The sequence below is a fragment of the Chiloscyllium plagiosum genome, unplaced genomic scaffold (assembly GCF_037043375.1).
Source record: "Chiloscyllium plagiosum isolate Xiang-an unplaced genomic scaffold, Cpla_swu_hap1 HiC_scaffold_23, whole genome shotgun sequence".
NCBI lineage: Eukaryota > Metazoa > Chordata > Chondrichthyes > Orectolobiformes > Hemiscylliidae > Chiloscyllium > Chiloscyllium plagiosum.
This window is the reverse complement of record NW_028270161.1, coordinates 45,609,868-45,681,956: the sequence shown is the minus strand read 5'-3', so window position 1 is coordinate 45,681,956 and position 72,089 is coordinate 45,609,868. Positions and strand designations below refer to the sequence as shown.

General features: G+C 40.1%; 1 protein-coding gene and 1 long non-coding RNA gene across 2 annotated transcripts; both read right to left on the bottom strand.

The window, feature by feature from the left end:
* Positions 1–19,936: 19,936 nt before the first annotated feature.
* On the bottom strand, positions 19,937–54,264 carry LOC148145886 (uncharacterized). The gene is made up of 2 exons (XR_015761161.1): positions 52,410–54,264; positions 19,937–20,798 (listed from the first exon to the last, which is right to left on the bottom strand). It is a non-coding gene; the product is annotated as an uncharacterized LOC148145886 (long non-coding RNA).
* Positions 54,265–54,442: 178 nt separating this feature from the next.
* On the bottom strand, positions 54,443–56,518 carry LOC122561640 (potassium voltage-gated channel subfamily A member 1-like). Its single transcript, XM_043713589.2, has one exon. It carries the CDS (start codon positions 56,415–56,417, stop codon positions 54,963–54,965), a length of 1,455 nt encoding a protein of 484 aa, XP_043569524.1. The 5' UTR covers positions 56,418–56,518; the 3' UTR covers positions 54,443–54,962.
* Positions 56,519–72,089: the final 15,571 nt, after the last annotated feature.

Genomic DNA, 72,089 nt, shown 5'->3' with positions numbered 1-72,089 from the left:
ATTCTCAACACTCTGAGAGAAGAAATCATTCCTCATCTCTGTCTTAAATGTGACCTCTCATTCTGAAATTATGCCCTCTGGTTCAAGAAATGCTCACAAAGGGAAATAACCTTTTTGCATCCACCCTGTCCAATCCTGTTGGGCAACCTTGCCTTTCAAATGTTCAACACAAGGTTCAGAAACCTACATGCCTCACTAAAAATATCAATCTATGGGGAAGCACTAAAAAGGTTAAGTCTGAGGTTGCCACTGACCATAATTCCAGTGCCAATCAAAATAGCGGTGAATGAAAAATTTTAACTTAAAGCCATCACACCTTTCACCTCTACAACTCCAAGGTTTCTACCTTCAGTATCACAAAATCTAGCCCAATATATTGCATTGGAGACGGACTGTAATAATGGGATAGATGTTGAGTGAAGATGTGTACTGTCTATAAAGGAAGACGAAATCACCAAATATCATGAGATCATTGATTAAGACTGAAAAACAGTGATTCAGAAGATCAAGATCAAAACATTCAAATTAAAATGATAAGGTAAATCAAAAGAAGGCTTTGAGTTTTCTATTTCATAATTGCACCAGTATATTTTCCTTTTAAAGTGTGCCAATCAATCCCTCAGAAAGCTGTTTAGATAGCTCCTAGTAATTGTCCTTTGTAACTCCTAATGCACAGCACTCCCATGAAGTCTTCCTCTGTTCCTCTCCTGTTGCCATTGTTACTTGATTTCACAGAACTCCCAAGAGTAACAGATTGTTTTCCCCTCTGATCCTTGATTGCATTAATTTATGGCCTCGTGCCTCAGAAATTATTTCACATGAATATTTTATGACAAGAAATTATTTTATATGAATGAAACATTTAGCACAATTATTTGATTAATTTAAGTCTGCCAAACTGCAGAAAGTTTGGTTTTACAAGCCATGGGTTCAAGTTACTGCCTTTGACATCTTCTCTGAATCCTCTGAAAAGTTCAAGGAAGTGTTGGTAAAATCAATTATGGCTGCAGAAAGACTAGAGGTAAATCTGGAAGAAAAAGCTTTGCAATTACATGGATTCCCATCATGTTCTCTTAGTTATATCTTTCAAATGGTTCATACTAATTAGCTTATTAAATTGCCTTCAAAGTTATGAAGCTAAATGGAGCTGCTGATCGCACAAAACAAGATCCCTCAAGCAGCAATGAAGCAAAAGATCAACTGATCTATTTCTTAATCCAAGGAAAAGTGACAGCCATGTCTCCTACAGAGTCTCTGGTTCTTCATTAAATGGGACCAAGTTCTTACTAACACATATTTACCTATCCAACCTTATGACTGGAACTGGCAATTGTTCACTTTGTGAAAACCCAAACAATCTTCTCTCCTTTCTAAGGCTCAATCTGAGTTGAGAAAGCTTTCAACATTTTATCATTGATCCTCATCTACTGTCAATGACTGGAACACTTGACTCACTGCCCATGTTTCTTCACTAGTACACATACCTAACTCCACTCAAACAGAATAAACCATATTTCATTGCAGGGTAATCATAAAGTTACTAGCAGTGAAAGCAACAATGCCACTTGAGACTGTTTCCATGACTAAACCTCCAAGGTCATCCATGATTTAACCTTTTTTTTATTATTCGTTCGAAGGATGTAACGTCACTGGCTAGACCAGCATTCATTGCCCATCTCTAATGAGAGTCAACCACATCGCTGTGGATTTGGAGTCACATGTAGGCCAGACCAGATAAGAGAAGCAGTTTCCTTCCCTCAAGAGCATTAGTGAACCAGATAGGTTGTTCCTGACAAACAGCAATGGTTTCACGGTCATCATTAAATCTTTAATTCTGGATTATTAATGAATTTAAATTCCACCATCTGCCTTTGAACATGGGGTCCCCTGAGCATTTCCTGAGTCTCCAGGTTAATAGTTCAGTGATAACGTCAATAGGCCATCACCTCCCCAGCCATCTGACCCAAGCTAAGAGCTCTCAGGAGTTGGGATCATCAATGTTCAGGGCTAGTCTATATTTGAGACATGCAAATCCATCTCCGACACCTGGGGCTTTGAAACCCAGGATTCAGGTTGCAGATCCCAGTGTATATGTGCTCATCTGATGCTTGAATTCAGCAGGGGAAGGGATTGTGATTAATAGTCAGTCATAATGTGTTGATATCATCAGTTGTTCAAGATCCTCCCTGCTGCTCTCAATAGCAGTTGGATTTTGAGTTTGCAAAAATTCCAATTAGCTGTTTCATTTCTGGCTCCTGGCCAATTTCTTCAGTATCTCCTTTGCACTGAACTTGATGAATGCGTCCAAGCATGATAATGTCAACACACAAATGTCAGGGCACTGTAAAGTCTTCAGATCATTTCAGATCAAACAAGTCAAATGCGATCTGGATGTGGCAATAGTATTATTTTGTATAAAAGTGATTTGCTTTCCACTTCACTTCCTAAAGTACAAATGAATGTTTAAATTGTGCTAGCTTTAAGCATTTTAATCTAGTATTAGCACAGCAATTATAACTGATTGCTAATGAGCAATAACCCTGGTAAACAAAAGATTGATTTATTGCTGCTGAAACAAGTAAATCAAGCCAATTATGAGGCACGAAAGCACATGAACTTTAATGCTAACACTTTTGTATAAGGTAATAAAATGTCATAATCAAACTAAATACTGTTATTGATGCTGTACTAAATGCAGCATTTAAAGCATTTGTAAAACTCTATTCCTATTGCAACAGGAATCAGCCCCTCAAAAGAGGAGGAATGGCAAGTAAGGGCACAGCTGAGAGCAAAGATAGAAGGACACATCCAGGTGAAAGGCTGAATGATTTAGCCTTTTATGGTAAAGGTTGTCATGTTGGCTGAAAGCATGCCAGAGTGCACTGATGGACACCATCAAAACTGCTGCTTCAACTTCTTTGAATAATTGCACGACTGCCAATGCAGCCTTGTCTTTGTGCAAAGAAAGAAAAACCTAATGGGGAGAGCAGATTAATTGTTTATGCCTATCCAAAGGAAAAGAGCATACAAGCTTAAAAGGAATACATTTCACCCCTTCGAATTGAGGAAACAAAAAGTGAGTGGCACCTTGTTGCTGTGTAATTATCAATGGTTATCTTGGCAGTATGCCTCCAATCTCACGGGGTAAGAACAGAGTGTCTCCTCATGGCCTATTCCTCACAAAGCATAAGATGTTTCAGGATAGGGATGCTCCCTCTGGTGGCTTGGCCTTTGCAGACTCTGCCGCATTTTCTCCTGTATTGTGACTAAGTAAAGAAGATGAAGGCTGGTCATTGAGAAATGTGTACCAAGTGCATGCTACAGCTGTAGTCATCAGTTTTACTGTATTTCCCTGTTATATTGGAGGAGGGGTTTTAGAATTGCTGCTAGGTGGGATGAAGTGAAATATCATACAATTCAATGGTCCTTTAATCAGTGTACTTTGCATTGTGCAGGGTTAGTTTTACTGCTGTTACTTTTAGAGGGTGAAGAATATGATTAGCGTTCAAGGAAACAAAGTAACAGAGGCTGATGTGTAACCTTCTCCTCTGTGGTCAGGCCACTATTCTGTTTGGCACTGGTCTATCATCCACAGCATGAGGGTGTTGACCTTCCTCCTCAAGTCACCTACATCCTGCATCTCATTAGGTTTGTTTCATTTCACAAAATTTCAGATTGGATGCAAGAAATTGTGGCTTATTCTTCTTCTCTGCTTCTTTGCTTTGCTCTTCATTCTTGCTACTCCTGCCATGTTTCTTCAGTTAGCTTCATCCCTAACAGCCATCACCATCCGTCATCCTCTCCCTAACTTAGTTAAGAGCTGTGGAATCTTTCAGCGGAGCCTTCTGTACTAATTACCACCCACCAATCAAGCAGCGGGTCTGGCTGCATTTAGACAGGAATTCAGTGATATTTACAGAAAGTGAGGGTGAATAGAGTCATAGATCATAGAGGTCTAAAGCATGCAAACAGGCCCTTAGGCCCAACCTGTCCATGCCATCCAGTTTTTATAATTGAACTAGTCCCATTTGCCTGCATTTGGTCCACATCCCTCCATAGCTATCTCCATGTGCCTGTCTAAATGTTTATTAAATGATGAATGTTAAAATTAATATGGTGTTGATATCTCTGTGGTGCCTGGGTTTTCTGTATTTCTCAAGGTCTGTGTGTCCCAATTTAGTTCACCTCCTCCTTCCCTCCCTTTTTTTAAGATCAGAGTCATTCAATCAAACTGGCTGGTAAGCAATTCTCTGAGTCCTATACTCACTGTTCTCCCACACCCACAAATGGAGCAAGCTTTTGCAAAGCGTGCACGTGCATTTCCAGTAAAATAAAGCAAAGAACTTCAGTTGCTGGAGATCTGAACCACAGCAAAAAATAAATTGCTAGAGAAGCTCAACAGGTCTGGCAGCATCGGCAGAGAGTTAGCATTGTGAGTTCAGTGTCCTCCGAACTTGTGCCTCCCATTCTACATAGAACATAGAACATAGAAGAATACAGCGCAGTACAGGCCCTTTCTCCCTCGATGTTGCGCCGATCCAAGCCCACCTAACCTACACTAGCCCACTATCCTCCATATGCCTATCCAATGCCCGCTTAAATGCCCATAAAGAGGGAGAGTCCACCATTGCTACTGGCAGGGCATTCCATGAACTCACGACTCGCTGAATAAAGAACCTACCCCTAACATCTGTCCTATACCTACCACCCCTTAATTTAAAGCTATGCCCCCTCATAATAGCTGACTCCATACGTGGAAAAAGGTTCTCACGGTCAACCCTATCTAAACCCCTAATCATCTTGTACACCTCTATCAAGTCACCCCTAAACCTTCTTTTCTCCAATGAAAACAACCCCTTTCCTCATATGATCTTCCTACCATACCAGGCAACATCCTGGTAAACCTCCTCTGCACCCGTTCCAATGCCTCCACATCCTTCCTATAGTATGGCGACCAAAACTGCACACAATACTCCAGATGCGGCCGCACCAGAGTCTTATACAACTGCAACATGACCTCAGGACTCCGGAACTCAATTCCTCTACCAATAAAAGCCAGTACGCCATATGCCTTCTTCACCGCACTATTTACCTGGGTGGCAACTTTCAAAGATTCTCCCCCATTTTATGTCTCCAATTGATATGTAAATGCCTGACTTCTGAAATCCTGCAGTAAATAACTCCCTGGTCCATTAGTGAATGCAAAAAAGTCATCATCAGTATTTAAAATGGTGAAGCTCAGGATAAGAGTATCTCTGTTACATTATGTAAGTAACTATGGAATTCAATTGAATTAATAAGCAGTCTTTCGAGTATAATTTAAAAAGCCAGTCACCCTGAGAATCAGGAGATGGCATTCTGCCTTAATCAAAATGAGATTCATGCCCCTTTACTTGTTATAATTAATGGTTAATTCAGCTGCTGTGATTCAATTAAAGTTCTATTAATATTACTTGAATGTTTTACTGTAATGCTAATTACTTAAAGTGTCTTTTACCCTAGAGGTATCAGATGACAATCAGTAAGAAATGTTCAGGAAAATGACTTAATTCAAGATGATCCAGCACAATAGCTTGAATGATGGTCTCTGTAAATACAATAAAAACAGAAAGAGTGTAAGCTAAATTACAAACCGAAGCAAGATGACAAAATTGGACACAATTGTGTTCACTTGTTTGACCCATTGTGAATTCCTACCTCCATCTCTGGCTCAAGTTCAAAAGAAATGCATTCAAGTCTTACTCCAGAACTTTAACATTGGAGATGCTGGGTGTCAGCACACACGAATGTCAGCATTCACTTGTTCTGTTGCAACAACTTCATAAACCCAAAGGAAATAGCACAAAAGAATCATTTGTTGTTAATTGGACAAGGCAATGAATGGAGGTGCTGACAATTCCAATAGATTGTACTGATACCATGACTGGAATGATTTCAGGTCCTGGTTCAAATATTGTAAGGGCAGATGTTTCTCCTCCAAGCCACTCACCATCCTGACTTGGATTTATATTGTCATTTATGCAGTGTCGCTGGGTCAAAATTTTGAGAATCCCTCCCATGATGCATTGTGCATCTACCTATGCCAAACTGATTGCAGTATTCATGAAGCCAATTTGCCATTACCTTCTCAAGGGCAACCAGGAGTGTGCAATAATTTCTGGTCAGCAAGTGATGGCCAAATCTCATGAATGAATAAAAATAAAATAAGCTGTATAGAGTTAGGCCATGTTTTGATGTATTAAAGGGATAAATTGGATAGCCATGGGTAAAGGATTCCTGCATTACTCCAGGTCTGATCACTATAATGCAGGAATCATATTTCCTTTTGAGATATACGGATTGTTGCATGTAACTAACCATGCTGTGAGAATGCTGTGGACTTAATACTAACACTTAAATTATGTGAAGATAGGATGAATTTATAGTTAGTCTGCACCACTTAAACAGAAATACATAGCTGAAGATGGTTGAAATCTAAACTAAAAATAGAAATGTTGGAAATATTCAGGAGGCCTGGCAATATCTGTGGAGGGAAAACTAAAGTTAACATTTCAGGTCTATGATCTTTTATAAGATCCCACAAGTTATCCTGACATGGAAAAAGTCTGAATAATGGCACAATATTGGAGATAGTTTCTTGAGTGCTGCATAACGGGATGCCAAATGGAGGAAGTGCATAGGAGGAGAAGGAGATTGTATGACAGGCAGAGATTCAGAGGTCAGTGGAAACAGATAGCTGAGGCACTTAGTACCTGGAGTCAATGCCCAAGTACCTGGATGTAATGCTGCAAGAGTTCATTGACTTCATCTGTTGTTTCATACTAAGTTAATTCATCTTCAAGTTCCATCTCCCACCAATTGTACAGTTAGCCTCTTACACTATTCAATGTGCCGAACACTATTCAGCTACCAATGACTTCCATCAGTCAGGACTCATGTCTCACCTGCACACAGCAATTGGCACAGCAAGCTTCAGTTTCTGCTTCTGTTGTTTTGACATCAAGGAGAGATATCCAAATAGTTATACAAGTGGCCTTTGCTAAACCAGGTATGGCCTGTGAATGAAAACTCGGATCATGAAAATATTTCAATGAAACTAATCTAAAGATGACTCTTAAAGATTTGAAGTGATTGGATTGTGATTATTTCTTTTGATAGCTTCACACCTCCACCTCAGATTTTGTAAACACTTTCTGCTATTCAACCATGACAGCTTCATCATCTGAAACAGTGACTGCTGCAGACACTGACACGCTTCAATTTCTCTCACAAGGTCAAAGTGGTGCACAACCTGAACAGTATGTGTACTGGAGAGGCAAAATGCCTGTATGTTCTTATCCCAATGAAAAAGTCACACTTTATCCTTGAAGTAGCCAATGTAGAGGCTGAGCAGTGGGACTGAGAGTGACTCTTCTCATGCATGACCCTCCTCGCAACCTACTGTTCTGTATTCCCAAATATAATCCCTTTAAAGGCTGCAAAAGGTTCACATATTCTCCTCTTCCCTCACACACCTCTCCTCCCCCAAAAGCCAGTTCTCCCTTCACTGTAATCATACCTTTCAGTTTTCAGGTATCCATCAGGTAAACTCGTCATGCAGTAATTTGAAAGCCAAAGGACAGAACAGCAACAAGATATGGATTATAACAAAAATGTTATTACTTATTTTCCTAAACACAGCCACAAATGTGGATTGGTATGAACTTTGTTGGGTAGCCTTAGAGACAGGACCTGCACTCATAAGCTCTGGAGCTGTCATAGATATCATATCCTGGACAAATCTCTATTTGTGAGGTTTCTACCAATTTTTCTGACAAATTTAAGGCAACAAACTGAGTTCTGTAAACTCAGGCTTAACTCTTACCACTCTACTCATTTTATTCATAAATATATGGCCCAGTAGAATGCTTTAACTGGTAGTTTTCAATTGGTTTGACTGTATTTGCAGGACAACTGCTTTTATTTGGGAATTCTAAATCAATCCTTTGTCAAAAGCTTATACTTTCTGTACAAACATTACAGGACATAGATCAGGGAGGACCTCTTCATAAGAAGTCATTATTTGAAGCTCTTTGGAGGATAAGGCGACCGGCTCCTTTTTGCTGTCCAATAACCCCACCACTAAAAAGTGTGTGTGTGTTTCTTGCGATGCCCACTTGTTCTCATCAAACTTACATCCAATCAGAGAAAAGCTAACATATATTGACGTTTTTAGTTGAATTTTTTTTTAAGAATTAACAAACGATGCAGAATACAACTCTGAAATAATATATTTCTATTGGTATACAAGAGTTTATTGGTGGTACCAGGAAACCAACTTACAGTACAGTACATACAGAGATGAGTTTAGAAATTCTACTGCTAGTTTGCAAGACACCAGCTTTATACATTGTTATTGTATCAGTGTCCTGCATTTATCTTCGAATATTTTTGAAATACCTCAGCCTTTGTCACTGTAATTAATTATAGTTGACTTTGCATATTATGGTAGAATTTCAAAAGGTTGTACACTATTATAGTTTTCTCACAGTACTGATATTAATCCATTTATTACATATGTTGTAATATAGAATATTTGCATATTTAAGTATAGTACAGAACAGCTTACAAATTAACACACAATTTACAAACAAGAATTTCCCGACAGGACACTCATTAGGATTTATATAAAGATGTAAGATGAATATTCACTTGGGTCCATTGTATGTGTCCAGCCAAACACTGATCTGATACAGATTGCATTGAAATATGTGTAATGGCACATTTACATTCACAATCAAATTAAAAATAGCTTTCTGTAAAAATGCTATAGTGTAGCAATGGTCTTTACAAAGAAATTACAATGATTATTCCTCACCTCCATTCACCAATTGAAAGAAACAAACCTTACACTATATAGAAGCTTTTGCTGTATGTTATATCACAGTCTATTACTCTATATCACAGTATGTTGCTGTAAATCAGCACCTGCTCCTGTGTATATTGTTCTGGATCATTATAACCTGTTACTGTATGTTAGTATTTTATAAAACATGTTTTACTATGTGCTACAGTTTCTTAATATAAATTGTTTGTTACTCTATATCTCTTTTTTTCTATTTACCACAATTACCAGTTACTGTAAATCATGCCTATTGTTGTATCACAGCATCCCTACAATGTGGAAGCTGGCGATTCGGCCCATTGGTTCCACATCACTCTCTGAACAGCAGCCCACTCAGACCCAACCCTCTACCTCTGTATTTTCCATCGCTAACCCACCTAGTCTGCATATCCCTGGACACTATGAGCAATTTCCCATGACCAATCCACCTAACCTGCACATCTTTGGGCTGCGGGAGGAGATGGGAGCACCTGAAGGAAACCCACACGGGGAGAATGTGCAAACTCCACACAGGCAGTTACCCACAGCTGGAACTGAACCTGAGTCCCTGCCACTGTGAGGCAGCAGTGCTAACCACTGAGCCATTATGCCATCCCATATCATTGTCCATTATGGAAACCGTCAACATGTTACAGTATATTACAGGTTGCAGTGTACCTCGGTGTATTGCTTATATTGCAGTCACTAACTGCTGCCAGTTTCTATATATTGTTCTTCCAGGTCCCTGCTCTTTTTTCCCAGTCTATTTAGTATATAGCAGTCAGTTCCTGTATTTCACTATCAGTGTACATAAAGACTTACTTTGCAGGGTAAGGTCCATACATCAAAGAACAGTACTGACCCAAGCTACAATTACACTGCATTGTGCTTTCTTGGAGTTAATTTCCCTGTGTTGTAGACCATCACCTTCAGGTTGTTGCTGTCCAGCAACAACAAAGGATCCCTAATACTACATCCTCCAGAGGCAGGCCTGTGGCATTTGGGATTGGCCTCCTTCTCCAACTCCTTCTGGCATCAAAGCTCTTTTTAGAAATCAGTTTAGGATCTCACCATATTTTCCATAAACAAAAACTTAACAGAAACCTTTGAACCTGCACTGTTGGAATGTTACCTTTTAGGAGAGTAGCTAAACTGAGGCTCCAGCTGCCCTTCAGGCAGATGTAAAAAATCCCTTGGCACTCTTTCAAAGAAGAGGAGGGAAACGTGCCCTGAGTCCTGGCAACACTTATCCCTCATACAGCATATAAAGTTGATTATCTGGTCATTATCCAATTATTCTTTGTGACAGCTTCCAACGTACAAGTGAACTATTGTGTTTCCTAGGCTACAGGTGTTGTGCTTCAAAGTCAAACACAATATATGAATGCAAGCCTAACGTTTTCTTTCTTCCATTTCCTTTACTTCTTTTGATTTCTATCTTTTATTTTTTCTTTCCTGAAATAGAGTCCAGAGGCAAAGTTCATTTTGGAGATTAAACATAGCATTGTGATAGGATTCCTCTTTGAAGGAATGAAGGCCAAGACCATCCTCCCTTAAATCTTTCCATTTCACCTTTCCTCTTTCAGAGGTCTCCATTAATAATGATCTATAATACAACCCTCTGGTCATCACATGGCTGATGATTCCAGACAATGAGAACTGGTGACTTGACAAGTCTGAGTATTAGAAATAACTTGTGGGTAATTCTGTATATTTCCTATCTTCAACACTTTACATTTAGAGTTGCACAGCAAACCCATTCTGAGACAGTGCTATGTCAACAGTACAAATATTAGAAGCTATTTTGCTTGTAACTAGATATGTTGATCTACCAATTGTTCTTTACTCTAGGCAAACAAACATGAATTATGACGAGTAGGTCATTGGGACCCTTGATCCTTCTTTGCCATTAAACAAGACTGATCTGATTGAGAGTTCAAACTCACTTTCCCCCTGCCCCACTACCCTTTAGTTCACTTGTTAGTTGATGATTTATCTAAGGAGAAAATGAGGACTGCAGATGCTGAAGATCAGAGTTGAGAGTGTGGTGCTGGAAAAGCACAGCCGGTCAGGCAGCATCCAAGGAGCAGGAGAATCTATATTTCGGACATAAATCCTTCATCAGGAATGAAGAGGAGCTTATGCCCAAAATGTCAATTCTCCTGCTCCTTGGATGCTGCTAGGCTGGCTGTGCTCTTCCAGCACCACGCTCTCAACAAGGATTTATCTAACTCTGCCATAAAAAAATTTAATGGCTTTGCCTCCACTCCTGTCTGGGAAAGAGAATTCTATTGACAAGTGACACTCTGACGGATAAAGAATCTTATTTATCTCCATCTTAAATGGAAGATTCCTATGTTCCCTGGTTCTCGCCTCTCCTACAAGGGGAAACACTGATTCTTCATTTGTCATGTCCCCTCATACATGCTTAAATATGATCACCTTTCATTCTTTCAAATGTCAATGGATACCAGCCTATCCAACCTCTCCTCGTAAAATAATCCTTGTTTGACATCTGTTAACATAACTACCACATATACCACATAGTAATTTTTCCCTCTGATTTCCGATTTTGTCCCAACACGTTGTGCATTTTGAACATCGAGAAATCTCAGGCTCCTTTATATTCAATCCAAACCCAGGCACATTCCACTTAACAGTTTAGTTATTAAACTAGAATGCTTGCTTCAACTAGAGCTGTCATCTCCCACAGAGGCCACCCTGAATCAATTCCCAAAGGGTATCTACTATCTAAGTTTATAATGAAAAATGCTAGAATTAGTTGTCCACAAGTTGAAAGCAGTTAGTTAGGTTTATTTCCCTTTGCTGTATCTGTGAACATAGATTGAAACTTGCATTTGTTAGGCCTCCTATTGCTTCCTTTTGATTTTCCATTCCCTGTCATGTCTAATTCATTCAAGGATCACATGTTTGTGTCTCTGGTTACAAATGATACCTAAAACTTCCATTTATCGTATGCCTCACTTAGACTCAAGATGGCTTCTTTGGTTTCAAAAACATGAAAATGCACTCTGATGGAATTGTTGGTTGTGTAAAATTTCAAGTTTAACTCCTTGGAAAGTGCATTATGACACATGCGTTTTCATGAGTAGCAACCTCACATAGATTGTCACTTCAGATCTTTTTGGAATGAAAGAAGAGAGCTCCACATTTCTAACAGGAGAATTTAGTCAGAGCTTCTTTGGAAATGCGGAATCATTTTGACAGTTCTCTCATGAGCTGTTGTATTCAGAAATGTGAAGGACTTGACAGCTGGTGTCAATTGGTGTGGACATAAGGTAAGTGTGATGTCAGGCTGCTAGGAAGATAAGGTGCCAGATGGATAGGGTGGCAGGGTACATGGTTAGGGTGCAGCTGGGGGAGTGTCTACTGGAGAAGGGTAGGCCCAGGGGAAGGATGCCAGATGAGTAGACAGTATAGTGCCAGGTTAGTAGGGTGACAGCTGGATAGAGTAGAGTACCAGTTGGGTAGGATGCTTAGCAGGAAGGGGGGAGGGTACCCATTGGATAAGGTGCCGAGGTGGAGGCTGTGCTGACTGTGCAAGTGTCGGGTCCAGCAAGGGGGATGGTGGTGATGGGGAGAGATCACGTGTGGAATGGTGGAAAGAGGATCAAGTCAGGCCAGACAGTGATTTGAAAGAGAGTTGAGAGAGAATGGGGAAAGGACTGTTATGTCAAGATCGTGGTATGTTATGGAGATGGGAGAGGGAGTGTCAGGTCAGTCTGGAGTCAATTGAATAGTTACTCAGCAGTTAGACCATGTATTTCTAAGTTAATTTTATCAGAACTCTCTAAAGGCTCTGATTTAACTGGAGACTTTGGGAGAGTTTCAGGTACATAAGAATTGCCCAATGAAATCTTTGATTTCCCAAGCAATTCCTTTAAAGTCCGTTATGATCAGATCCCTATGTACAATTTCTAGATATGCTGGAATATCAGAAAATCTGGGCCATTATTTCAGTCAATTAGGAAAAGTTGACAAATTAAGCATTTTGCTTTCACCCTGAACTGTATTTATTTCCATGGCTTGCTCATTCTCAGAACAAATCCTAAGTTTCTACCAAGAATTGTATCTCCCTCTCATGTCAAGAAATGTATTGTTATGCCATGTCCTCCTCACAAACCTGAGTATGAGCAATACCATTGTTAATACAATATTTGCAGATTCCTATTGTCCAATAATGCAATTTTGAGTACAGGAGTATTGCATGCTGCACAGACAGCCTACTGAAAGCAGGATACTTGAATCATAAATTCATCATGAGAATTCTCTAGAGTGATGAGAAAATGTAGCAGGGAACGATGATTCAGAAAACTAGTTCTTTGTCATTGGAACATGAAAGTGTAAAGCAGAATCTAATGCAGGTTTAAAAAATTATGAAAAACTTTGAAGTAGTAAATATGAAAATCTTTTTCCACTGATCAAAAGTAAATCTTTGACTGGAAGAAACAAAGAGGAAGTAAAAAAAAAAATCTTTCGAATGCAGGGTCAGATTTTGGATTAAGTTTGCACAGATGCTTATCAGAATTTGGCATACTTTGTTAAAATAACAAACGAGGCACAGATTCAAAGATTCAATAAATATCTGGAAAATTACAAATCTAAAAGTATATAGAAAAAGGACTTGGGAATGGGGTTAGAGTACACACTATGTTTTCACTGCTATGCTCATTATCAACGATTTTGCTGCCATTAATTTAAAGGAGAGGAGAGGTATCCAGAATACTGGGCACCGGAAATGTGAATGGAATGTCTTCCTTCTTTGCTGTAAATAATGTGATTCCTAGATATGATTAAGAATCACTGCCAGAACGCTACACTTAATATGTTTAGAAAGTCAACTGTATTGATAGTCTCTTAGGAAGCATTGTATCAAACTTTCAGACCTTCACCAATCTTCAATTGAAAGAATGGCCAGTCCTAATGTGAATTAGACTGACAAATTATAACATATTTTTGGCATCTTATCAATATTTTAGGATATGTACATTCACTTCTTTTTATGCTGCAGTACTACAGAATGGGCTTAACTAGAGATCTAACTGTATGTGTGAAATTACCTGTATTAAATTATTCTTGGCTTTATTAAAAGGGGCATAGAGAACAAGAACAAGGATGCGATGCTGAATTCATATAAGACACTTCGTAGACCTCAGCTGGAGAAGTGAATTACAGAAAGGATGTGAATACATTGGAGAGAATGCAGAAGCAGTTTCAATAATGATACTAGGGATGAGAAACTTCTGTTATGAGGATAAATTGAAGACGTCAAGACTGTTCTCCTTGGAGAGATGAAGGTTCAGGGGAGATCTGATGGAGATTTTCAAAATCATGTGCGGGCTGGAAAGAGTACATAGGGAGAAATTGTTCTCACTTGCAAACTGGACAAGAATGAGAAGGAATAGATTGAAAACAATTTGTAAAAGAAGCAAGGGCGATATGAGAAAAAAACATTTTTCATTCAGCTCATGGTTAGGCTGTGGTATGCATTGCATGGAAGTGTGGTAGAGGCACATTCATTCAAGAAGTCATTGCATGATTACTTGGATAAACATAATGTGCAATGATACGGGGAAAAGGCAGGAGGTTGGTGCTCAGTAATAATGGGCCGAATGGCTTCTTTCTATAAGACTTCTGCGATTGTTTCATAATTTTACACATGTTCTGTGTACTAAAATATGGGAAATGAGAATGTTAATTCATAATAATCCCTTCTTAAAATGATATAGCTCAATCAATGAATAACAAGGATGATGAACTGTGTTTGTAGTTCAATTATTTATTAAATTTTGTTCTCAGACTGTGGATGGTTCCAGCAAGTTTTGTATTATCTGGGTCTAGTTATCTTATTTACTACTGAATAAGTTTAAGTCTCCTTCAAGCAGCATTAAAAGCTAAGAGATTGGGGATATATAGACAGGATGGTTAAAAAGACGTTTAGCATGCTTGCCTTCATTGCTCAGTCCTTTTGAGTATACGAGTTGGAAAGTCATGTTGAGGTTGAACAGAACATTGATGAGGCCTCTTCTGGAATACTGTGTCCAGTTCTGGTCACCCAGTTATAGGAAGGTTATTATTAAGCTGGAAAGGGTTTAGAAGAGATTTACCAGGATATTGTCAGGTATGGAAGGTTTGAGTTATAAAGAAAGGTTAGATAGGCTGGACTGTAGGAGGTTCAGAAGTGACTTTATAGAAGTTAATAAAATCATGAGTTGGATAGATAGGGTTAATGATAAGTGTCTTTTCTCTAGGGTGGGGAATTTCATGATTGGGGACACATTTTTAAGGTGAGAGGAGAAAGATTTAAAAAAGCTTGCATGGCAGATATTTTACACAGAGGGTGGTTCACCTGAGGAATGAACTTCCTGAGAAAGTGATGGATGTGAGCACAATTATGATGTTTAATAAACATTTGGATAAGTTCATGGATAGGAAATGTTTGGTGGGAAATGGGCCAGGAGCAGGCAGGTGGAACAAGTTTAGTTTAGGATTATGTTCAGCATGGACAGGTTGGACTGAATGGTCTGTTTCTGTGCTGTATGACATAATGACTCTGTGTATTGCTTGGGTCAGGCTATTGGGTCAGTTTTCTTTTAGGGGCATTCATGGACCAGTGGATTTTTATAACAATACAGCAGCTTTGAATGCAATTTTTCAGGCTATGGTTTTATGAAATCAATTTCACAACACGTTTGAATTGGATTTTATTTCATAACTCCAAACCTTGCAGAAACGTTCCTAGCAATAATTAGCTTTTAATTATTTATGCTTGGGATTTGGGTAAAAGTGGCAAGGACACATTTATTGAAAATTTACCTTATTTTGTTGCAGAAGAATGTGATCATCACTGTTGCATAAACTTAAATGTAATCTTTGAAGAAAAGTATTATTCATCACATGATCTGCAGGAACTAAAGAAGAAACCTCAATGTCACCTTCTCAAAGTTAATTTCGGAAAGACAATTAGGAATGAGTAAGAAGTGTCAGCCTTGCAAGTGATGTTCACATCCCAAGAAAACATTTGAGTCAATCGTACCTTGTTGATTTCATGAAGTTTGTCTGTGTATCTCATCTTGGGTTTGAAACAAGCCATGCAATCCATCACGAAATGCAACATTGCTTCTATCCACAAGAGCTGACTCAATTAATCCCACTCTTCTGGTCACTCCTCAAACTGTTCATACTTATCATTTTCAAGAAACAATCATGTTTCCTTTTGAAATACATATGAATACATTTTTCAACTGGCAGAGAATTCCATATTCTACTCATGTTCATATTGAAGATATCTTATCAAACATCACTTTGAATTTTTATTGGAATTAAGTGAAATTTGCACCCTCTCTTTACTACTGCTGACTACAAAATATCATCCATTTATTCTATCATAATTAATTTCAAACACCTAACAAGTCAACTTTAAATGTTCTCAGCATTTGTGGAAATAAATACTAATTCTCATGTCTGTCTTTCCACCTATAACACCTATGCCTTGGTAATATTCAATTCATCTATTTCCCACTTGATTCTTAATCCCTTCCATAATTAAGTGCGAAGAATTCTATGCAATGCTTCAAATATGACTGAAGAAAAGTCTAGACTAGTTCAAATATTTCCCCTCAGTTGTCCCTTCCCAATCACATTCCCTTCTCTTTAAATTAACAACCTCAGAACAGTGTTTTTGCTTTTACTAGCTGGTGTTTGTAACTCATCGGTCTCATTTCAATGAGATCTGTGGACCAATATTGGACCAGCTGACCTGCACCAGTTTCAAGTCCAAGCACTGAATTTTCTTCATTAATCTAATTTGTTGGTTCTACATGGCTGGCGAAGCAAGACCTAAAATTCAGAACTATATAGTGTCTTTTCAAATATTTAGTAATTTAATCCTGCATTATCAACTTAGTAGTTAATCAACAAATGGTGTGAGACTAACTGGGATAGGCTGTTTCAAGAAGTCAGAGATAGTAATGACTATAACGTTTTTCAAAGTTCTTTAAATAAGAACTTGCATTAGTAACTGGAGGTTGACTAACAAAATATATATATTTTCAAGAGAGAGAAACACATATTGGTTCAATAAACAAGTATCAGAGCGTTTTCCAAGATAGAATTACTTTAATACAATGTACTGTCAGATTTATATGAGTATCTGTAATTCATCAAAAGATGGACATTCCCAATCATGACAGAGAGGTCAGAAGGAAGATTGAGAAAGAAACCAAGTGATTGAGATCAATGCTGACTTTGTCTGATTTTATAAAATGGCTGATATTGAATTTCAACCCATTTTACTTTTCATTTGAAGCCAAGGGAAATTTTAAAAATGAAGAAATGGAAAACTCACTGCTAAAATGCTAATGTCAACTTCACACAAAGTTAAGAGCACCACAATCACTTCAATAGTGTATAGTAATGAGGGGAGACCAAAAAAAGCCAGAGTATCTCAGAACTGAACTATATGATATTTAGCGTTACCATGGATAACAAATTAAATACTGCTCTGGAGCAATATTTCGACTGTGACTTATAATTGTTTCCATCATGGTCAACGTACTGGCCATTGACTGGAGCAATCCTACATTTGGAAAGCACAAATGTTTCTTCCTTAATGAGTTGTTAGTTTTGTACTTAGAACATTTGCTTTCAGATTTGTGTCATGTCTCAGTATGTTTCAAACTGGCTACGTTTATCTCATTTGGTTTATTTCCGTGAAGTCCTCAAATCAGAAATATCAAAAACTGCAAAAAAAAGAGCAAGACATGAACTGCCAATGTTAAGGAAATCTGGGAAGAGAGGTGAGGTAGGTCTCCTGATTGCAGGAAACAGTCAGGTGAAAAACTAGATTCATCTTGCTCATCTGCTCCCTCTGCTGTGTTGAAGGGACCATGAGATTCTCACTACTCAGAGACAGTCCTTTTTGAGAGTCTGATACTGGTCCTCATAACAAATACAAAATTGGAGGTTTTGTATATCCTTGATATAATTATTGGATAAGCAAATGAATAGTTATATTTTTCAGCTTTTCAAACAATCCGTTATTTGTTCTTATTTTATTAATTAAAATGCAATAAACCTTAAGCCCCACAATTATAGGAAAGCTGATGCAGATTACAACTCCATAGCTTCAAAAATGCAGAGTCAACTCCTGAAGGTGTAATTTTAGTCACGTAAATAACCATGCTTAGTAATTTTGTTTCAAAGTTTTATAATGTCATTTTACTTTCTCCTTTATAGACAAAGTGACATATCTGATGTTGAGTCTTTAATAGAATGAAGGGAACAGATCTCAGTCCTCCTGATTGGTTAGTGGGTCAAAGGTGGAACTGAGTCACAAAGACCATGAAGGCTTAATGAAGTTCTGAGATGATACATTAAATTCTCTTTGGATGCTGCTTCTAATATTTTTAATGTTTAAACTTTATTCATTGTTTGATGTGAATTTGGGGACTTGAGCTTGAAGTGGCTGTAGAATGTGTTTAATTTTTTCTTATTCTCACTGGGCTTGGTAAAGGGAACATCAGGTAGGTTCCTCTTGTCATTCATAACAATGTTTGTGTGGACATTATAGGGATCAGGACTGAGCTCAAAAGTACCACCACTTATTTTTAAACTCTCAGTTGAAGAGAAAAAAGGTAAGAGGAGCTCAGTGACTCTAAGGGAATAGGAACCTGAAAATGGAAAATGAGCTGCATTCAAGCATGAGTTGCATTCGTGGAATGAATGAGCGCCAGTGAAACTGTACCCTGGCAGAAGTCAGTGCCTGTATGTCTGTGCCCATAGCAAGACCCATTACCTGTGAAACTTTATCCCAGAGAAACTATGAAACTGTGCCTCGGTGAAATTTAACACCTATGGAACTATATTCAAATATGGATCCCCATCCATATAAATGTATTTTAACTCCAGTCAGCATTTATGGAACTAAACACTCAAATAATTGCAAAATACTCCACAGGCTGGAGATCTGAAATAAAACCAGAAAGTGCTGTAGAAATTCAGGATGTTTGTCAGCATCTGTGCAGAGAAAACCAGCCTAATATTTTGAGTTGAATGAGTCTTTTGTCACAAAATGTTAACTCCATTTTTCTCTCTTCCATAGCTCTTCACCTTGATACTAGTGAAACCTGGCACTCAGAATTGACTGGGCCTTCTGTCAGACAATCATGAAAAGTCTGCAGTCATGAACTTGCTTCCTTGTAATGTATAAGTCTTCCACATTTTGTGGTAAATGAAAGGTAGAAAATAATCCTTGAAAGGTAAAAAGGAAAATAAAATGTCATGAAAATCTATTTGAGAAGTGAGTGAATGCAAGCAACTGAATGAGTTCTGTTATGAATACCTTATCTGCCTTTGAGTAATTTCTAAGTGATAAGCTCAAAATCTGGGACATTTACCTGGAATCAAAATGAATAGTAACTTTGAACCCAAAAAAGGTAAAAGTTATACATTAATGTTATCATTGGAAGGTTTAAGAATGTATAGTTGTCTATGTCATCTTGAAGAACATCCAAAATGTCTGTCTTGTAAATTATCTACTTCAAGACCACTTGATGCAAAGCAAAAATTAAAATATGGTGGGAATAAAATAAAAGTGTTATTACATGTTATCATACAGTAACAGTGAACCAAAAGTTTTTAGGCCTTTCTATCCTCTATTGAATTTAGATTCTTCCTCGAGGATCATTTTACAAAATCTCATTTTCCTACTTTGTCTCTGTCATTCTTCTTTAGGTGAATGCTTTAATAAAATTAGCATTGGTCACCACCCACCATTCTGATAACTATGCTTGAAAACTCTTTTCTAAGCTTGTTCTTTTATGTATACAGTGCTTCTCTTGAGATCATAATCTCTTGCCTATGATTTGCATTTTTTTAACAATTTGGTTAACTATTTCATAGAATATATAGTTATAATCTCTGACCCCTGAGATGTAGATGTTAAGATATCTATACAGTTTCCCAAACTCTTCACCCATGTGATAACATATAATAATTATGTCGAAAGTATATTGATACTTAAATAAAAGAAAGATGAGTGAATACATCAAACTGAGGTAGATGTTTTTAATTACAGTGATACAATGATTTGGCACAAGTGCACTGACAACTTGTGAACAAGATGCAACAAATTGTCCTTATGAATAAATCAGATTATGATAAAAATGCAATTGCTGGAACATTTATCATCATCATCCTAAACAGATCTCCAAAAGAATTTAAAATCTGAGTACTGGCGAAATAAAATGCTTTAATTTTTAAAATCAGTATATCACTAGAAACTCAATTATTTGATATAAAACATATATAATATGTACAAAAATAGATATTTGAACAATTCACCCCAAGATTTCGCCCACAGTTTCAGAACAGTGTTTACTGTCTACAAATGACAGATAGACCCCCTTATGTTACTCTTTAATTGTTAGAAGAATTGTTGCTCCTAAAATAAAGTATTTCCACTACGTCAACTAATAGATAATAAGCACATTGTGAGATCAGTACAGTAAGGGCCTCCATATAAGTTTGAATTTATTTCCTTATAATATATAAGTCTTTGACATTTTGTGGTAAATAAAAGGTAAAAAATAATCCTTAAAGATAAAAAAAGAAAATTAAATGTCATGGAAATCTGTTTATATACATTTAAAGAAGTGAATGAATACAAGCAACTGAATGAGTTCTGCTATGAGACAGTATCAGATACAGTGTGCGTGGAATCCTCTCTTTCCAGTATGTTTATGTACCTGTGTTTTTCTTCCAATTCTAGTGTTGGACTTCTAGCTTTTCCCAACAAATTGGCACCAATGATTCCGAATGATTTACTCCTTTTGGATCAAGCAGCAGGCATCAATTTGATCAGCTGGTACATAGAAGGGGTCATCATGTAGCATGAGTCTTATGTTCCAGTTTTCTGTAAAACAGAGCAGAATACATGAACTGGATGACTGAAGAGCAACACCACATTGTAACAACACAAGTCAGAATGCAGTTAACCTAAGTACACTAATCCATCTGGTTTGGTGACTTGTCAAAATAAAGAAAGGAAAAGCAGGACATTAATTAAATAGAGATTGCAGAACTATGAAGTACAGGGGAATCTTAAGTATTGTGATACATGAATCACAAAATGTTTACATGCTGGTGTACCGAGTGATTAAGAAAACAAATGGAATATTGGGAATTAGTGCAAGGCGAATGGAATATAATTGTAGATATTTTATGGAACAGTTGAACAGAACATTAGTGATGCCACTTCTGAAATACTGTGCATGGTTTTGGTCTCCTTATTTAAGAAAGGATGTAAATGAATTCAAAGCAGTTTGAGAAGGGTCAGTCAATTGACATCTGGGATGAGATAGGTAAATTATGAGAAAAGGTTGGACAGTCTGGGCCTCTATTCAGTGGAATTCAGAAGAATGACTGGTGATCTTAATGAAACATCTAAGATCCTGAGGGGATTTGGCAGATTGGAAGCTGAAAGGATGTTTCCCATTGTGGGAGAGATTGGAATTAGGGGATACTGTTTTAAAAACAAAAGGCCTCCCATTTAAGATGGAACTGAGGACAACTGTTTCTCTCAGAGGAGCATGTATCTTTAGAACTTGCTTCTCCCAAGTATTGAGAATGCTGGAGATCTGAATTAAGACAAAGTGCTGGAAAAATTCAGCAGGTCTGGCAGCATCTGTGGAGAGGGACACAGTTAGATTCAAGTCCAAAATGGCTTTCCTTTGGAACACAGGTGGTGCCCAATATCATTCACATACTTTTGGACCCAGCTATGATGGAGAGTCTGATGACAAATGTTTATCTTACGCCAGGATAAACAGAAGGCATGTGACATCTGGATGCTGCAATGATAGTTAGAATTCTTGCTGTAAAGCTAGCCCAGACTGTGCCATTATGGCTCCTGACAGCAGTGGTCAAAGGGACCTGCAGCATGTTAATCTGTCCTCCAACAGATTACTGGAATTGTTGCATTGTTGGTGGAGTAATGGCCCTTGGAGCATATATTAAGCCTTTCATTCCTGAGACTATTCTCGTAAACCTCCTCTAAACACGCTCCAAGGTTAGTACATCCTTCCTGAGAAATGGGGCCAAAAGCTGTGCAGAATACTCCAAATGTGGTCTGACCAGAGCTTTATAGAGCCCCAGAATTACATTCCTGTTTTTATATTCAAGTCCTCTCAAAATAAATGTCATCACTGCATTCGCCAAGCCTTCAGGCCCAAAGTCACCCATAATCATCCTACAACTGTAATGTTCTCCTCTGAAAGTCAGCAACCTTCCAGCAGATGTACCTTTGCAGCAGCATGTAGTGGGACATGAATTGGTTTGGAATGTTTATTGTATGTTGGCTTTCATCTGAGCATTGTGTCTGAACTGATTGTCAGTAACAGTGAATAGGGATTTGTGGATGTGTTTACTGTTAAAACAAATGCAATGGCATTTTGCAATAAGAGAAAACAAGACAGAACAATAAAGGAAAAAAATGACAGTTTTAGTTTCCAATTTCCTACACTGGAGAGGTAAAGGAATGAGCCTTCACATTTGTAATAGTTCATTTTCAATACCAGCAAATATGCTTGTAAATAATTGATACTCATCACTTAGTTAAAGAAGATATTTGAACTGCAACGGGCAAACCCTAACTTTCAGTGATATATTTAGTTCATATCTACCCCAAAGGAATAGGCTATTCACACTATTCAGTGTATTTAAATGGTCAGACAGTTAGCAAGATCCTGTTTAATGGTGGAGTGATACATCTTGAAGAGCAATTGCTGGATTTTTGCATTTAACCAGGTATCTGCTCTTGCTTGAAGCTGCTGCATTTTTTTTTCGAATAAACAACAGAAAGCATGTCACTATTATTTGTCACAAAACTGTTCAGAATGTATGCAGCTTCATTTGCAACATATCCTAGCAGAGCTCACTACACAGCAGATAGCATTTGAAATGGAATCAAACACAGGGTACTTTGTGAATTTCTTCCATCTTTCAGATACAATATGGAAGTTCACATTAATTGTGCCCTGGCAGCAGGAATAGTGCCACTTGTTTTCACACCCAGTTGAACACGATCAGGTCTGCAGAAGGCAGTGGCATCTTGTTTCATTACATGTCCACAGTGATCCCCTGATAGTATCAAATACTGATTGTGAGGTGGAATATCAAATGTACAGCACTTTTGACAAGGCTGCAGCCAGATTAAGGATCTACAAATATAATAGATGCAGCCAAAGAAATGCTGCAGCAAGAAGTAGAAAAATAGAAGTGCCCTTTTAGCCAATCTAGGGCACTATTCTAACATGAAAGCAATGATGAATGCTTGATGGGAGATGGTAATACACTCAACGTTTAGCTCCAGACCTAGACAATTCATCTAAAGGCTTCCAGTCAGTACCTTAAATCAAGATAAGTTACATCAACAATATCTTAAGTTACATCACATAACAAGCATTTTGCTTAAGGGCAGGTACTGTGCTAATAGTCTCAAACCAAGATGGAACCTTATACTAAAATAAGAAAACCAAAGTAAAGCTGTCCATAATCATTACACAAATTATGTAGGTAAACATACACATGTACAACACATACAGTTACACTTTTATTTTTGTCCCGTAACAGAATATAAATAACTTTAAAAGACCTTTGAATGTATAAAGTGGATAGTGTTACTGTAGAAAACATGCATCCTGAGCACAACTTACTTCTTAAATTGCAGGTATATAAACATCTGAAAAAAAAACTAAAATGTATTTGAAAGTATGATGTCAAGGAGAACACTTTAATTTGTGAAAGCAACTTCGGAAGTGTTGCTTCAATAAGTGGGGACAATGGGAATGCCCTGCTTAGCCACTCTAAAGAAACCTTTCAGAGGAAAGCAATGAACGAATAGAGCTTGGTGCAATGTCAGTTGCATGATGCATACCTACAGAGTGTAAATACATGCTGGCACTAAGGATCAAGCAAGAAAGTATCTGGCCGTTTACTAACGATCTTGGTAGATTTGTTTATTGGAGATCATTTGGCTTGTCTCTCCACCAGAAAGTCTTAAGGCTGGAAACAGCACAGAAGCTGTGCCACAGCTGTGCTCCTGTTCCTGTTTCATTTATCACTGCAACCTCCCTGCTAGGGGGCAGTGCAGTACTCCTCCAAGCTCATGGTTTCAGATACCAAATTCAGGGAGACAGTAAGCCAGAAATGTGGAACATAATTCCGGTTGAATGAGTCGTTTCTGCTACTTGTAAATGAAAGTGCATTGGTAGAACTCACAGGCTGCTAAAAGCTACATATATACAAATAGAAGTTAACATTGTGCTGCTAGAAATAACGCATTTTGGAAAGTCAATCATTCTTTTACAGAACTTGATTAATTAGGCTTTCCAATACTCCAATTCTTTTATGCCTGAATTATTATTTTATAGATTCGCAATCCTGCAATGTTGTCCCCTTTAACAACAAATCTTCATCTATCCGAGATGTTTGGTGTGCCTCTATCACTACCATGAGGAGCAGTTTATGTAAGTTTAACACTGAATTGTATTTCCCTGCCCTCCAGTTAACTAATCATTTTCCAGTTGCCACAAGACCACAGTTCCCAACAGCATTCTTGATTGGTGAGACCATTCTTTCATTTCTCGCCAAACTCCTTTCCTTCCTCAGACTCACCTGAACCCTCTCAACTCCATCTGATTATCCTCTGCTCTTTTGATCTCTTTACTTTCCAATTCAACTACATTGTTTTGTTCCATTGCTCACCAACATCATGAATGGCTTTAGCTATGTCAATACCATTCAAAGTCATTATTATCTCCTGAAAAAGAACTCTGCCTTTGAACCTGCCATCCTTTCAACATTATTAGACACATGGGTATGGGATACAATATAATATTTTATAACATAAGGGGCATTAATAATTGTGAAGAGAATGCATCTTTGGTACGGCATAGACAAATGACTAGTTTGGACAGATAAACATCAGAAGAAATTTGAGGTGAAACATTGAGAGAGGAAAACCAAAAGGAAGAAATGAACATGAAATAGTGAAACCTTTGAAAAGACTGGGGGACCAAAGGGAATTGCAGATTTGGATACACCAATCTTTAGAAGAATGAAATGATAGAGTAAAGAAAATATATTCCCAGGATAATAAGGACAAAAGGTGAACAGATAATGCCAGACTAATACCAACCGTCAGTCAGGCAGAGGTTCTAATTGTGTTTGACATTGGAGTCTTCCGCTAGCAAAGGTCACAAATGGAATTCAGATAATTTTCACTAATTGATACTAAAGAGTATATATACCATTTAGTTATGAGGATAAATTGGAGAAGCTGGGGCCCTTTACATTTATAATAAAGTAAGTTAAGAAAAAATAATACCGATATTGATAATTATAAGAGGCTTTGATAAAGCAAATCTGAAATAATTATTTCCACTGGTTTGGTAGTTAGTAACTAGAGGCATGATTTTGAGAGCATCAGCAAAACTCCAAAGGGAAAGATCAAGGGTTTTCTTACTGGCAGATTATTATTGGCATGAATTGTCCTATCTGAACAATGATGGAAGCAGAATCGATAATAGCTTTTAAAAAGGAAGTGGATGAATATCTGAAAAAGAAAAAAAGTTAAAAGGGCATGTGGAAATGGCAGTGAAATAGCATGATCTAAGGAGTTCTTTCAGACAATAGGAGGAGAACAATCCGCCAAATGGCCAATTAATACATGAACATTTTAATAGATATAAGGTCAGATACGCTCCCTTTACAAACACATATTCCTCCTCACCTGATATTTCATAGTTTACTGGCCTTATTTGTTGCAGAAGGAAATTAGTTCCCCAATTCTAATCAGACATTCCTCCCCAAAGTCCTTAAAAATGTTGCCCCATCAATTTTCATTAAGTCATAAAGTCATACAACACAGAAACAGACCCTTTGGTCCAACCAGACCATGCCAAGCATAATCCCAAACTACACTAGTTCCACCTGCCTGCTTCTTGCACATATCCCTCCAAACCTTTCCTATTCATGTACTTTTAAACTTTGTAACTGTGCCCACATCCATCACTTTCTCAGGAGGTTCACTCCACATGCAAACTATCCTGTGTAAAAAATTTGCCCCTCATGTCTTTGTAAAATCTCTCTCCTCACCTGAAATCCCCACTTCTAGAGAACAAACAACTCCCATTAACTCTAACTATCCCCCTCATGGATTTAAAAAAATTCTATTTGGTCACCTCTCAACTCCCACACTTCATGTTTAACTTTCCTATTAAACTCCCTTCAAATCTGTTTTACAATAGCAACATATTTATATAGCACCTTTTACGTAACCAAATATCCCAATCCTCTTCACAAGAGAAGCGTAAAACAAAATGTGACACTGAACAATGTCAAGAGATATTAAATCAAATTGCTTTTCAGAAGTATCTTAAAAAACAAAGCTAGGTAGACAGGTGAAGTGGTGTAGGGACAGAATTCCAGAGTTTGAATCCGATGGTGGAGCAAATAAAATCGGAAATCCTCAAAAGCCCAAAGATAAATTCGCGCAGATATGCCAGAGACCTTTGGGGTTGGAAGAGATTACGGAGACAGGGATAGACAAAGCCATAAAAGAATTTGAAAGCAAGGTTGAGAAACTTAAATTGCTTAATTAGATGCCAATGCACGTCAATGAGTACAAGAGTGATAGGTGACTGGGCATAACATAACACTTTGACAACAAAGGGCCACTCTGCTCAAAGTCACTAATTGCAAAACCTGTGACAGATCTTGGCATGCTACTTCTCTGTGTTCTCTCTGAACCCTGACAAGTGGCTTTAGCTTCCCACAAAGGTGTTTCAGCCTAAATACCTTTCAATTCCTCAACTATGTCTTGTTCTGCAGTTGGCTGCGGGTTGCTGGCCTCCTCTACTATATGCATCATGTCATCATCCTCTGTGTGACAAAGTTGTGCAGTTTGCAGCAGACTGCGACGATCTAGAGTGCTCTAATGGCAGTGTACAGAGTACAGTGCACTGTACTGTGCACAAACTGTCTTCAGTATTAGAGTTGCTGATTTACATACTCTGTAGTGAGATGGATTATTATTCTGGTGGCTGCATGTTGTCTCTTTATATTTGTGTCAAGCACAACCAATGAAACCATATTTCTTCTTATTAGCCCTGGAGGGTATGATTCTGTGTGTCAACATGGATCAACATTCAGAAACAGGGCAAGTTCAATGATTTCAAAATTAATTAAAACAATGGAATTCCCAAAGGATGCCAAGTGGTGATTAAATTCATTTTTGAAATTTTCATTGGTCATAAGTATTAAAAAGTTTTGAAAGTAAGTTTCAGTGCAAATGTCAAGCTAAATTTTGCAGTTGGTTGGAACCTTCTCCAAGAAACTAAAATAACAGAAAGAGGCTGCTATCCCGTCACCAAGTCACCCTTTATTTACACATGCATAGTACTTGACATTAGTTCCTCAGGGCCACCTCTCAGAGTGAACAGAACCTCGGACACTCCTATTTATATCTGTCAGCCAGGGCTCCCCGATTATACCAGATTCACTGAAGGCACTTTGGTTTGATAATTCAAAAATTGAAGGTCTCTGACTCCATCCGTACCCACAACCCCATTTTGCCAAGAGGTCATCGACTAGAAAGGTTATCTCTGTTTTTGGGTCTCCAGTGGTGCTTATCTGACTGAGCACTTTCCAACATTTTCTGCCTTTCTTTCCAGCAGTATTGTGCCTTTGCTTTTCCTTTAAATGTTGCTTTCCTGTCACTCAGAATAGGTGGTAGCCTCCAAGGCCCCTCTTGTCATGGGAAAAATAATAGCCAGCATGTTCCCAGCAAGAAGCATGTGGGAATTTATGTCAAGTGTCAATACTAAATTCATCTAAATGTGCAAATATATGATAATGAAGCTGTGGGCTATTTTCAGCCTGAGGCCTAATTATATAAACAAGTTAGCACACCCACACAAAAATAGCCAGCACTGAAATATGGAACAAGTCCTCCAACCATTCACGCACTGCCAGTTAAACTGTGCTTTTTAGTTTTTCCACTTAAAGTGTAGCTAAGTAACATTGTGTACCAGTTCTGGGACACACCAGCAACTGTCCTGAATATAAACAAGATTTTTTTTCTCATTTTGGCAAACAGCATTTCCTTAGCAAAACAAATGTGCACAGGAAGAAACTATAAATATGGAACAACATTGAAACCACACTGCCAGTCATTTATAGAATGTTTTATTTTTATTTGTGCCACATCACATGACCTCATAACTGGCATATTCTTTTTATAGGATTTTCACAGTAATCGCACCATTGTGATATGTTCTGAAAGCGGGACAGCTCGAAGTTAGGTCACCTGGGTTACTTTGTTATCTGCACATCAAAATATTTTGGCCTTAAAATAAGAAATTAAATGGATAAAGTAATCAAATCATTATTTTCATTACTTACTTAACCTTTGGTATGAACAGATGGCATCATAAATATTTGGAGGATAAAGATTATAGGAGTCACTGACCCTGAGATGGTCACAAAGAAGTCACCGCTCAACCCCATCCTTGAAATATCCAACCTATGAGCACAGCTTTTTCACACAGTGTGCAAATGCATATTCATACATGCCATTGGCCTTATTTAGTTCAGGATTCGTAGAGATTTGGATCAAAGGAGACATATTATTTTTAATTCTCCCGCTGCATAACTTCATGAAGTAGTTTGTGAAGGTCAATATGCCACATTCACAGCTGATACAGATTCCAGTCAAACACCTCACTGAATTCTTATGAATTACCATACAGCCGACACTACTTGTGCTATCCACTGGCATACACACACTGGCAAACCTTGACACTAACACACACACATATTGGCATACATTGACACTGACACACGCACACTTACACACGCACACTTGCATACATTGACACTGACACACATACATACTGGCATAGATTGACCTTTGGGGCTGAGCTGTCCTATGACAGGGCAGGAAATTCCAAGTGTACTGAACAGCTATCAAATCATTCAGGTCAAGACTGCTATCCCCAACTGGGAAGATGACCCACTGGCCAGAGCAGTCAACCAATGAAATTTAAACAGTGCCACCAGGTACAGTGGCCACTGCTGACAGTGAAGCCAGAATCCAATGAAGATTGTTGCTGGAGTCAGGAAATTAGGTGAGTGTGAGGGATTCACCAGACCGAGGAGCACAGTGAGTTGGGACGGTGCGGGGGTGGGGGGGGGGGGGGGGGGGGGGGGCGCAGGGTGCCTGAATGGGAGGGAAACCCCAGCTTAAAACTATACCTGTTTCAACTGGCAGTCTTGTCACTAATATGGGAACCTCCATCTTCCCCCAACCCGATACAGTGAAGTACCAGTGGAGCATTGAAGGTGAGTTTTAGTGCAAATCTCAAGCAAAATTTCACAATTTGTTGGAATATTCTCCAAAAAACATGGCAAACATGTCATTAACTGAAGGCACTTCGGTTTGATTAACTCAAAAATTCTAGGTCTCTGACCCCAATTCTTACTCACAACCCCATTTTGCCAAAAGGACATTGACCAGAAATATCACCTGTATTTTGTATCTCCACAAACAGGCACAATGCTTCCTGCCATACCATTTAGCCTGCTCCCAACAGTGCGGGAAGGGAACATAACATTTTATCTAAAGCCTTTGAACTTTTCACGCTTTCTTACTTTTGCATGTTTTCCAACATTCTTGAATCTACATCAGAACATGGGTTTTTTGTTAGTTTTTATGTGACAGTGAAGGAACTTTGGTCAAATGTGTTAACAGGGATTACTTTTACTACAGGGAAATGAAAGATCTTTTCCTTGCAGGTTAGGTTCACTAACCCAGTAGCCCAGTGGGAAACAGCACTCAAAGTGAAAATGAGTGAGAAATCAGTGCTGTGGCACTGTATCTCTATTTCTAAACTGCAACTCCCTTGAACATGACTCCCTACTCTGAATGCAAGATCAGAGAAACTGCCTCCAAAATAAAAATTACTTCCAAAATTGCTTGGAAGTTAACCTTCCAAGGTTAATTGTGCACATGCTGCTTAAAATCACATACTCCTTTCAACCTTAAAAATGTATTCAATTTGTTCCAAATGCTGTCAAGGTACACATGCCCAATTGTGATTAATCACTAATAATTTTGCATAGATGTCAAGAAAAAAATGTTTACATTAAAATAGTTTCTTACATCAAAATAGTATTTTTGATTCATCTTAGCATTTTTACACTTTACAAATATGAAACTTTTAAGGATGAGCAAAGGAGTAATTTCCACAAATAGTAACCTTGAGGGTCACTCTCCTCCTGGAGGCAAATGTGTTGCTGCATGAAGCTATGCAGAGGCACTCACAGAAACCGCTCTGTGAAAGGCCCACCTCAATGCTGTGGGACTGAAAAACAGTAAGGCTCATTAACTGTTGCCTCTCACACTCCCTCACATTTCCCCACATCCACATTCTCAACCAGTGGCAACATGTGCCACCCCACATTTCTCCACCAAACCTACAAGGCCCCTCATGCTATCTGTGCCAGTCTCTGTGCCTCTATGGCCCCTTATAGCCCCTCTAGCAACTTTAATGTAAATGCATGACAACCCATCATCCCCACTCAAAATTCCCACTCCCCTTGCCAACTTAGTGCCAACTCATGGCAAACCTATGATAGTCATACTCCATGGCTCTTTAAAATGTCATGACAGTTTAGTGCCATCTCATGCCAATCCATGACCCCTCAATGCATGCTCATTGCTTCTTACAGCTCTTTGTCAATCTACTGCCAACTCATCTCCCCTATCTACCATTGTTTGCCCTTAAATACACCATGTCAACTCACCCATATCCAACAGGGGCAGGATTCAGCAACCTGATGAAATTTAGTTTCAATAACCTATTACTGCTTTCAGTCTATTAAATGAAACAATCCCATTAATAAAAGCTCAATCTCTACATTAAATCCTTCAAATAGTTATAATGCCTTATTAAAACAAACATTTGTATTCATAGTCCCACATCAATTCCACCTAGGTCTTAATATCCCTTGGAGCTGTCAAACAAAACAGTGAATTTACAGACACCCCCAACTGAGATGAAGTTGTGGACACAATCAGGCAATACTAATCCAGTAAGAACAATACTCAGACTAATGCCATCAAACAGCCAATGTAAGTGCAGCACTTTCTTTTTACTCAGTCTCAGTAGGCTGATTTTTTAAAAAAGTTTAAACTGCAAAGGACTTGACAGGTTCATAGACCCCTGTTGAGTTTTTACAAACACTCACGTCTACTCTTAATAGTTGTAAGTCACACACTGTGGGAAACAGATTCTGGAGAAAATGGCATCTGTTTGAACTCAGAACTGGATTCAAATGTTCGTGCTGAGCTCAGGTTTCCCATATTGTGAATTATATCCCAAGCCCTTAGTCAAACACCTCTCCAACAAAGATAGCAGCTGTCCAAAATGGAGTGAACCTTCTTCCGTCCAACGTTTTGCATTGCTGTGATTGAACAGACTTCTTTAGATATTGAAGCTTTTCATTTCTACCAGAGAACTGCCCCAATTAATCCTTCGCAATTCTGCAGCTATATATTCTCTCCCAACCCCTAGGTGATCAAATCATTTCCAAGTATGAGGTTCTATAAACAAAATCCTCATCTAGGAAAGTCATTGTTCAATTAAAAAATCTTTTCTCCTTCAGCAACAATCAAAACAATTTTAGATGTAAAATTAAAAGATTAATTTGAACAGTCGTGTGTAGAAAGAGCTGCTATCTCAATATTATTGAACTGTGAACAGATTCATGGTCACTGGTAAGCATAGAAAACTCCCTCCACATTCTTCCTTCCAAGCTGACATCTGATGAGTTCACTAAAATATTAAAGGGTGAAGTTTTGTATATTAGTCAGCTGCAAGTTCAATGGCGATACCACATGCAGTGATCTCACCAAGGGACAACACCATCTTTTGGGGACACAGGGTGAATCACCTGGAATCAAACACAAGAGTGAATAGGCACTTTAACATTCTGTAAAGATTGAACAAGGTACAATTCAAGCAAAACAAAAGTTCAGTCAAGTCGATGTAAACAGTATCACCATTTTGACATGAGACAACCTGGGGAACAAATTAAAAATACAGTGGATTCCTAATATCAAAGCAAAAAAAAATCTAAAAAAAATCTGTCCTCTTGACTGACCTACTTGTCCATCTTCCTTCCCATCTATATGCTCCACACTTGCCATTGACCTATCACTATCACCTCCTACCTATTGTCACCTACCTTTGTCCTAGCCCTACCCTCTCAATTTATCTCTCAGCACTCTTCCCCTTCCCCAGTCCTAAAGAAGGGTTATGCCCATAATGTCAACTCTCCTGCTCCTCAGATGCTGCCTGACCTACTGTGCTTTTTCCAGCGCCACCCTTTATCAACACTGACTCTCCAGCATCTGCAGTCTTCACGTTCTCCTAGTTCCTGCAAAACATCCAAATGTTAGGAATTTTTAAAAAGTACACAAGAAATGTTCAGTAACTTAAGCAACAGTGAGGACACAAGAGTCTAGCATGCAGAGTACGGAAAATTATGGATTCTCCCATCATGATTTGAGAGAAACTTCCTGAGATGGCGAGGCTTTTGTACTGTGGAGCCAGGCTTTAAGTGGATTCAGACCCACTGCAGTTGGAAACTATTCTCAGGCAGCCTTGGAGCTGCTGAATTCAGAGGTAACTGGTTAACAGACACACCTCGATGCTCTTGGACCTTGTTCAAGTTATAATAAAGTCAATAAAGTAAATCCTGTTGGCTCTCACACTCCATCAGTATCAAACATTCACCAAGCCCAATCCATGTCAATCCACGTCAGTTAACACACAAAGGTCAGACACCATCACTGCTCAACACTTCGTGTCAGCTTGTGCCCCTCTATCCCCATACTCATAACTTCCATGGCTAATGACTCATGGCCATTACAGCTACTGTGCCAATGTAGTGCCAACTCATGCCAAATCAAAGCTCCCCATCCATAACCTTTTGCTCTTACACATTCAATGTCAACTCATTGGTAACCACATGTGCAGCTCTCAGGAGCCAGGCTGAAATGTAATAAATTTTTAAGTATCCAGTACAGACATCCAAACTTAAAACACAACTCATTGGTAAAAGTTTTTGAATGCATTTAAATGGGTTCAAGTATTTCATCCTTCACATAAATGAACATTTATATTCACAGCCTTGCATCTAAGACAGCTGACCACTTTATAACCATTCAGAATTGTCAAACATACCAAAATTGCAAGCTCCTTTTGTGATAACATCTATTATGAGAGCAGTAAAACAGCATTGACCTTATATGGATAACCCTCAGGCTTACATCAACAAACATCAAAAAGAATTCTAAGCATTGACCTTTCTTTTCAATGCAGGCTGCTTTTATATCAAAGTTTGAAGGACATGGAATTAAATTGGCATGACATCTTGTATTCACCCCTTGTGCACAAATTATGTCTTCTCTTAACAATTCCAAAGTAGAATCTGTGCTCTTTAAAATAGTATCTAACATGTGCAAAGAATTCTGCCAGTCTTAGATCCAATTTGTCAATCACAAGTCGTGTTTTGGAAATGACAGAAATTTGTTCCAACTGATAGGTAGACAAGGTGGTCAAGTACATGTTTAATACCCTTGCCTTCATTGCTCATTGCACTGAGTATAAGATTTAGGACATCAAGTTGAGGTTGTTCAGAATGTTGGTGAGGCTCCTTCTGGGGCACTGTGTGCAGTTCTGGTAGCCTTGCTGGAGGAAGGATATTATTTAAATTGGAGGGTTTCAGAAATGATTTACTAGGTTGTTGCTGGGAATGGAGGGTTAAGTTATAAAACAGGCTAGAAAGGCTGGGCCTTCATTCATTGGAGTGTAGGAGGTTTAGGGGTGACTCTACAGATGTTTATAAAATCATGAAGGGCATAGATAAGGTGAACATCAAGGGGTTTTTTTCCCTAGGGTGGGTGAGTTCAAAATTAGGGGGCATATTTTTAAGGTGAGAGGAGGAAGCTTTAGAAAGGACATGAGGAGCAATGTTTTTACATAGAGAATGGTTTGCCTGTGGAATGAACTGTCAGAGGAAGTGATAGATGCAGGTAGTTACAATATTTAAAAGACATTTGGATGAGGACATGAATAAGAAAGGTTTAGAGGAATATGGGCCAAATGCCGGCAAGTGGGACTAGTTTAGTTTGGGAACATGGTCGGTGTGGACTTGTTGGATTGTAGGGTCTGTTTCTGTGCTGAGTGTCCCTATGACTCAATAAGTGTGTGGCTACCTCCATGAACTGTGGATGTGTAAAATACATCCTACTTTCTTCCACTCACCACCAAAAGAGGTGGGAGTCAGTTTGATAGGCAGAATTTCTGTATCCTGGGCACTGGCATTATTCTGTCAGAGATGTCGAGCCCATCTATCTTTGTGAAAATTTGACCAATGTTAACATTCAGGTCTACAACCCTTAATTAGAATGTGGAATCATGCAATTATTAATACTTTGTTTAATTTTTATTCTTAGTTTATGAGGAGAAAGATTATTTTAAAATTTGCATTCCAAAGCAAAGCATCAAAATTAAGCTTGAAACCCTTCACTTCTTCTCTGTGCAGATTTTTGTTTGACTTAAGATTACTTTTCCTGACTACAACCTTTCTCATACTGCACTTCATCCCTGGAGAGAGTCATCATTATATTTAACTCCAGATTGAAAATCAATGTGGACAGCATTATTGTTATTGAGTCGAATAATATAAGCATCAAGATTCAGCTGCATCAACCACTTTTCCTTAGTGACAGTCATTTATGTTTTGAATTTGTAATACTAACTTATATATAATCTATAAAACATCACTTCATTTCCAAATAATATCTACATCAATGTCCTGGAGGGATATGTGACAATTGAAGAGAAATACACAAGTATTCATTTTACACAGGTCGGTCAATCTATGAACTTTACCTTCTCTGGGAACTTTGTCGACTTTTTTGTGAAGATTCTGAACCACATTTAAAGATAAATAGTTCTAGAAACTTCCATCTTATTGATAATTCACAGCACAAGGATTAAAATCCCAGGCTCCCAAGCAGGAATTGTTCCCACATAGAACATGGGTCAGAGAACTGTGGTTCCCCACAGGGAGTGCAGGGTTTGGAATTGCGTCAGTCAACTGCAGCTAAATTTCTTGTGTTCAGTATTTTTATTTCAGTGGATTTCAACTCAAGAGTGAATTAAAATCACAAACTTTGTTATTTTGTTAAATACAGTTCAATACACAGAATATTAAAGCCTCACAAGGGATATTTCTTCCATTTGATTTGTTAATGACACTATAAACATCTTAACAATTTAAGTGGATAGTTGGAGTTCAAGTTAGAGCATTATCTATGAAAGGAAATAGTGAGTTGTCAACATTGGGTAAGCTCCACAACTGCAGGACAAAATATATTTCATCTCAATTTAAATTTCACTTTGAAGAATGTGATTATTGCTGTGGTTCTGTTCGCCGAGCTGGAAGTTTTTGTTGCAAACGTTTCGTCCCCTGTCTAGGTGACATCCTCAGTGCTTGGGAACCTCCTGTGAAGCGCTTCTGTGGTGTTTCCTCCGGCATTTATAGTGGCCTGTCCCTGCCGCTTCCGGTTGTCAGTTTCAGCTGTCCGCTGTAGTGGTCGGTATATTGAGTCCAGGTCTATGTGTTTGTTGATGGAGTTTGTGGATGAGTGCCAAGCTTCTAGGAATTCCCTGGCTGTTCTTTGTTTCGCTTGCCCTATAATGGTAGTGTTGTCCCAGTCAAATTCATGTTGCTTGTCATCTGCATGTGTGGCTACTAGGGATAGCTGGTCGTGTCGTTTCGTGGCTAGTTGATGTTCGTGGATGCAGATCGTTAGCTGTCTTCCTGTTTGTCCTATATAGTGTTTTGTGCAGTCCTTGCATGGGATTTTGTACACTACGTTAGTTTTGCTCATGCTGGATATCGGGTCCTTCGTTTTGGTGAGTTGTTGTCTGAGAGTGGCTGTTGGTTTGTTTGCTGTTATAAGTCCTAGTGGTCGCAGTAGTCTGGCTGTCATTTCAGAGATGTTCTTGACGTATGGTAGTGTGGCTAGTCCTTTGGGTTGCGGCATGTCCTCGTTCTGTTGTCACTATAAATGCCGGAGGAAACACAACAGAAGCGCTTCACAGGAGGCTCCCAAGCACTGAGGATGTCACCTAGACAGGGGACGAAACGTTTGCAACAAAAACTTCCAGCTCGGCGAACAGAACCACAGCAACGAGCACCCGAGCTACAAATCTTCTCACAAACTTTGAAGAATGTGATTATTTTTTTCATTAATGGGATCTGGGCGTCATTAGCTTGCCCAGACTTTATTGCTCAATCTTAACTGTGTTTGATAAAGGAGTGGTGCTAAGCTTTGAGGATATTGCAGGAGCTTCTTTCTCGAACTACTGCAGCCTTAGGATGAACGGTCACACCTAGGACTATTAGAAAACAGGTTTCAAGATTTTGACGCAGTTACAGCAAAGGAATGGTGATATATTTCTAAGTCAGGATGGTAAGTGGCTTGATGGTGAACTTGCAGCTTCCCCTATATCAGCTGCCTTTTCCGTTTTAGATGGCAGTGGTACTGCAGATGCGGTGCCATTTAAGTGGCTGCTTTGTCCTGGATGGTGTCAAGCTTTCTGAACATTATGGGACTGCACCAATCTAAGCAAGTGGAAAGTATTCATTCACAATCCTGACTTATGCATTTTAGATGGTGGACAGGGTTTGGGGATATAGAGGCTGAGTTACTCGTTGCAGAACTCATACCTCTGACCAGCTCATACAGCCAAAATATGCATGTGGCTAGTCCAGTTCAGTTTCTGGTCAATGGTAAGGCTCCAATGATGTTGATTTTGGAGACTCAGTGATAGCAATGTCTCAGAGATGATGGTTAGATTTTTTGCTGTTGAAGGTAGTCATTTCCCGGCACCTATGTGTTGTGAATGTTATTTACCACATCAGCCCAAGCTGGATGCAGTCCAGGTCTTGGCTGCACACGGACACAGACTGCTTCAGTATCTGATAGGTTGTGAATAGTACTGCACATTGCATTGTCATCAGTGAATATCCCTATTTCTGACCTTATGAATTGGAGAAGGTCATCAGGGGTGGCATGGTGGCTCAGTGGTTAGCACCACTGCCTCACAGCTTTAGGGACCCAGGTTTGATTCCAGCCTCAGGCTACTGTCTGTGTGGAGTTTGCACATTCTCCCCGTGTCTGCATGGGTCTCCTCTGGGTGCTCCAGTTTCCTCCCACAATCCAAAGATGTGCAGTTCAGGTGAATTGGCCATGCTAAATTGCCCATAGTGTTAGGTGCGGTAGTTAGGGGTAAATGGATCTGGGTGGGTTACTCTTCAGAGGATCAATGTGGACTTGTTGGGTCGAAGGGCCTGTTTCCACACTGTAGGGGAATCTAATCTAGTCATTGATGCAGCATCTGAAGATGGTTGGGTCTAGGATATTACCCTGAGGAAGTCCTGCAGAGATGACCTGGAATTGAGATGATGGACCTCGAACAACCATGTGCTAGGTATGACTTCAACTAGTGGAGACTTTTCCCCAAATTCCCATTGATTCAGGTTTTGTGAGGGCACCGCAATGCCACACTTGGTTAAATGCCACCCCATCAAGAGCAGCCACTTTCACCTCATCTTTGGAGTTCTGTTTTTTTTTGTCCATGTTTTGATCAAAGCTATAACAAACTCAGGAATTGGGTAGTCCTGGGAGAACCCAAACTGAGTGTCAGTGAGCACATTATTCCTTTCCAAGTGTCACTTGATATCACTCTTGATGACCGCTTCCATTGCTTTGCAGATGGTCAAGTTAGTCTGATAGGGCAACATGTAGGTAAGGAGGTATTGCCCTGCTTTTCATGACAAGGCACACCTGGTCATATCTTTGCACATTTTGATTAGATGCCTGTAGTGTAGCTGTACTGGAACAGCTTATCTAGGAGGACAGCTAGTTCTTGAGCAGAGGTCTTCACTACCATGGCTGGAATGTCAACAAGGCCTTACGATTTTGCAGTATACAGTATTTTCAGCTATTGGTTGACATCAATTGGAGGACCTCAGGAGGAAGCAGAGGTGGATCATCTCCTCAGCACCTTTGGTTGAATATGGATGGAAGTAATTCAGACATGTCTTTTGCACTCATGTGCTGGACCCCCTCCCATCCCATAATTGGGATAGGAATATTTGTGGAGGCTTCACTTTCTGCCAGTTGTTTATTCATTCACCACTTCACCAATGGATCTGGCAGGACTGCAGAGCTTGGATCTGATCTGTTAGTTCTGGATTGCATATTGTTCCCATTGCTTGGAATGTACGTAGTCCTGTCCTGTAGCTTCACCAGGTTGACACTATGGCCAAAACCTACTCAGGCCCTTTAAGATGTGGGCTCTTGAGAAAAATTTTGGACAATCACATGAGAATGCAAGCAAGACCTTTCTCAGCTTTGGAAGCAACAAGTTATATTTTCCAATTAAGTTTCAGACATCATGACAAGAGTTTTGTAAGTGAACAGTGAGAGGCCTATTGATAGGAACTATTGCTCATTATCACCCTCAATATTACCTGAACTCTCTTCATTAATATGCACTCTCCCCCAGTCAGACAGAAACTAGATGCTGAGAATTCCCAATGTGGAAGTCAGAACAGGAATCCTGACAGACCTGCTGCGCTTTTCCAGCAACACATTTCTAAACTCCAGGTCACTGTTTACTCCTCCAAATATCCATCTTGGACACTGGGCACCAATATCTCAGGTCATACTGCACGGGTACAGGCCACATGTACTTACATGTACTCATCATCAATGGATGTGGGAATCTGACACATGCTAGCTACATAGCATCCTCATGGCACATCTCTGACCCACTTATAATATGTTTCTGTACTTTAATGCTGGACTTTTAGGCTCACTGCCACTGATCATTGAAATGTTGCTGCGCGTTCAGCGCACAGATTGAACCCCCAAGCTGCATCGCAGGCTGTTACTTGCTATCTTAGTATTCACTCACTTGGAGCCTATCTGGATGCTCACAACCTTGCTGCCTCACCAAGCCTTGTAATACAGACACAAAGCCAGAAAGCTTGTCATTTCTGTTAGCAGTCATCAGTGAAGGGGTGGACATGTTGCTACCTGGTACCATGCTACATCAATCTCGCACCATGTGCCAGCAGCAAATATGCCAAACATTGGGGAGATGCCATGAGGTTACAGATTCTGATGGAATTCAATTCTGCTGCTGGTGGCCCAGAGTGCCATATGGATGCCAAGTTTTAAGTTGCTGGATTTGTTCCAAATCTGTCCCATTTACCATGATGGCAGTACCACAAAACAGAATGGAGGATATCCTTAATGTGAAGATCTACAGTGACCATACGATGGTCACTTTTACCAATACTGTCATGGATGGTCGCACACAGGTAAACTAGTGAGGATGAAGTCAAGTAGATCTTTCTCTCTTTTTGGATTCCTCACCACTTAGCCCAGATACAGTCTAGACGTTTAGCCCTGGCCAGTTCTGACAGTAGCGCTGCTACCTAGCCACTCTTGGAGATGGAAAGTGAAGACCCCACCCCAAGTACATTCTGTGCACTTATCACTCTTTTCCTCTAAGCAATGTTCCACATGGAGGAGCACTGTTTCATCAGTCAAGGGGCATTATTAGTGGTAATCAGCAGATTTCCATGCCTGTGGTTTACCTCATGCAATGAGATTTCATGGAGGCTTGGGTCAATTTTGAGAATACTCAGCATAACTCCCTCCCAATTGTACACCTCTGTGCCATCATTGTTGATGTATGCTGATAGACTGCTAGCACAAAAAGGTTTGAATATGTTTTCTGCAATCAAACGTCAACCACTTGGCCATGAACGTGGCCTTCATGTTTTGCATTTCACCCATTATTTCCCACGTGACACACTTAGGAGTGGTGGACTCTAGTTTTGCTGTCTCGGTTAAAGACAAAATATCAATAAATCTAATTTTCATTTCCTATTATATGGTTAGTTTGCAAATTCTGGTACATATTGTTAATTGATTAATTACCAGTTTATTTCAGAATGTTGGTAAAATATGTCTGTAGAAAGAAATGGAACTGGAACAACCCCAGGTTAGCAATAAACATTGCTATCTCCAATATCTGTTGCAATTATTAGCTGTTTCAAGTACAGTGTAGCTTACTATGGATCCTCCTAGGTGGAAGTTATTACTCCTAATTCTGAGGAAATTAGAACTTCTTAAGAAAATGAGCCAACAATTAAGATTGGTAACATTAGTGGATCAGGTATTCAAAGTATTTACATGATATTCTTCAATCTACTATGTTTACAAAAAAGTAACCAGTTTGAAATAATGGATTAAGTATAATCTTGGGGAAAATAATCTTAAACTACCATAGAGAATTGTCATATAAACATATGACATATTTGTACAGTAATCTTGATCAAATGTTTTTCCCAGCTTCTGACACTATGCTGAGCAAAAAATCTTTAAAGTAATGTATGTACTGATTTGATAAGACTTGAAAGTTTTCACTAATGTTTGTGTACTGAGTGCTGAAGTTTAGTTACAGTGAGATTCCAGATTACTAGTAACATAGCATCTTATATTGTTGATCTTAAAGCAAAAGGGTCTTTAACTCCTCTAGAGCTGGGTTCAATCTAGGGCAAACTTGTTTGCTTACTGAATGTCCACTTTTAAAAAACTATGTCCATACGTGATCTGTAATCATAGCAAGTTTGAGATTAAGTATAAGAGATTTACGATAAAGATGGGTAAGTTCTTTTGGAAAAGATGTGAGATGTCAGGCTATGGAATTAATTCCCAATTTTTATTATTAAGCTCGAGACTATGGTGGGGAGCTGCATTGGAACTTGTCGTACTCCAGTTCATAACTTCATGTTAAGTGTTGTCTTCTACTAAGCAAAAAGAAAGGATAGGCAGATACAATTGGAACGTTTCTTTATTTGCAGAAGATAAACACTGACATGGGTTGATTGGACTGATTGGCCATCCTTCCAAAACATAGAGGAATGATTCCTTTAAAGTGAACATTTTGCAATTTTTTTCCATGTGGGCAACATGTTGGATTACATCTCTGGGCTGAATTTAGAGGTTGGTGGGCCCAGAAATTAACCCCAATGATTGGCAATGCCAGTTCCTTAGCTTCATCCCACCTCTGTTCCATTACTTATGAAGGTGGGACAGGCAGATAACTGATTATACCTTATTTAGTGCAATTAAAATGGAAACACAGAAATTAGGAGCAGAATAGGTTTTTGACCCTTCAAGTCAGCTTTGTCATTCAATAATGGCTTGGTTGATCATCTATCTCAATGCCACACTCCTGCTTTCTCCCTATTGCCCTTGATGCCTTAAAATCTAAAATATCATCTAAAGATAGAACAGTCTACTCCAACTGTTCAGCGCCCTCTACCCCAAAGTCATTTGCATATCATTTCACTTCTAAGCAAATAAGCATATCCTCTGAGACTACCTGCTAAACTCAAATATCCCACTGGGATATTCAAAGCCTTTGAAAATTAAGTTACCCAAAATCTTCTGATGGCATTTCCCTTTAATGATCTCCACCAATACAGGGGATCCCAGTGTGTGTTATGTAAGCTCCTCATGTGTAAAATTGTTTCTCTACTATCACTGACAGTTTCCACTTTGAAAAAAAATCTTTAAAGATAAATGCATTTTTTTTAAGATCAATGCAATATGGTTGCAGTTTAGGTTTTAAGGGCAGTTTTTCCTGAAATTGCGATGGATATAAGGAATAAACTGGAGTACAGAGGAAATTTAAACAGGGAGACACCAATGCCTATAAGACATCTTACTCAACTGTTCCACTTGCACTGCCACAGGTGATTGTATCTACTCAATTCTGTTGCAGGAAAACTGCCCTCCTGTTCATAAATACCTGTCAACCAATTTATTCACCCAGTACAAAATCTCCCAACCACACCTCATTCCTACCACCAATAAAATCCAAATCCTCAACTTCATCACTTCCTTGGCTTGACTTACCATCACCCTCCTCAATGTATCCAAAGCTCCATGTTTACATAAATATTCACTGAGAACTGTATTGTTCAAACCTTACTGAACACTCTGCCTGGTGCACCCTTGTCTCCACTGATCTCCATTACTAGGCTGTGTACCACAACACCAGTTTTCCATGTTCCACCACCCTCTAACTCTGTGAGTCCAAATGTCCAACAGTTTTACAAAGCCATGGGTGACCACACCAGTGCTGTCCTATGCAACCTCCTTCAATAATCCACCACAGCATCTGCCGCCTTTTAATCCTCCAAATCTGATGTCTTGTGCATGCACTCTTCCCTCACTCCTCCCAACCATTGCTGCAAATTCACTGGAATTGTCTTTCAATCCTATTCCAACACTCTGGTTTGTTAAAACTTTTTCACCTTGCCACTCCTCTGTCTCAGCTCCATAAGCTTATTATCATGAACATAACTTCCATACATCTTGCAAACTTCCATGCTTATCATAGGGCATCTACTTCCATGAAGGGAAGTGAAATGCTACACAATGATCAATTTTGATGCTGTTATGTTCATAATGTTAGTTTTTGTATAAAATCATAGCAGCTGTAATTAATGTAGCCACTCAATATCATGAAAATAAGTACAGGCATCTTCCCATCTCACACGTGCAAAGAAATGTCTGCACCATCTGCACTTTAAACAGCTGACTCACAGCTTAAGCATTTTGAATTCAAGCAATACCTAGAGATGCTTTAAAAGTGTTTATATTGTCAGCACAGTAAGGGGCTTGGTACTCACCACTATTATTCACAATCGATATAGAGAGTAGACACTGAAATGCTGCATTGTAAAATAGTGGGTTTTTTGGAGAAATATCCAGCTATGTATCCTTGGCCAAGTGCTAGTCTCTTAATACAGAATGGCTGCCCTGAGCATTGATTGAAAAAATTCATTTTCACATCAATTAGCATAGGCAGCACAGAATAAAATCTCTAAATATAAACCATTTATAAATATAATTACACACGAAACAAGTTACTGGAAATAGGCTGAGCACAGAAGCAAAGAATTTAACATAATGAAATCTTTTTCCTGGTATGAAAGTGATCCTGCAATAGTTGTCGATCAGTATTGGAGTGAGACTGTGATAGATGAAGATTGTGATTGAATAAGGTCTGTAATGGAATATCGAGTCAAGAGTGTGGTGCTGGAAAAGCATAGCAGGTCAGACAGCATCCGAGGAGCAGGAGAATTGATGATTCGGGCATAAGGCCTACCAGCACCATACACTCAACTCTGACCCCCAGCATCTGCAGTCCACACTTTCACCTGGAACGGATATTGGTTGGTTTTAACATGAGGTCTAAATTGACTATTGGTTGCTATTAGAGTGGGACATGTGATAAGTATCAGTCAATATTGCAATTAGTATTGGTTAATGTTGCAATTGGGCCTAAGATGTGTGTAAGATGGTATGAGAATGAAGTCCGTGATGGATGATATTGTTTATAGTGTGTGGTTTGTCACGGCGCTAACAATTATATACATTTGAACAAGATGCATTTAAACTTATAAATAAATATATTCCAGTTTTTATTTTCCATCTGTCTGTAATTTCCCAATTAACTTCAACTTGCATCCAGCTTAATTACTCTGGGATTTTCTTTAATATCAAAGAGAAATCACGAGGATTAATAAATGTTTAGAGCGGATCAATATAATGAAATGTATTTTCCTCTATTGATAAATCATTAACTAGAAGGGGCAAGCTTCAGATTAGTACTGGCAAAAAATTATTAAAAATTAGAATAAATGTTATCTATACTTAATAGATATTAAATTGGTGATGAATGGAAATAGCCATAGATATCACAGTGTCTGATAAATGTGCACCTGTTAATAGAATTCCAGCAACATGACACACATCATAATGATTTCTGCATGCTGCCAGCCTACCTCACTATTCATTTATTGCACTTATTCTGGCAACTGGACAACTATCCTAACTTCTGCCTCATAGATTCTGATCTGGCTATGGAGAGTCAGGAGGTGAGTTACTCACTGTGGATTTTCCAGCCTCTGACCTGCTCTTGTAGCCATAGTAATGAGTGCAATTCAATTTATGGCCGATGGTTGGGGCTCCAGCAATGCCGATAAATATTAAGGAGAGATGACTGCATTCTTTCTTGTCAGAGATGGTCACTGCATGATGCCTATATGGTACAAAGGTTGCCATTTATCGGCACATGGATATTGAATGGTGCTGAGCATCGTGTAGTCATCAGTGAACATCCCCGCTTCTAACCTTACGATGGAGGGAATGCCATTCATAAAGCAGCTGAAGGTAGTTGGGTACCAGATTACTACCACAGACAGCTCCTGTGGTAATATCATGGAACTGAGATGATTGACCTCCCTCAACTACAACATTTTCCTTTATGCCAGCAATGACTCAAACAAGTGGAGATTCCCAATGATTCCAGTTTTGCCAGGGCTCCTCGACACCATACTCTATCAAATGCTGCTTTGATATGAAAAGTAGGCACTCACCTCATCTCAGGAAATTTTGGCCATGTTTGCATTCTGCTTCTGCTGCCTGGCCTTATAACTTTGCTGAGTGTAGACTTTATTTTTAGGCATGTCTGTTGCTGCTCCTGCCATGCCTTTCTATATTCTCCATTTAATTGGGTTTGATTCCAGGGTGGGGGTTGCACAGTGATATGAGGTTTTAGATTACGAACTAATACTAATGGTGCTGATGGTCACATTAACTCATGGATTTCCACTTTTGAATTGCTAGATCTGTTCTGTCTGGGATAGAAGTCTATCCCATTCACAAAATTTGTAGTACTTTATGCTGCTGAATGTAGCACATTTGATGCTACACAACACACTCAACAGCATTCTCAATGGTAGAACTTTGTCTCATGAGTACTGTCAATGGTCACACCGACCAATGCAGTCATGCGAAGGTATATCTAAGGCACAATAGTGGTGAGGACATGGACAACTGGATGTTTTTTTTTTACCTCTTATTGTCTCCTCACCACCTGCCACAGACCTAGCCTAGATGTTATGTGCTTTAAGACTTGGCCAGTTCTGTCAGTAATGGTGCTACCAAGCCACTCTTGAGGAATAAGATGGAAGATCCCCCTCTCAGAGTATATTCTGTGCTCTAGTTATCTTTCCTCTTCTTCCAAGTGGTATTCAATATATACACCCAAATTATTTGCTAAGGGTGGGATGGAGGCTGGGGAATTGGGAGCACACACAGGGCAGAGGTGGGGATGTTGGTGCTGATGGTTATCAACAGGAAGTTTCCTTGCCCACATTTATCCTGATACCATGAGACGACATGCAGTTTGGAATCACTGTAGAGGATTGAAAGAGTAATGCCCACCTGATAATACACCATTGTGCCACCATCCCAGAGAGGGTGACAGTGATGTCTGGAATCTGTCTGTAAGGCATGATTCCAGAAGTATGACTATGTCAAGTTTGACCATGGACATTTCTCCTAATCTTGGTACATGTTTCCAGATGTTAATAAAGAGGATTTTACAGGGTTGACAATGCTACATATGCCATTGCAGTTTCTGCTGCCTACATCAATGCTTGGTGTTCTGATCAAATTCATTCCACTTTTCTTAAAGTTCATTCCATTTTTCTCCAGTGACTGGATACTTTGTGATTTGATACTTGACATTTAAGAATCAGCCACATCGCTTTAGGTCAGGAGTCACAGTTAGGGGAGATAAGGATGGCAATTTTTCTTAACCAAAGTGAAGCAGATGGGTTTTTTTTTAAAGTCAGCAGTAGTTTCATGGTCATCGTTACTTAGTCTAGCTTGAAGCACCAAATCTATTAATTGAATTTTATCAGAAGCTTTCATGGGACTCTTGTCCCCAGATGGTTGACCTACCAATATGCCACCATCTACCTTATCTTATACTATCTTACACTATCTTATACTGATACTTTACACAATGCACGCGACCAAATAAATTGACAAAGCATTCTCTCATAGTTTAACTGCATTTAAAGTTCCTATTGATATTGCAAATATTTTAGCCACAATTAATAAGTATAAGGGAATTTTTCCACATGAGAAGAATAATAATTCAGAAAATACTTCAAACTTAAATAATTAATTTTAAAATGCTGTGAAATTCAGAAATGTAGGAAGCCATGTTGAGGCCAGTAACAGACTTCAAGAGGACATTAAAAACTGGTGAAATAGACATATGGTTGAGGAGAAAATTGAGTCGGATCTTCTGATAGGAAGAAACTCATTGCAGCAACATAGACAACGTAAACCATGTGGAGCTTGCAATGCAGTAGCAGTCTCAAAGAAAGCCACCACCTCATTGAGGGTCTGGATGAAGCAAAATTTGAGGTCCTTGTGTTTATCAACAAAGCCAAAATTTTTTGCCGACATAATTGTCCTTGAGAAGGTGACCATAACTCCTTACATTTTATACAAGACCTCAGTATATGCTATCAGGGGCTTACCTAATTAAGATAATGAAATAAATTGTTATGGTCAATGGAAAGAACAGGATTCTCTGCAGGAACAATGTGGAATGGGAGTACAAGTAGGGCTCAATTATTTAGAGATGATATCAAGAATAATTTCTTCAAAAACCATGGAACTCTCTTCCTCAGAATAATGTATGTGAATGCATGCATTTCTGAAAAGTTCCATTTCACCTTTATTTCGAGGGTGCTGCTGCTTTTAAATAAACTGGCTGGGGAAAGGTTGACTGGCTAGAAACATCTATTTTTTTACAATCCTGGTCGATGACATAGTGCCACAGAGGTATACAGCATGAAAACAAACCTTTCAGTCCAACTCATCCACACTAAACAGATTGAACTCATCCCATGTCTGCGTTTGACCCATATTTCTCTAAACCTTTCCTATCCATGTGCATGTCCAAATGTCTTTTAAATGTTATAATTATATCCACCTCTACCACTTCCTCTGACATCTCATTCCATATATGCAGCACTTTGTGTGAAAAACATCTTTCGACTGTGACAGCAAACAGATAATGGACACAGATAAAGCAATGTATAGAATAAGTGTAACAAAACCATTAACACATTTATTTTCTGAGTTTACATTAATAGGATAGTTAGCCTTAAGTCTTTTCCACTATGAGATTATTGCTCAACTGCAACCTCACTTCAAAGGCCTACTTTTATTTATTTTCCCTTAATACCATTCATTTAGAAAAGTCTATCAAGCTGAAGTTTGAAATTAAAATTTGATCTAACACAATTTGTCATTTCTGCAAAAGTGTAATCAATTTCTCCCATTACATATGTAAAGAAATGTTTCTTATCTTCAGTTTTGAAAGGTTAGGCTGCAATGTTTAGACCATTCCAATGTTCAGGTTGGAGAGTTTTGAACTCTCCAACCTGAGAAAATAGTCTTGCTGTATGCAGCTCATGTTTTGTCCTTAATGTTGTGAAACTTTCAATCCAATTACCCTTTAGCGTAGAAATTCTGGGAGTTATAACCGTAGTAGTCAGTATCAAATTCCCAAGTCTATTATACCAATTTCAATTTTATAACACTGCCCAAAGTCTGAAAAACAACCTGAATGAATCAGTATGCATTTTTCAATCCAGCATCGTCTGAATGACACTGAGAGTCTATTGCTGCACTGATTAGCAACAAATTACTCAGTTTTACACAGTGGGTCTACATCCATTAGAAATTCATATCATGTGGAATTCTTATAGCCTCCAAAAGTCTAGAATTTGCATTCCTTCAGTATGAATTAAAATCAAACACTGATATAACACAAAATGTTGTAACTTATGGAGGTCCCATTTTAATCCTTTTGAAGATAAGAGCAACATCAAATTCCTTGCTTATACTGCCTCCTCCAGGTGAATCAATGATATGCCATTTTTTGTGCCACAATGACATTTATTTTTGCAAAAAGCATTCTCCCAATATTTGCAGTCTTTAGATTCTGAACTCATACCAGGATCAGTGGTGTGGGATCTAGCCAAGGTTCAGAACTTGAGATCAATTTATATCATATTTACTTTGTCATGGTGAATCAACCTTGTATTTTGTATAATATGCCATGTAATAAAAGATATCAATCCAGTTTCAGCTCAATGTCTACGTTTTGAATATGACCCACTTATGGTTAAGTACTAATAGGTCCCACACAACTCCCATGAGTTCCAATTATCTGTAATGGTTCTTTGGTAATTATAACTCAGTGAGCAACCTATATTTCATAATACAAGTGTGTATTATAATATCAAATATGTACTCATATCAAAATTGAGATACCTAAACAGTTATAGCTGCTGCTGCCTTAACGCTGCAGATATCAAAGGTGATTTGCAAAGAAAAAACAAAATAAATTGTACTTATATATTGTCAACATGCATTCCCAGGACATTGCATAGTGTTTCAGAAACAAGGATGTATTTACAAATGTAGTTAAATGGTATATTGAAAAAAGCTGAATACATTGTAAACTATCAAAAAGAGAGTTTTTTGATAGGCAGATTGAAGCCCTTAGTCCTACCTGTTCCAGGGGTGTGTAAGAACATCTCTGAAGAGGTTAATTAGAAAATAGCTTTTAACTGCATGGCAGGGCTTATTGCAATACAGCTTTCCTTTTGTATTGCATTGAGTTGTTCACAAGATGATAGCTTCAACTCAACAATTCCTAGGTGACGGTGCTACTAGCTGAGTTCAGCTGACACTCTTAAGGGCTTTAAAATGTGCTTAAAAATGTTACATGTTTCTCATGTTGGAAGGCATTAATCATAGTTCTCTACCAATTCGTCCAACCTTCTGGCAAATTGCACTCTACTTATGGTACAGTCTACTGCCACATTCACACCATGGCATTACTAGCATACTGGATGGAATCTGTTGCACTTAGTGGGCAGTAGAAACTTCTAAAATTGAATATAGACTTAAAGGAACTCCATCACCTTTACATTTATAGTGGAAAGGAGGTATTGCTGGTGGCCAGAAGGGACACAAACTTTGCATAAGGCTCATGAAATTAGATCTAGGTCTCCACAATATGGCTGGTCTGCCTGAACAATCTTCCAGTTGTTAATTTTCCACTGTAAACATGCACTGTTTGGAAAGACAAAAAACAATGGCTTAAAAGTTTTATTTTGGATAATACTGCTTGAGTCACAGGATGTTTCAACACTGGAGCAGGTTAATAAGTGGATTAATGACACTAAGATAACCTTGCATCATCCTAGTAGATAAAATCACAAGAGGTAGATAGATAGATACCGGTAAGATGTTTCCTACATTGGACAAGCTAGAACTTGGGTGTAAAATTCAAAAATAGTGGTGAAGTATTTAGGATTTAAATTAGGAGAATTGCTTGTACTCAGACAGTTATGAATCTTTGGAATTATCTACACTAGAGGACTTCAGAAGATTAGTCTTTGAGTAAATTTAAAGTAGAGATTGATCATTTTTGATTATCAGTGATTTCGAGAGTTATTGGGATAGATATTAAAGTGTTTGATCAGCTATGTCTGTATTAAATAGAGAAGGAGGCTCAATGAGCTTAATGACTTACTTCAGTTCCTATTTTTCTATGTTACTAAGAGAAACAGGTTATTTGGTTTATCAACTCATTTTTCAATCTATTTAATCCACTCTTCTGTTTGCTGCACAGATCTTTTATTGTCTCATTTTTCTATGTAAATCATTTAAAATATACATTCTGCTTCCACAATCTTGACAGCAAATTTCCACAATTTAATCAGCCATGTATATAAAAAGGTCTGTGGTTCTTCTTTACTTGTTTTATCTTAAATTTGTGTCCTCTTGTTACCCTCTCATTGATCAGTGAAACTAATCATTATGTAATCTATAGACCTTTCATACAATAAATGTTATATCATCAACTGACCTGCACAACTCTGTCAAAGTCCAAAGTACCTCCATACCTGAAACATGAGGCTAAATAATATCCGAATGAATCTATGTGGGGCTTTCTTTCCATCGTTTCCACATCATTCCAATAATGTGCTGTCCTAAACTCCACTAAATTAAGGTATTCTACAAATTAAACTTTAGGGCTCTTATGATGAAGCCAAAAGGCTTTGAGTCCCATGTGCTTCCATTTGGACAGGTTGATTGTAAATACCTACAAATTCAGCAATAGTTTCTTCCCTTTGTTGACCCTGAAGATTATTTCTCTCAGACCATAGTTCACTGACCTTGGAGTGTTTTTGATACTTTTATTGTTAAATGAATCATTGGCCTGTACTTAATGAAAATTGTAAACAAACATAGCTTTTCTCCAATCTGACTAAACAAATTTTGAACAAGATGCCTTTGTACTTGTTGCAATTGTCAAGCTGCATTACCTTTTCACATCACTGATAAACATTATTTCATTCAGACCCCACACAGCAACTGTACTGCAAAGATTTTTACCACATCTGATGGAAGTCTTCAAAATCATAACAGGGCTGGATAGAACAGTCAGGGAGAAACTGTCCCTATTTGTAAGAGGATAAAGAACAGGGGGCACAGATTCAAAGTGATTTGCAAAAGAAGCAAAAGAAGCGATAAGACATTTTTTACACACTAGTGTTCAGGGTCTGGAACAGATGGGAAATGTAAGGATGTCGATCAGATATCCTAAATAGATTTGGTTCCATTTGCCAGCATTTGGCACATATCCCTTTAAACCCTTCCTATTCATATACCCATCCAGGTGCCTTTTAAATGTTGTTATTGTACCAGCCTCCACCACTTCCTCTGACAGTTCATTTCACACATGTACCACCGTCTGCCTGAAAATGTTGCCCCTTAGGTCCCGTTTAAAGCTTTTCCCTCTCACCTTTAACCTATGCCATCTACTTTTGGACTTGGCACCCTGGGAAAAAAGACCTTGTCTACTACCCTATCTAAGCCCCTTATGATTTTATAAACCTCTACAAGGTCACTCCTCAGCCTCTGACATTACAGGGAAAATAGCCCCAGCCTCTCCCGATCGCTCAAACCCTCCAACTCTGACAACATCCTTGTAAATCCTTTCTGAAACATTTCAAGTTTCACAATATCCTTCCAATAGCAGGGAGACCAGAATTATATGCAGTATTCCAAAAGTGGCTTATTATTTAAATAGAAATAATATGCAGTGTTAAAGAGAAAGGCAGGAGAATGGTACTAAGTCATGATGCTCATTTGAAGAGACGGTGGTACAGACAATGGGCCGGGTGGCCTCCTTCTGCAGGGAAACAATTCAATTATTCCGTGAAAAGAATGTTTTATTTTAACACTGCTGTTCGTTATGACCTTGTATGCTACACCTGCAATGTGGTGGAATCAAATTCAACAGTACTTTCAAAAAGGGATTCAGCATGGGAAAAATATGCCGGGCCATAGTGAAAAATCAAGGGGATAGGACCAAATCAAAAATCTATTACAGGCGAGACAGAGGGAATGGCACCCGTTCTATGTATGGTTCATGGTTCAGTGATATCAGGGGAAAATCATATGACACTCTAAATGAATGTAAGTGCCTATTAGGATTAGTACCTCCTGAGGTACAGTAGCATTATTATATTCGGTCTATCTAACGATGAACTTGGCATTTGTGCCTGCCAATATAGTGTCTCTCCGCGTTCTTTAATAAAATCTAAATCATAAAGTAAACCTGGATGGTTCATGCGTGATCTCTCTCGACCATTGTCTGAAAGAGTTTTCAACGCCTAAAATAGGTGTACAAAAAGACCGTCGTCGTGCAAGGGAAGTCTCAGGCTTTGGGGTACCCCAGTTTCATCGTTCTACTGGAATATAAAGGGGAGAACGTGGCGTTACGAAATGTAAGTGGGTAGGAAGGCGACTTTTTTTTTCTTACAGCTGTCACATCTGACCTTGTCGAACTTTTAAGTTTTCCCGTCTATCCAAAACAAACTAAATCTCCAAAGTCTTGTTCTTTTTTTCCACAGAAGTTATCGGACAGAAAGGGTGAACTTCTCACTTGAACTGAGCGCGGTCCTGTCAGTGGCTTGTACATGATTTAATTGATCTGCTGCTGACCTGTGGAAAGCGGATCTTGGGTCTCCTTGTGGAGGCGGTGGGCTCGGACTGGTATTAGCATTGTGGTAAAGCAGAATATTTGCAGACAAGGGAATGTTCGACACGTTCATCCCTCAGAGGACAAACTAAAGATTGCCCTTCACCCTCGAGAGAGCCGCCTTTCAATTTACAATCGCTGCCTCGCGATTTGAAACAGACCACAAATTGGAACAGCAATGTCTCCGCTCCCCGCACTGGCTGGGAATCATTCAGAAAGTCACAGCTGAAAGAGCATTTAAAAATGCAGGAGGTGTACACCACACAAAAACGATGAAATGTAAACGCACTCACCTTTCACACTGCGCCTCTCTCAAAACTGCCAGTTGCACTGGACGTTTGAAGCAGGTCCTGAATTTCCTTACCCCTTCCTTTGTAAATCGTGGGTTTCCCGATTTGAAGGAACCCTGCTTTCTTTTGCGGTGGCTGATTTCCAAGGATGTTAAGCCGTACAAGTCCTCTCCTTCAACCTCACAGGGTGGCAGGGCAAGGCTTGGGGATTCCAAGCAGGTCGATCCATGTCTCATTTGATGGCATCCTGTGATCAGTGAAGGGTCACACAAGCAATTGGCAACAGCCCCTTCAACTCCCCCGGTCACAACTATAACGGTGCGGCTTAATGCCCTCATAAATAAACAGAAGGGTCATTCACGTCTTCTTCAGACAGGGACATCAGTAACTCATTCCCGGAGGTTGGGGGGGAGGGAGAGGTGATTGTCACTCTTGGCTTTTTTGGAGTATGTAGAAAATGTTTTGCCTCTTGCTTGCCGGGTGGGTGGGGGGGAGCAGCCCATATCGGATAACTAATGTGAACTAAACACGGATTTCCTCCGCCCTCACCACCACCCACTCCGTGATCCAGTCCTTAATCCGTTGGCCCTGAGTTTGTCTCAAAACGTGTTCGCCGTCACCAAGGTAATGTGGCTATTTTGGATTGCCACATGGCGCGACCGCTCCAACGATCGGGTCCTGGAAAGTGTCAGCAAAACAGGGATTCCCGTTCTCCTGTGTTTTGGTGTTTTTTTGTTCGATTCAATGTCGATTGTCATCGAAAATAAATATTTCCTCGAATGACTTCGGTTGGGCACGGTGCAGCTGTCAAGCGGCAATCGTTCCCTCATTCCCTAAAATAAAGGGCATTGACATTTGCCCTGACTACTTCAGTCCATTTGGAGCTCGGTGTTAGATCCTGTTGTTCCCTTGGGGAAGAGGGAGGGGACAATGATAGCACAGCGAGCTGTGCACGGAATGCAGAGTGAACAGGGAAACTTCATCCGCAGGGTTGCGGTCGCTCTGGCCAGATTCTTAAACTCTCCGTTTCACCAAACCAAGGGAAATGCAATGAATCGCTGGTGAAACGCGACTCTCCCATTTTGTTTTTTTTTAAAAAGAGGGACAATGCTGCAAATTAAACAGTGTCTCACTGGAGAACAGTCGAGAAGGTTGACATAGCAACCGCCGACGCTGCTGAGGTTGTCCCGCGGGGCGGCGCTGGCGTATTCCCCGCCGCAATAGCGCCCCTACTTCCAGAGCCCTGTCTGATCCTGGGTTCGTACACGTGTCCTTTATTTTGTCTCATTTACCTCTCTCTGTGTTTCTCAGACAAGCACTTGGCAAAAAAAAGAGGATGCTTGTTTGTCGTTTTATTTTTCTTTCTGGTTGTCGCTGCTGTTTATGGTTGGGGGAGGAAAATAATTGTCAATTGTGACAACCCTATGTAAACATAAATCCACCTGCGCAAGAAGGCAACAGTCCCCATTTCTTCCTCAACTGTTGAGAGTTTTTTTTTGTAAAAAAAGCGATGCAGCACACGAATGCCGATGGGAGTTGAACAAAGCAAAAGTGCGAGCTGATTTTTAGCCTTCCCTCGCACCCACAGCTCAGAGAGTGGCGCAGGGAAAAGTCTGTCAAATAGATTCAGCTATTGTAATAAAACGTGTTGGAAACGACATTAAATTAAGAGTCAGATGAGTGCTGGAAATGGCTTCCGGTTTTTCACTTCTAGGAATGTAGAAGATAGCAACAGCTGCGTGTGTTGCTCCGGCTTTCAATTTTGCACTTTAATCTCTCTCTACTTGATTGCTATTTGGTTCTCCCCCCGCCCCCGTTAGCTTCCTTTTCCTTTTGTTTTGACAATTCAAAACCCTCGTTTCTGTCACCCCCCCCCCCCCCCCATTCTCCTCAGGGCAGGTTGAGAGGTTGGATGGGTCATGATGTCTAAATCCCCCTCCTCTTCCTCTTCCCCCACCCGCCGGAGATACATGCTCCCAGGCAGGAGAATTCGCCCCCTTCACTCCCCGCGCCCCCCATTTCTCCCCCATGAAAAAAATGCCCCCTCCTCTCCCATGAAGTGATACGCAATTAGCGGGAAGGAAGCAAGGGGAGGCGGGGGGAGTGATAGAAGGTAATCGTTTTTCTTTTTAAAGAGAAAAGATGCCGCACGGTTCCTTTTCGTTCAACTCAATTGACACACATTGAAGGTTAACCTTTCGTGAAATGTGTCAAGACCAGTGCAACAAAAAATGGCGGGCAAGTCGCATTAAACCACAGGAAAAAACTGTAAAATAAACTACAGACGTTGACAGCAAAGCTAAAAAAAGGAAGACTTTTGTTTTTCAATTCGATGCTCCCCCTCCCTCCCTCCCTCGCCTAGATGTAATTCTGTCACACATGTATTGGTTCAAAAATATTTAGCTTCCATGGGTTGAGGCTGACTATCAGACAACGTTTCTTTTAATGTGACTGAAAACACTGAATGTAGGGTTTCTCCGTTTGTGTTCAATTCCCCCTTCTCCTCAGATCCCAACACCCGAGTTAACCCCTCCCCGTCCTTTCCTCTCCCTTTGATCATACATCAGTGAATATTTTCTTGGCTAGGGGTTTCTGTTTGGTCGGGGTGTAGCCGGGGTACTGGTGGGGACCCAGGAACAACGCGTCCACGTTGTCCTCTGCCTCCAGGTTCTCGCTTTTGTCCACGGACTGGTCGCTCGCTTTGAAGCGGCTCAGGGAAGCTGTCTGCTGCCCGCTGCTGACATGCAGATACTCAGCCTGGTCCTCATGCTCGTTCTCCCGGTGGTAGAAGTAGTTGAAGTTGGAGACGATGACGGGCACGGGCAGGGCGATGGTCAGGACGCCGGCGATGGCGCACAGCGAGCCCACGATCTTGCCGCCGATGGTGATGGGGTACATGTCGCCGTAGCCCACCGTGGTCATGGTGACCACCGCCCACCAGAAGGCGTCGGGGATGCTGGAGAAACTCGAGTCACGGTCGTCGGTCTCGGCGAAGTAGACGGCGCTGGAGAACAGGATGACCCCGATGAAGAGGAAGAACATGAGCAGGCCCAGCTCCCTCAGGCTGGCCTGCAGGGTTTTCCCCAGGATCTGGAGACCTTTGGAGTGACGGGAGAGCTTGAAGATGCGGAAGACCCGAACAAGCCGAATGACCCTGAGGATGGCCAGGGACATGGTCTGTTGCCCGTTGCTTTGGTGGTGCACTAACTCGGTGAACAGGGTGATGAAATACGGGATGATGGCCACTATGTCGATGATGTTCATGATGTTTTTGAAAAAGCCAGGCTTGCTGGGAGAGGAGAAAAACCTCACCAACAGTTCGAAAGAGAACCAGACGATGCATAGAGTCTCGATGATGAAGAAGGGGTCGGTGAACGAGTTCATCCCCACGGTTTCGGTGCCGTTGGCAGCAAAATTCATCAGGTTCGGGTGGGAGTCTTCTCTGAATTCGGGCAGGGTCTCTAAACAGAATATGATGATGGAAATGAGAATGACCAGGACGGAGACGATGGCTATCCCTTTCGCAGCTCCCGAGCTCTCGGGGTATTCGAACAACAGCCAAACTTGACGCTGGTACTCGTTGCTGGGCAGAACCCGCTCCTCTTCCTTAATGAAACCTTCCTCCTCTCGGAGGTTGTCAATGGCCTCATCGCCCATCTCGTAAAATCTGATCTCCTCCAGGAAAACGTCGACGGGCACGTTAACAGGTCTCCTCAGCCTCCCTCCCGACTGGTAGAAGTACAGGATGGCGTCGAAGCTGGGGCGATTCCTGTCGAAGAAGTACTCGTTCCGCAGGGGGTCGAAGTAGCGCATCCTCTTCCTCGGGTTGCCGAGTAAGGTGTTGGGGAACTGGGCCAGGGTCCTGAGCTGGGTCTCGAAGCGGAGCCCCGAGATGTTGATGAACGCCCGCTCGCAGCATTCCTGCCCCAGCTCCTCGGGATCGCGGTGACCCTGAGAGAGCGCGGTCAACACCACCGACTCGTCGATGTTCTCCTCGCCGACCAGGGTCATCTTCAGCCGGGCCGCTCTCGTTCGTGGTGGAGGGGCGGCTGAGGGCACTCGCTGTGATCTGACACCTCCGCCAGGGCAGCGTCTGGCATTTCCTGATCAGCAACACCCCCCCCCCCCCCCCCCCAGCCTCCCCCCTTCCACACACACACACCCACCCCGCCTCCCCCGACTTTTAATTCTCGCACCTCTCTCTCTCTCTCACACACACACACACACAGACAGACGGGCAGGGACTCTGCAATCACAGCATTTCAAAATAGCTCAGCCCCTTACCATCCCCTGCGATGACGTGAGGGCGACGTTTCTCAAGAAGCGTCTTTGATTCCCCGCACACACACACGCACAAATAAAACAATACTCCCAATATCTCACCGGCTGCAATCGGTCCATCCAATTCACACCCAGTGTGGGGAGTCCACATCGGAACACCCCCGCCCCACTTTATCCGTGACTGAATCTGCCGGCACGGATTCCCTCTACCGACCCCAGCCCGCCTGTACTTTAGCTGTGAAACTTTCTGCGCCTAGTTCCGTTCCGAAGAATGAAAAGAAAAGTCCTTTCTAGATTTCACTGGCAGTGTCCTGTTGCACGCCTGACGGTGAGAGGCCACGCTGTGAATTGCAGTAAGGCGGGTCTGGCGAGGGGGATTGGGTATATTTGACAGAGCCCTACCCCGCCCCACCAAAAGCCCCTCATCATTTCGCCCGCTTTCACCAGTGTGCGTGCTCAGCGCGACCAGTCCTTTTTATGAACCAGAAGCTCAGCCAAAGTATCCCGGCAGTGCCGAGAGCTCGCTCTTCAACAATGTGCATCATGTGGTGATAAACTCCAGGTGTACCCTCTCAGGGGGTTACAGCTCACCATTGAAGGAAACTGTATGAGTTCAGTCAATAATTATTGCTTCACCTAAATCAATACAACGTTTTGGCCGATTCGCATTAAAACTCCCGGAATAAAACCCCGCGCCCTCTATTTTCATGGCTGCTGTTTCGGGTCTTCACTTTCGCAACGCACAACTTACTGCAGCCTCCCAAAGTCAGTTGTCCGATTACAACCATCTTTTCCGAAGTGACACTTAGTGAGGTGTCAGTGGACAATTTATATATGTATCCTTGCAATGACAAAAGAAATACGCTTCTAATAGCAAATTTTTCTGAGGAAGATAAAGTCATTTCCATCTTGGGACAAACAGAAACGTTTTTTAAAGAAACAAAGTGCGATATTTTGTCTTCGAAAAAGTCTTTTTCTATTAAAATGTTAATCTAGCAAATAAAAACCACGCAACTCTGAAGCGTCGACTGAGGCATAGTTGTTTTGGTAGCTCACTCTACACTGTGAGAATTCTTATTTCCTGCAGTTTCCATCTTTTTTGCAAGTTGTTTCACTCTTCTATTTGTTAAAACCGAACTCATTACTGTTTGAGATGAAGTCCTTTATATTTTTGGGACAAAGCGCTCTCTCAATACTCACATGGTAATTGCACCACCTAGTGTGTAGGAGACAGACCATACAGGACCCATGCTTGACATTTGGTCACTGCCAGGTTAGTGTTTCCCAACTGAGCAATGACGATTCTCCAATGGGCCTGAGCACCACACAGAGAGAGAAGGACGAATTAGGTCTTTCGACTTGGTGTCTGTGTAGAAAGTGCTCTTAGATATAAGGCAAGGACAGGATCAGTCCTAATTATCTCATCTATCAAGGAATGGTCAACTGATACTGCATAAATTCATCAACAGAGAGGGAAAAATAGTTAATGTTTTGGGGCCAATATGACTCTTGTCAGACACTGGATGCTCATACTACTGGTTTGACTTACAGCAGACACCATTTTGGTCAAGAAATTAGCACAGGTGTTAGGAGTATGTGGTAAAACTGGCATCTGTGCAGTTCCTCCCCCCCCCGTTCTAGTTGTAAGACATTCATGCCCAGTGACTCATCATGTGCAAAAAAAAACGCTTCTAATGGCAAACTTTTCTGAGGAAAATAAAGTTATTTCCATCTTGGGACAAACAGAAATGTTTTTTAAAGAAACAAAGTGCGATATTTTGTCTTCAAAAAAGTCTTTTTCTATTAAAATGTTAATCTAGCAAATAAAAACTACATAACTCTGAAGCATTGACTGAGGCATAGTTGTTTTGGTAGCTCACTCTACACTGTGAGAATTCTTATTTCCTGCAGTTTCCATCCTTTTTGCAAGTTGTTTCACTTTATTCTAACCTCCAATGTACACACAATGTCAGTATCTGACAATCCCTGAGAATTTGAGAGCAAATGAGTGGTTTATCATCTATAATCTCTTTATCCTTTTGGTCAGGTTGCAGCTCATTATTGGAAAGAGCAAGGTTGCAGTGAGGGATTGGAGAAGTAAGAGATTCATGCTTACCTCATCTGCAGTTTATAAATCAGAAGCGATTGTGGGGTGAAAGGGAAGTGGGATATGAGAAGATGGATTAGCAGGGAGCATTATCTCATCTTCACTGGTTTCAACCCTGCCATGGCTGAAGTCATGGTCACTCCAATGATGGCCACCAGCCTCTTGCCCATCAAGATAAGGGCCCATAGTTCTGCCTTATTTCTCACTCAATAGATAATGTTGCTTGTGGTTGCTCCACTTTTTCATCCATGAAAATGGAAAGGTATTTATGAGTGTGTTTGTGGAATGGCAAACTCAAAAGCATTTCAGTCATTGTCGTGTGCAGAAAGAGCAACCCAAGCCAAAAAATTCCCTTTTCCCTCTCCCACCAGAGTGGCACCTTATGCATTTCACTTGCAGGTGTGCATACATCTTGTCATAGCGACACACATACCAATAGGTTCAAGAACAGCTTCCTCGCTGCTGTTGTTGGACATCTGAATGGGTCTCTCAACTTTCAAATCTCGTGTTAATTTTGCTTTTGTGCAATTTCTTTGCAGCTGTAACTTTGTATTCCTCGCTTTGTTCAAATACCCTATGATTTTTGCATGTGATGAATCTGCCTGTACTGAATGCGAAACAAAACGTTTCACTGTACTGAGGTGCATACGACAATAATAAATCAAAGCAAATCAAATTAAAGCCTGTTGCGGGACTGTTTTTCAGGTCTAGAACTGGAGAAAGAAAGTGTGGAAATTGCACAGGGCAGGTTGTGGTGAAAGACAGGATTGTTGATTCTAGAGTGCAGAAGCAGGTTTGAAAGTCAGACTGGAACCCAGGGTAGAAATGGGCTGAAATCTGACAGGGAGAGATTCTGCAAACTGGTCAGAACCTCAAGAACCTTGAATTGGCTGAAGGTGTGTTGGGAGGGATGGGAGAAGCTCTACCCCTTGGATAAAAGGTCTGGTATAGGTTACTTTCGGGGCAATGAGAAAGACAAATACTCAGCACATTCAGAAGGCCTGCAAATACAGTAATGATCTACCAACGATGAAAAACGTGATTGAATTGAATTAGCTTAACTGTCACATGTACTTTCATGATTACAGTGAGAAGTTTACAAATCGCAACTAATGGTCCATCTTAGATACAAGCATATCTAGGTACAGATACTTAAGTACAAATTCTTACGAAAAAAAATTAGAAAAATAAAGAACTAAAAAGTACAACATATCAGACCTTCTAAAGTACAAAGTCATAATAATAAACTGGTGGCTCAGTGGTTTTGATTTGATTCCCACCTCAGGTGACTGTCTGTGTGGAGTTTGCACATTCTCCCCGTGTCTGCGTGAGTTTCCTCCACGTGCTCCAGTTTCCGACCACAGTCCAAAGATGTGCAAGTTAAGTGGATTGGCCATGCTAAATTGCCCATAGTCAGGGACAAATATAAGATAGGAGAGTGGGTCTGAGTGGTTTACTCTTTGGAGGGTTGGTGTGGACTTGTTGGGCCAAAGGGTCTGTTTCTGTAGGGATTCTAGTCTAATCTCAGTTAGAAAAATAAGGAAATAAAAAGTTCAGAATAACAGTCCTTCCACAATAATATAATGAAGAATAAAAATTTAAAAGTGAATTTAAGACAAAATCCTCTCCTGATCGAAGCAGGAAAAGGGTGGAAAAGGAGAAAGTGATTCATCTATGAAGAAGGTAGGCAGACTATATTTGTCCCATGTAAATAATTTTGCTTTTTGTGTTGACCCTTGACATTATCATGACCATTCTGGAATAGTTTGATTTAAGGATTAGCAAGTTAATACCTAGGCCATTATTTAAGAGATTTTTTTGCAGCATACCATAAGACCATAAGATCATAAGATATAGGAGTGGAAGTAAGACCATTTGGCCCATCGAGTCCACTCCGCCATTCAATCATGGCTGATGGGCATTTCAACTCCACTTACCCACATTCTCCCTGTAGCCCTTAATTCCTTGTGACATCAAGAATTTATCAATCTCTGCCTTGAAGACATTTAGAGTCCCAGCCTCCACTGCACTCCGCGGCAATGAATTCCACAGGCCCACCACTCTCTGGCTGAAGAAATGTCTCCGCATTTCTGTTCTGAATTTACCCCCTCTAATTCTAAGGCTGTGTCCACGGGTCCTTGTCTCCTTGCCTAACGGAAACAATTTCCTCGCATCCACCCTTTCCAAGCCATGTATTATCTTGCAAGTTTCTATTAGATCTCCCCTTAATCTTCTAAACTCCAATGAATACAATCCCAGGATCCTCAGCTGTTCCTCGTATGTTAGTGTACTAGATCACTTCCCTTTCACAATGATAGCAAGTCTATAGAAATAGTTTTCATTTTAGTTAGATTTTTAGTTTTTAAAGGGGAAATAGAGATTAATACACCACTTACAAAACAGCACAATGTTTGATGCAAAAACATTTATAGCCGATAATCAAAGACAAAAGTGGGCCATTTGGAAATGAGCAGAAAATGCAAGTTAGCATGGATACGTAAATGGCAAATCGTGTTCAGCTTTTCCATGTTCTTTGATGACATAGTGGAGAAGATGGATCAGCACAGTGCAGCTGATGCTGTGTTATGTGGACTTTGCAAAATGAGTTTGATGAAATACTTTGAAATAAACGTGTTAGCAAAACAAAAGCTCGTGGGATTAAAGGGCTGAATTAATATAAATCTGGCTAAGGGATAGCAACCAGAGAGTGGCACTTAATTGTTTTAAAGGCATAACTTTCAAGTTTTCAAGTGATATGAAACTCAAAATTTAGCAGATAGTGACAAACATTAATAACAGACTTAAGGAAGACATAAACAGAACTGGGCACACCCAAATTAGATAAAGCATAATGCAGAGAAATGTGAAGTAATTGGGTTTGGTAGAAAGAATGAGATGAGGAAAGATATAAAATTTGATGGTAAATTATTGAAAGGCATGCAAACACTGCATGGTCTTGAGTGTATGTATCCAAGTCTTTGCAGTTCATCCCTGGTCACCTGGCATACTTGCAAATGAGGTACGCACCCAATGGAACTATAGTGTACAAGAGCACATGTATCCTGAGTCAAAGTAGCACAGAAGGAAGCCATTCAGCCAGGAATACCTGTGCCAGTTCTTTGTAAGAGCTGCTCAACTTAATTGCAAAATGAACTGCTTTTTCCCCATAACCATACCAATTAGCCCTTTTCAAATACATAGCCCAATGCACTTGATTTGGGCTCCATACACATACACACATGTGCGCACACCCCACATATCGAGGCCGCACTTGCACCTCTCCCTTACACACAAAAACTCATACACACACACATATCCTGCATGTGGATTCCAATCAGATATCTAATCAAAAAATCCTTACAACATTCCTGCTACGTTTTAGCAATTTTGAGATCTAGAGGCCACTAAGTATTTCCATTTGTTGTTTTCCATTTCCTATTTTAATGAATATATTGGTCCCTTCATTCTGAAGTTTTCTTTTAATCATATCCAGAAAGAATAAGAGTCAAATTTCCAAATGAATAATTATTCAGTAGCTAGTGTATGACATCTTTTAGTTTATTCGCCAAAGATAACTGTGATTGCAGTTGCAGGACATTATAAATAATACAGCATTTTCACAAAGCTGAATGCAACTCCATTTTGTGCAATTGTATAATTGTGGGTGGCACAGTGGTTAGCACTGCTGCCTCACAGCGCCAGAGACCCGGGTTCAATTCCTGCCTCAGGCGACTGACTGTGTGGAGTTTGCATGTTCTCCCGTGTCTGCGTGAGTTTCCTCCGGATGCTCCGGTTTCCTCCCACAGTCCAAAGATGTGCAGGTCAGGTGAATTGGCCATGCTAAATTGCCCGTAGTGTTAGGTAAGGGGTAAATGGGTGGATTGTGCTTCGGCGGATTGGTGTGGACTTGTTGGGCCGAAGGGCCTGTTTCCACACTGTAATGTAATCTAATCTACCGTACATTGCTGTCACGTGATTTGCACTTTCCTCAGTTATGCTGTATAGTCACAACAGCACTGTGAGTTTGAAAGCCATTTTTGCCTGCCTGATGGTGCCTCAGTTAGATTTCATATTTGGATGTGTCTTGTCTACCAATCAGAAATCTGGTCCAAGCCACTCGCCTTGTAAATAATCATGAGCATATACTTGTGTGACATACCTTCCATATCTGAATAGCTGACAGTGACTGAAAACTGTGAGATGTTAGTGTGAGATTTGCAGAAGTGCTAAACATCTAATGGTGAGGTGAAGCTATTTTTATGACAACAGATCAGAGCCCTGAATTACTTACAGTTATATTGAACATTTAAGTGAAGCAAGTAGTTTTACTTTTTGTCTTAGTTCCTGTCTGTACGATCTCTGCCTCTTCCAATCCTCAAAGTTGTTTTGCATTGTTCTTGTTTTTTACAAGGAAGAGGAAGGAAGTCAACTAGAGATTTGTAACTAAGAAAGGATTGGGGACCAGTGTCCTTCAGACAAAGTTAATATTCTGGATAAAATCCGGATTTTGAATTAGTTATGATCTGGGAAAACTCTACCTTTACCAACCCAGGTGAAACTAGGCAACACAACTTCAACAGAGAAGAGCCAGATTATTTAATGAAGAACTTTAAAATTAAGATAACCATGGTTGCTGTCTGTTGTGCAAATGCAAGAATCTTATACTAAAAGACTTTTTTTTTAACAGAGATGTTATTTCACAAGAAGGGTGCCCAAAATTACTTCGTCCAGCTTCAGTCTTCCTGCGTTGTTTTACTGAACAGTTTGAATGTTTCCTGTAAAGTGGAGAGCCAGTAATCAAAATAGGAGAAGACAAAGTTCTCAGTTCATTGTACCCTGTGGTGAACAGGAAACAGCCTAAGTTCTTTAGTTGCTTGCGCCTATGGAATTCGTGGGCAAGGGAGCATGCAATACATAGCAACAGAAAGGAGTCTGTACTGTTCTTCAAAATTGAGGAGGGAAAAAAAACTCTATCGTGCAGAGTTCTAATCAAGAGTGATAATGTCAAGAGTTATTCTTCAGGATTCCAACAGCTTTTTTTCAGTGCATAGTGACATATTTTTGTGAACACTGCAGAAGTAATGATGATGTTAAACTCGTCTGTTAGTGACCAAGGAAAAATGCAATGAACAAAACAACTATTGTGGCTGACTGACCATGACATCCAGGAAAGAGAATTAGCTAATTATTCATTTTAATTTTCTTTTATGGGTAGGACAATACCCAACTGTGTGGTGCGACGGTGCAGTCATTAGGGGTACTCTTGTCTTGCTCTATGATGGAAGAGAAAACTAACTGCCATGGAATGGAGAAAATTTAAACTGTCAAAATTAAAATTATTGAATCATCAGTACTTCAACTCTTCTTGCAAAAAATGAGCCACTTTAAAAGTTACCAAACTTGGCTAAATCTTTCTTTCTCAACTGCTTTGAATTATTCGATTACGTTGATAATTTGAGAAAATGGCATTCAGTTCTCTCACATTTTTGTATATTTCATAGAGAATGTCAGAATTTTCAGAGGACTCTATTGAAAATTGAAACTCATTTAGAAAGAGGTATGAAAAAAACCGTTTGTTGGACAGAGAAATTTCTGCAAAGGAAAAAACTTAAAATTATGTTGTGATAAAATTCAGTAGGATATCTCTTCTGTTGCCATGATACATTTATGGAAATGGCTGAAAGGGACAAGAATAGTTAGGTGGTTGATTTTCGCTCAGACTTGTTGGGCTAAAGGGCCTTTTTCTGTGCTGTAGATTTCTCTGACTCTGAACCTCTATAACTCTATAACTCTATATCATACAAACCAGAGATGGCTGAAAACGCAATTCAGTGGCTGTGTGGAAAATTCCTATGTATATTGAATCCAGTCTCGTGAGACCATGAAACATTATACCTAAAAGGGTGTCATGGAATTTCATAAAGACCACTTCAAAGGGATAGATACAATGCAAAAACCTACACCACCTTCTGTGAGCTACATTCCTAGACTGGGGACACAACGTAAGGTAAAACTAAGCAGTTAGTAAAACAAAAATCTGTATTCTTCCTGCCAAAAAAGCGGTTAAAAACCAACTGACCTCTGGTGTCTGTATGCTAATCTCAGGTTTTACTGCTGCTGCCTATAGTGAAGGCTACAGCTGAGATCATCTTGTAGACAACCCTGTACTACCTAAAATGAAAAGGAAGGAATGTCTCTCTCTCTCTCTCTCTGATTATTGGAAGCAAGACACTAATCAACAACCACAGTTGAACAGGAAACCAAACAACTCCTTTCAGCTAATCTGCAGAACTCAGAATCTCCAAAACAATTTATTATACAACTTCCAGAGTCAATGACACCCAAATTGATAATTATGACATTTCACCATCTACTCTGTGTGGCCAAACCAAAGGTGATTTTTTTAGCTGCTATCTTTTTACACATTTGTCATTTCTAATCTGTACACTTGTGGGTTATTTTTAAGTTTTCCTTACATTTTAGTAATAATAAACTGGGCAGAAACTTGCGAGGCTCTGCATGATGTGAACTTTGATGAGAAATTTGGGAGAATCATGTGAGAAATCGAATGAGGCCTCCCTTGATATTGTGAGCGACAATTTGCAACTCAGTTTCAAACAACAAGATGAAATTCTTATTCGTGAGTGGCAAGAGGATTATTAACAGGGACTGTTACTAGTTATCACATGTATTACTTAATCTTCACATTAACATGAGTTTTCCAAATTCTACAACCTGCCAGCTAGAAACCAGACACAGACAATTCCTGACATGAAACATAGAGCAGGTACCTGGTGAATCCACAATTACAGCCATAGAGATGTACAGCATGGAAACAGACCCTTCGGTCCAACTCATCCATGCTGACCAGATATCCCAACTTAATCCAATCCCACTTGCCAACATCCGACTCATATCACTCCAAACCTTTCCTATCCATATACCCATCCAGGTGCCTTTTAAACGTTGCAATTATACCAGCCTCAACCACTTCCTCTGGCAGCTCATTCCATACATGTACCACGCTTTGTGTGAAAAAGTTGTCCCTTAGATCTCTTTTATATCTTTCCCCTTTCACCCTAAACCTATGCGCTCTATTTCTGGACTCCCCAACCCCAGGGAAAAGACCTTGTCTATTTATCCTATCCATGCCCTTCATGATTTTATAAAGCTCTATTAGGTCACCCTTCAGCCTCTGATGCTCCAGGGAAAACAGCCCCAGCTTATTCAGCCTCTCCTTATAGCTCACACCCTCCAACCCTGGCAACATCCTTGTAAATCTTTTCTGAACCCTTTCAAGTTACACAACATCCTTCCAATAGGAAGGAAACCAGAATTGCATGCAATGTTCCAACAGTGGCCTAACCAATGTCCTGTACAGCCGCAACACGATCTCCCAACTCCTGTACTCAATACTCTGACCAGTAAAAGAAAGCATACCAAACACCTTCTTCACTATCCTATCTCCCTGTAACTCCACTTTCAAAGAGCTATGAACATGTACTCCACAAGGTCTCTTTGTTCAGCAACACTCCCCAGGACCTTATCATTAAGTATAGAAGTCCTGTTCTGATTTGCTTTCCCAAAATACAGCACCTCGTGCTTTATGCACCTCTGGAGCTCCATCCTGGACACACAGTACAAATGTCTCAGGTCATACTCCGGGAGCAGTGGGTGTTTGCTGACATGTCATGGATGAGGGCATTATGCTGAATGGCACAGTGCTCCATCAGCCTTACACCAACACCATGTGTCAGTTGTTTATGAGGAAACCAGAATTGCATGCAATGTTCCAACAATGGCCTAACCAATGTCCTGTACAGCCGCAACACGATCTCCCAACTCCTGTACTCAATACTCTGACCAGTAAAAGACCAGCTTGCAACTAAATATGTGCTGCAAGCAAACAGCCATATATCAAAATCTAAAGAGTGTAGTTCTCGGGCAAATCCAGGGAGACAGCCTTAAGTCCAGGCTCCCAGCATGGCAAGTCAAGGGCAGGCTTTAGTATCAGACCAGGACTTGGGGGTCACCTGTCCAGTCTCCTGATGGGGTTAGGGGTCCATCGCTTTATAGTCCTGGGAATGTGCCACAGTCAACCTTGTGGGTCCAGTTTGGGGAGTCATGGGTAGACAGTTGGGCAGCTGTGCAGATATCAGTCAGGGGTCTGGTCACTCATCATTAGGGGCAGTCTTGCTGAGCCACTCAGGGGCATAGACAACAGCAAGTCCAGGGCATCTGTCCACTAAAAGTCAAGGAAGCATTATCAGAGGCTAGTGTTACAGGAGGGAGGCTGAGGAAATTCATTGCAGGGATTGGAATCATCATTCTGGGATGCAGAGTGGATTAAAATATTGAAGGGTCAACTTAATATATAAGGGGGAGTGAGACACGGGAAGGAAAACGGCAATGCGAGGATATGCATTTTGATGTGGCTAAGAGTGAGTGAGGGAAGATGTTGTATGCAATAATCAGAATAGTGTAAGTCTTGGTTGGAGGTGGATGCAGTAACAGAGATAAGGTGAGTGTCAGAATGCTCAGAGCAAAGGGTAGCATTTATCCGAGTAGAGGAAAGAAGGTCATTCATCTTCTTCCTGCACTGGTGTGTGATTTTCTGGACTTTGGACACGGAAACAGGCCCCATTGTTGACCAAAGAGCAGACTTGCAAGATTTGCTGGCATGGCGTCCTCTGGTGGTCTTCTGGGAAATGTATAGCTATCCTCTGGACAACCTCATCTGCCCGGAAATGCAGCTGCCTGTCTGCACATTGGACCCCAATTTCCCCTTCTCAACCAAGCCTGGGATAAATGTTTGCAAACATACGGCAACTTGAAATGCCAGCACTTCATGTACATCAGTGCCAGGCCTGTGGTTTATTCTGGGATATCCATGCAATGGTGAGTACTACTGGTTATGTCAAAGGGGAGAATTAGGTTAGCATTGGAAGAGAGGGGTGCAATAGGGATATTATAGGGATGCTTGCTTCAGGGAGAGAACCCTTCCATGAATGTGGTAAGATTCAGCCCACTCTCTGCAACTTGGAAAAAATTGGTTCAATTAGCTCCTTTAAAACATAAATATGCTAGAATTGGGAAAGGTATCCATGAGGGATGTATTCCTTTGTAAGTTAGTCTTGTCGTGACCAAAGAGGTGGAGGTTGAATAAAGTGAGTGAGTGAGTTCCTTCCTCCTCACCTGTGATAATAACAAATTGGGGACACTTGTCCAGCGATCATTGGTTCTGGACATGAGAAATAGATCACGGCTGACAGAGGTTTGGTAAGTGAGTGAAGGAAGGACACTGAATTGAACTGGATAAGGTTAGTATTTCATTTGCAAGGATATGGCATTTTTAGTAGCAGTCGGTGAATGAGCATTCATGTGAAGTCATTGAGCTTCTTACAACACTACATAAGGTCAACATGGCATTACTGTTGGCTGTGATCCACACAATTATCTGTTCCTGTTTCGTGATCGTTGTCTGGCTGAAGGGCCTCTTGGCCCCTGTGAATAGAGAACATTTCTCTGCCTGTCCAGCTCCTCAACCAAGGCATCCGATGCGACATCAGAGAAATGTACTGCCTTCTTGCACCTTGTTCATGCTTCTTGCAGATCACACACTCTTCTCCAGCCACTTTAAACCCTGGTGTAGCAAGGACAAGTGTGCCCTTCCGAGATACGTGTCGATTTTTAGTGCTGCAGCCTAGTTTCAACTGTTAAAAACAAAATGTGCTGGAAATATGGGTCAATCAGCATCCAAGGAGACAAGAAGAGCTTAAATTTCAGGTTGATGACCTTTCTTTAGAATTGAAAAATGATGGAAATATGAGGGCTTTTAAGTCAATAGAGATACAAGGGACAAAAGAATAACGTAGAGGGCGAAGAGACTAACTAGCATAAGATTTTATGATGCAAAAACTAAACAGAGTGCAATGGATATTGTAAAGAAACAAAGGTTGCATCCAAATGAGCAGTGTAATGTAAAATAAGAGCAATCAGAATGTATTGCGAGTAGAAGTTTTCTGTCACCAATCCTCTCTCCTTTGACTGGGTCAAAGGTCTGAAATGGTTTGCAGCAGTAGAGCTTCAACCATGAAGAGGCTCTTGTCCTAACAAGATGTTGTTTTTTGCATGATTGCAATGAGATTCAAATTACATTAATTTATTGGAATTTAAGTGAATTTTATGAGAAATTGGCTGGGTATCAATTTTAGGTGAATTTCATGAAGGGTTCTTCATTGCCAGCCCGTGCATGTTTTCTCACACTATTCTCCACAGCTTGTCTCATTAACTGTGCACCAGACCTCTACCAATACCCACTCACTCTATCTTCCACTCAGCAATGGCAAAAGTGCTGGCCACTAGTAGGATCTTTGTGTTAAACACACAGATTATCCATCCATTCATAAGTTACAGATATAAGGCCAAGGGGCCCTGTTTAACTATTTTCCAATTAATATCCAGATGTTCAAGGGATGAATAAGGCAGAGTTGGTACCCTGCCAGTTCATTACCTTTATCAAAAAATTATAACCAAACCTTTCTGTTGGTGTTGCTTTCATTCTTTTAGAAATGAAGCAATTGACTAAATGTAATGTTTGAATTAGAGATAACTTTACGAAGTTTGTAATTATATAATCCTTTATGGTTCATCACTCAGAATATTTCACAACTTCATTCTTTTTAACAACTCGTTTTGATTAAAAATTTATGATCTTCCAGATTAGATTTTTATAGCGCTGAGGTTATAAACTTATTTTTTAACTCTACATCTTTTGTCTTTAAAAGAAAGGTACTAAGAATTATTTCCGGGTATTCAAAAACCACACAGAGACAAAAGTATCGTTCGGCAAAGAGCTCTAAGAAGACCAAATGGACAGTGGCAAGGACATGTCTGATATAATAGTTAGCGTGCATGAGAATTGGGAAATGAGTTCAGGAATATCATTCAGCGGTGCTCGACTGCATATGCCTCCATTTTCACAAAAGGGTAAAGAATCTTTCAAACTTTCAAAATGTCAGAAGGAGCCAATAAACAAGTCACAATTGACAAGGGTGGGCCGAGGGATGACTGACAACTCAAGGAACCAGTCAAGAGATAATGGGAATTGGTATGAGTCAATGTTCATCACTTTAATTAGAGATTAGTCATGCAACCCTTAAACCAATTAGCAATAACTCCAGCCTAAACCGAGGCTACAATGTAACAATGTTATTGATCATGCTGTTGGCCATGTTTATTATGGTTCTGCACTTGCCTGCTTCAGGATTGCATTCTTTTAGAGAAGATATCTGAACTCCCTTGGTATTGTATCACAGAATGCAAGTTACTCCTCAAGAAAGGGACCCACGTTTTGGAGCCACCTCCCATCTGCTGGGGTCAATCCTAAAGAGAGTACATGGTACAGTGAATGAGAAATAAGAAAATCATAGCCTCTCCATCATTTATTCTTTTGCTCCTTCACAGTCTCTCTCAGAAGTATAAAAACCTGGTGTATACCTTTGTCACTGAAATTGACTGATTATTCCAAATGTCCTGATATTGCTTCATCAATAAGTGACTCTAACACTTTCCCAACAAAAGATGTTAAACTAACTGATCTGTAATTTCCCACATTTTGCCTCCCTCACGTTTCATTAAGTGTGCTATATTAGTCATTTTCCAATTCATTGGAATCTTTCCTGACTCCAGGGAATTTTGAAATATTGTAACCAATAGATCCACTATCTCCACTGCCACTTCCTTTTACACCCTAGGATGGAGACCATCAGACCCTGGGGACTTGTCTGTCCTTAATCCTGATAGTTTGATTAGTACCTTTTCACTATCGATGTTGATTGTTCTAAGTTCAACTTTTTCTATTCCTCTGACTTGCCTGTTCCAACAGGGATTGTATTATTGTCCTCCACCTGAAAACTGAGGCAAAGTATCAATTCAGCATCTCTGCCATCTCAGTGTTCCCCACTATTAACTCTCTGGTTTCATCTTCCAGCATTCACATTAGCGACTCGCTTCCCTTTTATATACCAATAGAAACGTTTGCTATCCTTTTTGATATAGACTCATAGAGATGTACAGCATGGAAACAGACCCTTTGGTACAAACTGTCCATGCCAACCAGATATCCCAACCCAATCTAGTCCCACCTGCCAGAACTTGGCCCATATCCCTCCAAACCCTTCCTATTTATATACCCATCCAAATGCTTCTTAAATGTTGCAATTGTACCAGTGTCCACCACATCCGCTGGCAGCTCATTTCATACAAGTACCACCCTCTGTGTGAAAAAGTTGCCCCTTAGGTCTCTTTTATATCTTTCCCCTCTCACCCTAAACCTGTGCCCTCTAGTTCTGGACTCCCCGACCCCAGGGAAAAGACTTTATGTATTTATCCTATCCATGCCCCTCATAATTTTGTAAACCTCTATAAGATCACCCCTCAGCCTCCGACGCTCCAAGGAAAACAGCCGCAGCCTGTTCAGCCTCTCCCTGTAGCTCAAATCTTTCAACCATGGAAACATTCTTGTAAATCTTTTCTGAACCCTTTCAAGTTTTACAACATCTTTCCGATAGGAAGGAGACCAGAATTGCACACAATATTCCAAAGGTAGCCTAACCAATGTCCTGTACAGCCACAACATGACCTCCCAACTCCTGTACTTAATACTCTGACCAATAAAGGAAAGCATACCAAACACCTTCTTCACTATCCTATCTACCTGTGACTCCACTTTCACAAAGCTATGAACCTGCATTCCAAGGTCTCTTTGTTCAGCAACACTCCCTAAGACCTTACTATTCAATGTATAAGTCCTGCTAAGATTTGCTTTTCCAAAATGCAGCATCTCGCATTTATCTGAATTAAACTCCATCTGCCACTTCTCAGCCCATTGGCCCATCTGGTCCAGATCCTGTTGTAATCTTAGATAACCCTCTTCACTATCCACTACACCTCCAATTTTGGTGTCATCTGCAAACTTACTAACTGTATCTCTTATGCTCGCATCCAAATCATTTATGTAAATGACAAAAAGTAGAGGACCCAGCACTGATCCTTGTAGCACTTCACTGGTCACAGACCTCCAGTCTGAAAAACAACCCTCCACCACCACCCTCTGTCTTCTACCTTTGAGCCAGTTCTGTATCCAAATGGCTAGTTCTCCCTGTATTTCATGAAATCTAACCTTGCTAATCAGTCTCCCATGGGGAACCTTGTCGAACGCCTTACTGAAGTCCATATAGATCACATCTACTGCTCTGCCCTCATCAATCCTCTTTGTTACTTCTTCAAAAAAC

What these genes read in the sequence shown, in the direction of transcription:
- LOC122561640 (XM_043713589.2), bottom strand. Translation starts at nt 56,417, where the DNA reads ATGACCCTGGTCGGCGAGGAGAACATCGACGAGTCGGTGGTGTTGACC.